The 55,913-nt window shown below is 47.7% G+C and overlaps 15 protein-coding genes across 15 annotated transcripts; 8 read left to right on the top strand and 7 right to left on the bottom strand.

Moving 5' to 3' along the window:
* Positions 1–9,231: 9,231 nt before the first annotated feature.
* On the top strand, positions 9,232–10,846 carry MYCFIDRAFT_76802 (uncharacterized protein; the record flags this gene model as incomplete). Its single annotated transcript, XM_007922299.1, has 2 exons — positions 9,232–9,298; positions 9,348–10,846. The coding sequence occupies 2 exons, from the start codon at positions 9,232–9,234 to the stop codon at positions 10,844–10,846; spliced, it is 1,566 nt and encodes a 521-aa protein (XP_007920490.1).
* A 410-nt stretch (positions 10,847–11,256) lies between these two features.
* On the top strand, positions 11,257–12,206 carry MYCFIDRAFT_27742 (uncharacterized protein; the record flags this gene model as incomplete). Its single annotated transcript, XM_007921643.1, has 2 exons — positions 11,257–11,804; positions 11,861–12,206. 2 exons carry the CDS (start codon positions 11,257–11,259, stop codon positions 12,204–12,206), a joined length of 894 nt encoding a protein of 297 aa, XP_007919834.1.
* Positions 12,207–12,713: 507 nt separating this feature from the next.
* Positions 12,714–14,358, bottom strand: MYCFIDRAFT_210098 (glycoside hydrolase family 64 protein). The gene has a single exon (XM_007923883.1). The coding sequence runs from the start codon at positions 14,210–14,212 to the stop codon at positions 12,854–12,856; it is 1,359 nt and encodes a 452-aa protein (XP_007922074.1). The 5' UTR covers positions 14,213–14,358; the 3' UTR covers positions 12,714–12,853.
* A 2,342-nt stretch (positions 14,359–16,700) lies between these two features.
* On the top strand, positions 16,701–17,228 carry MYCFIDRAFT_160667 (uncharacterized protein; the record flags this gene model as incomplete). The annotated part of the gene is made up of 3 exons (XM_007923884.2): positions 16,701–16,798; positions 16,857–16,962; positions 17,019–17,228. Exon 3 carries the CDS (start codon positions 17,031–17,033, stop codon positions 17,226–17,228), a length of 198 nt encoding a protein of 65 aa, XP_007922075.1. The 5' UTR covers positions 16,701–16,798; positions 16,857–16,962; positions 17,019–17,030.
* Positions 17,229–17,250: 22 nt separating this feature from the next.
* MYCFIDRAFT_213682 (uncharacterized protein) lies at positions 17,251–18,994 on the bottom strand (the record flags this gene model as incomplete). The annotated part of the gene is made up of 1 exon (XM_007923885.1): positions 17,251–18,994. One exon carries the CDS (start codon positions 18,992–18,994, stop codon positions 17,321–17,323), a length of 1,674 nt encoding a protein of 557 aa, XP_007922076.1. The 3' UTR covers positions 17,251–17,320.
* Positions 18,995–19,406: 412 nt separating this feature from the next.
* On the top strand, positions 19,407–20,447 carry MYCFIDRAFT_49067 (uncharacterized protein). The gene is made up of 2 exons (XM_007921873.1): positions 19,407–20,133; positions 20,193–20,447. Exons 1-2 carry the CDS (start codon positions 19,586–19,588, stop codon positions 20,341–20,343), a joined length of 699 nt encoding a protein of 232 aa, XP_007920064.1. The 5' UTR covers positions 19,407–19,585; the 3' UTR covers positions 20,344–20,447.
* Positions 20,448–21,134: 687 nt separating this feature from the next.
* On the bottom strand, positions 21,135–22,112 carry MYCFIDRAFT_76811 (uncharacterized protein; the record flags this gene model as incomplete). Its single annotated transcript, XM_007922300.1, has 2 exons — positions 21,135–21,293; positions 21,387–22,112. 2 exons carry the CDS (start codon positions 22,110–22,112, stop codon positions 21,135–21,137), a joined length of 885 nt encoding a protein of 294 aa, XP_007920491.1.
* Positions 22,113–22,157: 45 nt separating this feature from the next.
* Positions 22,158–24,591, top strand: MYCFIDRAFT_170930 (uncharacterized protein; the record flags this gene model as incomplete). Its single annotated transcript, XM_007923886.1, has 13 exons — positions 22,158–22,174; positions 22,207–22,414; positions 22,452–22,473; positions 22,499–22,549; positions 22,574–22,599; positions 22,623–23,572; positions 23,602–23,656; positions 23,686–23,749; positions 23,778–23,835; positions 23,880–23,974; positions 24,007–24,413; positions 24,452–24,529; positions 24,553–24,591. 13 exons carry the CDS (start codon positions 22,158–22,160, stop codon positions 24,589–24,591), a joined length of 2,070 nt encoding a protein of 689 aa, XP_007922077.1.
* A 605-nt stretch (positions 24,592–25,196) lies between these two features.
* MYCFIDRAFT_181554 (uncharacterized protein) lies at positions 25,197–25,992 on the top strand (the record flags this gene model as incomplete). The annotated part of the gene is made up of 1 exon (XM_007923887.1): positions 25,197–25,992. One exon carries the CDS (start codon positions 25,200–25,202, stop codon positions 25,377–25,379), a length of 180 nt encoding a protein of 59 aa, XP_007922078.1. The 3' UTR covers positions 25,380–25,992.
* Positions 25,993–27,187: 1,195 nt separating this feature from the next.
* MYCFIDRAFT_150090 (uncharacterized protein) lies at positions 27,188–29,648 on the bottom strand (the record flags this gene model as incomplete). The annotated part of the gene is made up of 1 exon (XM_007923888.1): positions 27,188–29,648. The coding sequence occupies exon 1, from the start codon at positions 29,642–29,644 to the stop codon at positions 27,188–27,190; it is 2,457 nt and encodes an 818-aa protein (XP_007922079.1). The 5' UTR covers positions 29,645–29,648.
* An 822-nt stretch (positions 29,649–30,470) lies between these two features.
* Positions 30,471–31,192, top strand: MYCFIDRAFT_86380 (uncharacterized protein; the record flags this gene model as incomplete). The annotated part of the gene is made up of 2 exons (XM_007922486.1): positions 30,471–30,720; positions 30,779–31,192. The coding sequence occupies 2 exons, from the start codon at positions 30,471–30,473 to the stop codon at positions 30,937–30,939; spliced, it is 411 nt and encodes a 136-aa protein (XP_007920677.1). The 3' UTR covers positions 30,940–31,192.
* MYCFIDRAFT_160676 (uncharacterized protein) lies at positions 31,179–33,501 on the bottom strand. Its single transcript, XM_007923889.1, has one exon. It carries the CDS (start codon positions 33,271–33,273, stop codon positions 31,234–31,236), a length of 2,040 nt encoding a protein of 679 aa, XP_007922080.1. The 5' UTR covers positions 33,274–33,501; the 3' UTR covers positions 31,179–31,233.
* A 1,734-nt stretch (positions 33,502–35,235) lies between these two features.
* Positions 35,236–36,056, bottom strand: MYCFIDRAFT_210104 (uncharacterized protein). Its single transcript, XM_007923890.1, has one exon. It carries the CDS (start codon positions 35,837–35,839, stop codon positions 35,318–35,320), a length of 522 nt encoding a protein of 173 aa, XP_007922081.1. The 5' UTR covers positions 35,840–36,056; the 3' UTR covers positions 35,236–35,317.
* A 2,179-nt stretch (positions 36,057–38,235) lies between these two features.
* MYCFIDRAFT_210105 (uncharacterized protein) lies at positions 38,236–39,110 on the bottom strand. Its single transcript, XM_007923891.1, has one exon. It carries the CDS (start codon positions 39,009–39,011, stop codon positions 38,544–38,546), a length of 468 nt encoding a protein of 155 aa, XP_007922082.1. The 5' UTR covers positions 39,012–39,110; the 3' UTR covers positions 38,236–38,543.
* A 1,639-nt stretch (positions 39,111–40,749) lies between these two features.
* On the top strand, positions 40,750–41,726 carry MYCFIDRAFT_127154 (uncharacterized protein; the record flags this gene model as incomplete). The annotated part of the gene is made up of 2 exons (XM_007923892.1): positions 40,750–41,175; positions 41,235–41,726. 2 exons carry the CDS (start codon positions 40,750–40,752, stop codon positions 41,724–41,726), a joined length of 918 nt encoding a protein of 305 aa, XP_007922083.1.
* Positions 41,727–55,913: the final 14,187 nt, after the last annotated feature.

Here is a 55,913-nt window from a genome sequence, read left to right on the forward strand (position 1 = left end):
TAGTCGTTACCTACTAAATTTATAGGATATATAGATAGATAGATATTTCATTTGCCTATTGTAGTGCCTTTCGGCCTATGTAGGTCTGTTTCTATGTATTGTTTTAGGTAGGAAACCAACTTAGTTAGTAAAAACCTCCCTCCTGTCCTATTTATAAGTATTAATCTTCCTCGTTTCCTTGTTTTCCTTCCTTTAGGGTATACTAGTATTATAGTTGTTACCCTCTAACTACCTTGCCTACTACCCTGCCCTTCTTTCCCCCTCTTCTTCCCTCCTTCTTATCTACTCCTTAGTTTCCCTTACTAGTACGAATTGTTGTATAAATCCCTATTTAATAATCTACTTTACTATCCTCTTTAGGTCTTCTTTGCTCTAGATTAGCTTATCGTATTCCCTTTCTATTGCTTTTAGTCTCTAATTACTTCTACCTTCTAACTATTAAGGGCAGACTAGTAGTATATACTTAGGGTTCTGAGATTAGTAGCTATATTAGTAAGCCCTACTTTCAATTCCTAGGACGTTTCTTCTAAATAGGTAAGATCTGAATCCAATATATTTAGATCTGATTTAGATAGCTAGGCTTGCCTCGGCCCTATTTAGGTCCTTATAGAGCTAGTAGTTATATTAACCAAATTTGATTAGTGCCTTTAGGGTTCCTAGTCTAACTTGTGTTTTGTTCTATTCCTACTCCTATAGGTGTCTAGCTATTAATTCTGCTAGGCTTTGTTTCTCTCTCTTTAGTTTGTCTTCCTTTAGCCTTATATTTAGTCCCTAAAGCTCTTTCTCTAGTATTTCTCTTATTAAGACTCTATAGTGCTCTAGGTCTTTAACTTTCTAGGGAGTTATTTATAGTCTGTCTCGCCTCCTAGTCCTAATATACTAGGCTTTTATCTTATCTAGTGCCTTTTAGATAGTCTGTTAGGCTAGGTATTCTATTGTCTTTGCTATATATTAGTGTCTTAGTCCCTTAAAGTATTGTTTAACTAGTAGGATCCCTAATTCCATTTCTACTACCTTTATAGGTATAGTTTTATATGCTCCTAGGATTTTCTTTAGGCCTTAGGTTTAGGACCTGCTAACTAGTTACTCGATCCTCTTTAGTGTTTTCTCCTAGGCTGTCTATATCTGTGCTCTATATAGTATTGCTAGCTTAACAATTGCTTTATATATAACTTTGGCTTTCTCGAATGTAGCCCCCTATATAGAGGCTATAAGCCTATTGATAGATTATATATTAGCATCTGCCCTCTGCTTTGCCTTCTTTACTTATAGTCCCTAATTTAGTTTTAGGTCTAGCTAGATCCCTAGTACCCTAAGCTCTACTAATAGTTGGGTTTTAAAGCCTTAGATAGTAATTAATTGCTTTATATTATAAGTTGATTTAGCCTTGCTAAAGTAGATAAGCTAGTATTTTTCTAGGGCGAATTTTGCTCTATATCTCTTTACCTATTTTTTATACTCCTAGTGCTTCTCTTCTAGGATCTTACAGTTAGTTTCTATTATCTTAGACTAGGCTAGGATATTTGTGTCATCTATAAACCCTAATGCTAATATATTTCTTAATTCTAGGAGTAGGAGTAGGTCTGCTATAAAGATAAGGAAGAGGATTAGGGAGAGTGTTAATCCTTAGGGGATTCCCTTTTTAGTTAGTATTAGGTCTAATTTAAATTTGCCTAGAATAAGCTGTATTAACCTTTCCTATAGGAAGGACTAGATAAATTAGACTATCTAGTTTAGTATAGCCTTCTATTTAAGTATATATAGGAGCCTTTTATAGGAGATATTGTTAAAGGCTCCTAAGATGTTAAGGGAGAGGAGGGTTACTACCTAGTTTTAACTATAGTGCTAGATATACTTGATCTGTTCTGTAATTAGTTCTATAGCTGTTAGTATTAACCTCTTCTTTCTTCCTCCTATCTAGCCTTTAAGAAGGATATTCCTTTCCTCGGCAAAGGTTGTTAGCCTTTTAGCGACAATTTTTTCTAGTACCTTGCCTATTATATTAAGTAGGGCTATTAGTCTATAGGCCTTAAGCTACGTATAGTCTTCCTTCTAGGGCTTCCTTAGCACTACTATTAGGGACTTCCTAAATAGTCTTAGGTAGTGTCTTAGTACTAGGCTTTGTGAAAAGATATTAGCTAGTGCTAGGGCTAGCCCCTTCCTATATACTTTTAGAAGTTTGTTATAGATCTTATCTTCTCCTAGTGCCTTATTGCCTAGAATTTTCTTTAGGATCCTTTTAATAGTTTCGGGTTTAACCTAGGTGTCTCTTAGTATACCTAGTAGTAGAGTCTCTTATTCTTTCTCCTTTATGTCTAATAGGTCTGCTTGTACTTTTCTATAGAAGAAGTGTTAGCCTAGGGCTCTTGCTTTCCCTTCTATTGTAGTCTGCATTTGTCCTTGTTAGTCTATAATATCCGGGAATTGTAGTAGTATATCTTTGTCCTATTTAGGTCTCCTTGCCTATTTAGCTATCCTCTACATCTCCTCTAGTTTCTTTGTAATTATTCCTATTATAGATCTCTATTCTTGCCTCTTATCCTTCTTAATCTAGATCTTCTTTTCCTAGCAGGCTTTATTATAGTTGTCCTATGCTTCCTAGATATAGGTTTATATCTACTGCCTCCTAGCCTTCCTTGCTACTTTAACCTTCCTTATATACTTACTAGTCTAGTATAGTTGCTAGTATAGTAAATGTTTCTTTACCGGGGTATGCTTTCTAGCTACCTGTTTTAGGATTCCTATTAGTTCTTCTACTGCCTTATTAATGTCCTCTAGCCTTAGGAGGTGCTTTATTAAGAGTTCCTCTAGTTTTAGGTCCCTTTCTAGTTCCTCCCTAATCCTGTCCTATTAGGTACCTTTCTAGTTAAGCTTCTCCTCTAGTTCCCTTTCCTAATTGGCTTAGACATTTAGCTTAATCTATACCGGGAAGTAGTCTAATAATTCTTCTAGCTCCTAGTTAACCCTATATCTTATAATCCTGTTCCTAATCTAATATAATACAAAGTATAGGTCTAGTATACTATTGCTTCCTCTTGCCTCCTAAGTAATTAGTCCCTTTAGGGTAACAATTTCTATTCCTTCCCTCTCTAATATGTTAATTAGTCTTCCTACTAGGAAGTAGTAAGCTAGGGTAAAGTCTAAGCCCTAGAGGGGGTAGTAGAGGTTAAAATCCCTAAGTAGGATTTAGTAGGTATTCCCCTAGATAACTCTAGGTAGTCTTTCTAGGGTTTTTAGTTAGGTACTACTTCTTGAGTCTAGTAGTGGGTTATATATATAGTAGACTTAGAGTGTACCTTAGGATGTCTCTACTTGAACTAATATTAGGTCCCTATCCTCCTATAGTATAGCCTGCTAGGTTTCTATATCTATCTCCTTACTAATATAGATGTATATCCTTAGGGCTCCCTAGTTATAGATAATTAGGTAGTATCTTGGGTCTTTAACTGTTACTAGTCTCTTTATATATAGGTTGAGCTAGGGCTCTTAGATTGCAATAATGTAATGTTCTTTTAGGTTTAGTGCTTAAAGGAAGCTCCTCTGTACCTTGTCTTTGCTCTTATTGATATTATACTATATAATGTTTAGTAATGTTGCAATGTTTATTAGGTTTTATCTATATTATTTTCCTATAAGTTTTCCTTTAGTCTTCCCTTACTTTAGACTAACATTTAACTAAGCTTTGTCTGCCCTGCTTCCTTTCCTATAATGTTAAGGTATCTTAGTCTCCCTAGTTGCTAGTGACTCTCTTATGCTAGTAAGGCCCTGAATGTGAACCTATTATCTTGTCTAGACCTCTTTTATAGCACTTAGCTAGGTTGCTTCTATACCTAGCTGCCCTAGCTTATTATATATCTTTTTAGTATATTGATTCTAGCTTCCTTTGCCTTTCTAGCTGCCTATATTCTTACTAGGCATTCCTTCGCCTAAGAGAGGTGTCTTTTAGTATAGTATATATATCTTGCCTCTCCCTTATATGCTTTATATTCTTTAACCTAGTAATCCTCTATATAATAGGAGCAGGTATTAGTTGTCTTTGTGCACTTAGCTGCTAAGTATCTATAGTATTGATATTTGAAGTACTGCATTATCCTATAGTTGCTTCTATATATCTCTATTTCTAATCTTTCAAAGTCCTAGAACAACCCCTAGTCTAGCACTATATTAGCTTGCTCTGCACTCCCTACCTAGATAATTAGGGAAGACTGCTTCTTAGTCTCTTTAATTTTCCTTTTAATCTATGCTACTTTTGTAATCTTTAGGCCTAGGTATATAGCTTAGTTTTGTCTCTATAGGCTCTTAATATCCTATTCTTCCTTAAAGCTTCTTATTATGCTATAGGCTATAATTATAAATTGCTATTAGGAGACCTTTACTGTTTTCCCTATCTTAGTTGTCTATTCTTTTTGTATTTCTAGCTTCTTTTTGTCCTACTCTTATACTATAAATAGCTTGATTACCCCTTTACCTTCGTTCCTAGCCCTAATTACTTCTTTAACTGTAATTCTTTCTACAATCTCTTTCCCTATAAGTCCTTAGATTTCCTTTTGCTCCTATAGGTCCGTAATATAGACTCTAACTACTGTCCTCGGGGGTTTTAGCGCCTCCTAACTAGCTACTACTACCTAGGTACGGTAGTTTAGGCTTGTCTCCTGTTGTTTCTTCGTAATCTTTACTACGACTATATTAGCTACCTTTGTAATTACGTAGCTTGCCTAGCTATAGATTGCTTTCAGTCCTCTAAGGAGTTCTAAGATTATTATCCTATATGCCCTCTTAGGGGTTCTTCTATCTTCCGCCTTTAGCACCTCCTCTACCCTAGTATATAGTGCTTTCTATTCGTCCTCCCTTCCTTCTTAACTGTCTTCCCTTCGTCTCTGATTGTTCGCTGCCATTTTTTAGATTCTTATAGGATATATAGCCTAGAATTCTAATTTAGAAGTTTAACAATTTTAGCATTTTTTAGGCCTTAGCATACTATTTTTAGTAATCTAAAATCTAGATCTTATAGTTTTATCTTATAAAAATCTAAATTTCAATTTATATATTAGGATAGAAACTATTAGTAATACAATTTAGAAAGGAATATTATTTTCTTACTATATTCTCTTTAGTTTATCTTTTTATTTAGAAGAGTTATAGCTTAGTAATATAAGACAAATATACTTTTACTTTTATATATTTTTAGAAAATAACTAAAACTACTATAGCTATCTACTAAGATTAGCCTAAAACTCTTAAATAAAGATTTTAAGATTTTAGTATTTATTAGGCCTTAGTATACTATTCTTAGTAATCTAAAACCTAGACCTAAAAGTTTCGTCTAGTATAAATATTAGTTGAGATTCTTATCTTAATACGCTTACTATTAGTCTTAAAATCCTAAAGCGAATATTCTTAAGAATTGTAGGCTTAGAAATTTAAAGTTTATAATTCTTAAGAATATTCTTTTTCAAGTTGTAAGACTATTTATAGCTTAGTTAAAGTAAAAGCCCTAATATAGATTCCTAGTAGGTGAAACTATAAGGTTTAGGTTTTAGATTACTAAAAATAGTATACTAAGGCTTAAAAAACGCAAAAGTCTTAAAATCTTTATTCTAAAATTTTAGGCTAATATTAGTAGCTAGCTATAATAATTTTAGTAATTTTCTAATACTAGATTAAAAACAGAGTATTTTTGTCTTATATTACTAAGCTATAACTCCTCTAAAGAAAAAGATATACAAAAGGGAATCTAATAAGAATTTAAGTTTTAAATTCTAGATTATATAACTAATAGTAGCTATATTACGAGAAAGATCTCAAAATAGATTTTCATTAAGTAAAACCATAAGGCCTAGGTTTTGTATTACTAAAAATAGTATATTAAGACTTAAGAAAACGCTAAAATTCTAAAATTTCTTACTTAGAAGTTTAAGCTATATAGCTTATTAGTTTAGGAGATAACTACTAGAAATTTTATTATTTTCCAAAAATACATATAAATTAGAGTATCTTTGTCTTATATTATGAAGCTATAACTCCTCTAGATAAAAAGATATTTTAAAAAGAACTTGTAGGGGCAAAGATTGCGCTGTGAATTCTTCATTGACAATCTGGCATATATGGAGCTCCGTCATCTACCAAAAACGCGTCCTGGTCCAAACACACGCTGAAAGACATCGCATGCTGCACGAGTCGTCATGCTACGGCTGCGGTGTTTCTGGCCACGCAGATCAACACCTCCTGTACAGAGCATTTCGACCGCACATCGTCCACGTCCACGTCTTGGCGACCAGAAGCAATGTTTTGCCTCCTCCATCAGTCGATGTCGAGGCGCGCCATGGACGGAGCGTGAGAGACGGCTTCTCGCGGATGAAAGCAATTCTGGCAAATCCGCTCACGACATCGCGACAATCCTGCACCGTCCTGTAAGCAGCGTGACAAACGAGCGTTCAAGGCTAGGTCGTGCTGGTTTGATAGCGAATTGGAGCGCTGTAAAGTACTTCACCCCTGAAGAAGATGCCAGGCTGCGGGCTGCTACATTACAAGGCCTATCATGGGCAGCAATGCGAGAACAGTTCCCTGGCAGATCGCCGCGGTCCCTCCTCGTTCGCTCTCGCCGGCTATCTTCACCCGAATGTGGAGGCAGAGGCAGAGGGACTTCATACACCGCTGAGGAGGACGAATTGATTCTGGAGTCCATCCGCAAAGGGGTAAGGAACTGGAAGGACCTGGCACAACGACTGTCTGGGAGAGGCTTACAGTCCATTAAATGTCGCTACCACAGACTGGTTTCGCCCTCCCAAAGGCTTCGTCACCTACATGCGTATCACACGTTGTGGGACGACGAGAAGACGGAACAGCTTCGAGACCTATCCGCACAAGGCCTCTCAAATGTCGAGATTTCCAAAAAGCTTGGAAAATCGCCGGACAGTGTCCATCGCAAGCTTGTAAGCTTGAAGGCTAATCCTCCGGACTGGACGAAGCAAAGTGACCCTAGGAAATGGACGACAGATGAGGTTTCAAGGCTCGAAGCTTTGTACGAAGAAGGTCTGAGCTGGGCTGACATTGCAAACAAGCTCAATAGGCCTATTGGTGCGGTCGAGCAGAAGTTTTACAGATCAAGCAGTCCGAGACGCAGAAGACAGGTGAAACCCAGTGGGACAAAGCCTTCATCTCCGCAATAGCAGATGAGCTGCTCAGATCCAGCTGGTTGACATGTATGGGGTCTGACTATTCTTGGCTCTACTACAGCCGTCTTGTCATGTAATGTCACGATGTAATTCGACCACTGATTCAGGAAATGCGCGCCTACCAATGAGCATATCTTTCAAACCCAACAAATCGGCGCGGCACGGAGGAGCGCGTGTACTCAAAGCAACGCTGGCCGCATTCCTGCTTCCGCCGAGCCCAATGAATCGGCATGGAATGGACACAGCATTGCTTCCACGCGGCAATGCTGCACACTATATTAATATCGATCGCCAGTCAAAACAAGAACTGAATTGATCTCCGCGAGCAAAAGCACTTGCAACCATGATAGCTCTCGCTGTGGCAATCCTTGGCATCTCCATATCCAGGCCAGCTCTGGCAAAACCACTGCCAGAAGATGGCCATGAAGCCTTTGTCAAACGGCCCATTTACTGCGACCAAGCTGGTGATGGTCCTGCTCAGTTCTGTGTCAGCTATCCCGCTGAAGGCACCGAGACTGCGACTTCCACTATGATTGAAACTACATCCCTATACGGCCCAACAACAACGGCTGAAACGACAGTCATCTATACGACGACCGACACACCCTCGGCACTGCCAGCAAGCACTGTCAGCGTGACAGCGACTGAGCAGACGACAATTGTTAGCACACAGGATGCTTCGACCGCCTCTGTCACCTACACAACCTTTTCTCCCGGATGGAATGTTACGACGACTGAGCGGACGACCGAAGTCTCGACCCAACCAACCACTGTCGTCTCAACTCAGCCTGCCAGCACGGTTACTTACACGACCATGTCGCTAGGGTGGACTGTGACCACAACTGAAGTCTCGACGCAGCCCACGACCGTAGTCTCAACTCAGGAAGCGAGCACTTTTGTTGTTTCCACTGAGCCGGCCAGTACAATCATTTCGACTGAGGAGGCCAGCACCATGGTCACAACTGAGCCTGCAAGCACAGTTGTCTCTACCGTGGAGCCCACGACAGTGGTCACGACAGAATACAGCACACTTCCAGCCATGACTGAAGAGGCAACAGAACCCGCCACCATTAGCGATGCTGCAACCACTTTCCAAGTGGGAGCCACTGCAACTCCCGTGTACAGCAATACCTCAATGTCATCACCCGAGTCCATGCCAATGAGCAGCACCGATGAAGTGGCTTCAAGCAGTACGGAAGCAGCACCAATGATGAGCAGTGACGAATTCCAAGCCACGCCGACCAGCGGCGACGCAGCACTGTTCACCCCAACCCCAGGAACGGAAGCTGAAACCACAGGTACTGCATCAGGTCTCCCGCCAACAGTCACACAAACAACAACGCTGATTATGGCAGGAGCTACAACTACGGTCTATGGCAGCGAAGAGCCTACTGGTGCTACGTACTCATACGATCCAGCAACTACTAGCGAGTATGCGGCGAGCACGACTACTTTCGGCGAGGCGCCTGCGGACCAGAGCGAGACTTCTACTGCGCCGCTTAATTTCCCGTTCTTGGTGTCGCCCATGCCTTCGTCGGAGTCGGAGGATGTTCCGGCTGAGACTGCGGCTACGCCTCCTTCTGCTTCGGCGACTGTTTCTGAATCAGCTGAACCTACTGACAGCGGTGTCCCATCAAAGTAAGCCAGAAGCGAATTGGGATCGCCAAGTTGAGATTGCAACAAGGAATATGGAACAGGGAATGAAGATTCTAGATAGTCACATGTAAGATAGCTCATAGGTCCGCACGAAGCGAATAGTTAGGCAATTTCGAAGACATCCTCAACCAGATGTAGCGATCTGCAATTCTGATACTAGAACTTTACGCGATGTGATCGTGTTCAGATGGAGGCCTAGTTGCTCGCAGTGTCTTCGATAGCCACTTGGCAGAGGATCTTTAGGCGAAGATTGATCAAGCTCATATACTGTACAGAACATTAGGGTTCGCTAGGGTGTATTCTAACCCTAATCGCGGCAAGCGTTCCGTCATCTCGACTTCTTCCCAAAAAGTTCCTTCGCGAGAACTGGATTAGAAATTAGAACACTATTGCTGTCGCCATGGCCATAGGCAAGGGGCGCAATCGCGCCAAAGACTTCGAGGACCTGGCGCAGACTGGTGCGCAAGGTAAGAAATCCTCGGACATCCTGAAGATCCATCTAATCAATTTTCACAGATTTTGACCCGGAAGTAGAAGACGTTCCCGGCGACGAAAGCGATGCAGACTCTGGCGCGGAGGACGAAGACGAATTCGATGGTCGTGAACACTATGTCGATGTAGGGAAGAGCAAATTGCGAAAGCCCAAAACTGCCACACTTGGGCCGCAATATCGAGGCTCCAAGGTGGACCGCGATCAGCTGGATGAGGATGATGAGGACGACCCGTTCAGTAGAGGATTTGATGATGAGGAGAGCGATGCAGGGGACGGTATCGAGCTTGACGGTGAAGAGTATAGCGATCAAGATGGAGAGGGAGGCGACGATAGCGACGATCTGGCAGACGACACGAAAGGCACGGAGCCGAGCGAAGAAGATGTCGCCGTGACACAAAAGGGCAGCAAATTGCGCAAAGAGCTTGCTACGGTGAAGCGTCAGGAGCGCGACGACGATGAGGACATGGATGGCTCAGGATTCAGCGATGAAGATGCAGCGCCCAGACTGCGGCAGGTGGACGACAGCATGATGAGAGAGCTTGCGGCAGCGAAAAGCGCAAGTCAGCAAAAGTCAGTGGCGGCATCGATGTCACAAGCCACGAAGATTGATGTGGAGAAGGGGAGGGCGGTGAAGAAGCAGCGCACAGGATTCGACTCGCTGCTCAACACACGCATGAAGCTGCAGAAGTCGCTGGTCGCTACCAACACCTTAGTCGGCACTCCACCTGAGAAAATTGAGGCAGAAAAGGCAGATGCTAAGCAGGCGCTTGAAGCGGCCGAGACAGCGGCCTACCGATTATGGAGCTCTGTGAATGGGCTACGGGAGGAGCTGCTCGCTGACAAGACGAATGGAAAGCGGAAGCAGATATCATTCACTATCGATACTCCTGTGCAGGACTTATGGTCACACACTTTGTCGCTGGAAGAAGGAGCAAAGCCGGAACGCGACGCAGCAATCAAGAAATGGCATCAAAAGACTCAAGATCCTATTGTGCGCTCCCAGACCGGTGGCCGTTTGAAAGAGACTGTGCAGTCCAGCATTATCGACGTGCTTGAGGAACAGCTTTCAAAAATGGATCGCCTAGTCAAACGAACTCAAGCTCCTCGCTCCTGCGCGCCAGTACAAGCTGCACAACGAGTGACCGAAGACGAGAAGATCTATGACGATGCAGACTTCTATGGCGTGCTTCTCAAAGAGCTGCTTGAGCAAAAATCTGCAGACTCGGTAGCCGTCAGCAATATCGATGTCGGGTTTCAGATGCGAAGGGAGAACAAGACGAAGAGGAATGTAGATACGAAAGCTAGCAAAGGGAGAAAGCTGAGGTATACTGTGCACGAAAAGCTGCAAAACTTCATGGCACCCGAAGACCGGTCGACTTGGGGCGAGAGACAGCGTGATGAGCTGTTTGGGAGTTTGTTCGGGCAGAAGCTGGGACTCGATGAGAGGGACGACGGCACAGAGCAGGGAGAAGAGGATGATGTCAACATGGAAGAGGCTGGGTTGATGATGTTCAGAAGCTGAGACGCTCAAATAAGCGTTTGGACTTCGCCATCACGTTGTCAAAAATGAGGCAATGACGCGTGGGAAGTAGCGCGCTTCACTTCACTTCACGCCGGGCGTTCTGCATGCGCGTTGGAGATTTTCCGACGCGGCTCAAAATACAGGCGTTGCAGACTTCATCTTCGTCCCAGAAGCTCATCAAAACAACTTTCTGCGCACCCATGGCGTCCACCACTGCGCTCGACGACCTCGACGACGAGACCGCTAAAACTGTCATTACCTTGCAATTGAAGGATTTGAAGACCGTCGCCGCCAACGCAACACTGGGTGCTGATCAGGAATATGCATGGCATCTTGCTCGGCAGGAAGCTCGCGACTATGCCGCGACTCGAGGCTTTCAGATCGACGAGAATGATGATTATGATGCAGACATGCAAGACGCTGCAGCTGCTGGTCCTCCAACCGCCGACCAAAGCCCTCCTGTCGCCTACATCCAGTGTGTCAGCTGTACTAGCGACGTCCCAGACAGCGACGCATACAAGGCCCACTGCGAACATGACTATTGCGACGGCTGCCTCGATCAAGTCTTCAATCAAGCTCTCATCGATGAGCGATTCTACCCTCCCCGATGCTGCCAGCAAGACATTCCGTACGAAGATGTTCGCGACTTCCTCAGCGAGCGCACAGCTCAAAATTTCGCCGCGAAGAAACCAGAGCTTGATGATCCAAAGCGCATCTACTGTCACGTCCAGACTTGTTCGGCCTACATTCCGCAAGACGCACGCGCAAACGACGTTGGTCGCTGCCCGACTTGCCCTGCCAGCACCTGTCTCGATTGCAAGGGTACGGCGCATGATGGAGATTGTCCAGAAAATGAGGCCACTAAGCTTGTCGAGGAGCTCGCTGCAAGGGAAAGCTGGCGTCGGTGTCCCTCTTGTCGCCGCATGGTAGAGCTCAGAACCGGCTGCAACCACATGACGTAAGTTCAGAAGAAATCTTCTGCTGGCCTTTACTCTACTAACCTTCGTGGTTCAGATGCCTCTGCAAGACGGAATTCTGTTACATCTGTGGCTCTAGCCCATGGATGATTCCTGATCCATTGCGACCGGGCCAGCAGAAGCGCTCATGCAACTGCGACCAGTTCGACGAGCACCGCATTCTGGAGCGCGCCGAAGAGATCGTGCAACGTGAGGGGGGTGGCAATGTCAGGGCAATGGCTGAGCATGTGCGCGAGCATCACGATTGCGAAGGTTTACATAACTGGGGCCGCGTCGATGGTGGATTCCACTGCGACGGCTGCAACGAGCAGGTACCTCGGTTCATCATGCGCTGCAGGGAATGTCGCATGCAGCGGTGCTATCGATGCACGAGGAACCTTTGAGGCAATAACATGTACATGGCAGCAGTGTAAATGAAGTGGCCTCGCAAGGAGAACGTGTCGGAAGGAATTGTCCGCGAGAATATTCCGGGCTGACCTTGAGTTAAGGGGACCCAGTAGTACTCCGATGCGCATGGATCGAAAATGAACAGCTAGAAATTCCAGCCGTCTTTCTAGAGGAATCAGAACTAGTTGACAAATCGGGGAGCAGAAATTTACGCGAGAGCCATGTCCTGACGGACCACATTGACTCCTGCAATCGCGAGAGCTTGAGGATAAGTCCAGGCCGCGAAGCTGGAAAATCTAGGGAGTGAAGATCGACTGAAAGCTGCAGAAGAGCATGAGCGCGATATTTCGAAGGCTTTCCTTGGACAAGATCTGACCTGGAGAGCCCTACACCAGACATCAGCCCGTGGAGCAACGCTTGCAGAGATGTGCATGCGAGTATGGATCATTCTGTTCACATAAGAAAGCTCGAGAAGGAGGCGCAGTGAAATACGCAATCTGAAGCTTCGGATGGCAACTTGGTCTTATACATTATCTTGCAGGATTTTGTTCCTGAAGCAAGGTCTATTGAACACAGCCCGTATGGCCGGTCTGATACCTGGCTCCAACCTTTCCTCCACACCGTGCAAAATCCGACTGCACACTCAGTTCGCACCGCCGACATACACAGTCAAAAGCTGTGGGCTTCCATCGGACAGAGTCCCGCTCTGATCGATCCCCCCAGTAGGATTTACGTCGTCATAAGAAAATGCGTATCCCCTCCCATCCGGCTCGTTCTGGTGCACAATGGAGCTGTACACGTTGTGTGGTGCAGGCGCGTTCGTGTAATATGTGGTAGCGTGCGGTCCTGGCTGCAAGTTTCCACCATTCTGCATGAGCGTTCCCCGACTGAAGGCAGCGCAGAGACGCGGTACCACAGCTCTGTGCACGGCGTTGTCAGAGCCCTGAATTCCAAAAGGGCCTGAGTTGCAACCAAAAATGTCACCGGCGCTTGGTTTGGCGTATCCCCGATTATCGCCATTGCAGTTCAGATAGCCACCGCTGACCGTGCATGCGACTTTGCCGGCACCGGATTGGGTATCGATGCTCAGCGTGTTGGTGGTATAGAAATTCCATACTTGGTCCACATAGCTGGTCCAGTAGCCGGCGAAAGCCGCACGATTGGAGCTGACCATGATATTCGGGGCAATAGCACGAAGCGCACCACCAGATCCCGCCTGGCAAAGATTCCCCCATGGCTGACGGTCCTTGTTCTGCTGGGTCTGGAGAGCAGCGCAAATCGTACCCGCAGCGCCCGCGCGAAGACCTTTGACAGTCGTCGTCGCTCCATTACCAGCGACCATCGACATCCCCAGCGCAAGGCCCACGAAATCTACATAGCTGAGGTTGGCATATAGACCACCGGCATTATTTGTCAACTCCACGAACCCCCAGTCAATCGCTGCCGAGGGATCTTGTGGATTGGCGAACGAGGGCTGGACCTGGCCAGGAGCATTCAAAGCTGGATTCCAGACGGAGTAGAAATGTAGATTTCCCTTGGCGAACCAGACTCGGGCGGCGGAGATGTAGTTTGGCAGAGTGACTCGGGTCGTGCTGCCTTTTGCACTGTTGAGGGGAATGGCGATGTTCGCGGTGACTTCCCTCGGTGTGGAGAACGAGGAATCGCAGGGAGGATAGTAGAAGGCTCCATTGGACTGCAGGAAAACAATTTTCCCCGATGGATCCAATCCTGTGACATATGCGTTTACTGCGCCTCCGATGTTGTTCACCAGCGCCAACGGCAACCTGGAGTTCCCAGCTACACTGAAAACGTTGTCTTGCTTGTGAGAAATTGGGCTCGTGTTCGTGGCGTTGAGTGTGTTATCCTTGGTGATGACAATGTCATCCACTCCTCCTGGCATCACGGGGACCCATCTCCTTACTACGCTAGGTCCCGTTGGTGCTGCCAGCGCATTTCCAAGAAATCCGGCCGCTGCGGCCAGAACCGCGACATACGAACGCATGCTTGCTGTCGTTCAACGAATGTAATCGCTCTTCGATAGGTAAGGACTGTCTGTGTAGGCAAAAACAACCGTGATAATCTAATCTTCAAACGAAAGTATCGACCGAGGCGTCTAATGACCAAAAAAGAGCGACAAGCACGAAACGGAGAACAACCTCAAAATGCATCGATCGAAAGTGTTGCGAGCACTTATGTACCTTTATGACCAGAAGATCCCGAGGTCATCCTCCCTCCTTCGACCCACAGAAATGCCACTCATCCGAGTATTGCGTGTCCTGTACGTTTCACAATCACCCCAGCGAGAGAACGATGTCACGACCGCGGAAGGCGTGCAGCCACTCACTCGCAAGCTTTAGAATACAAAATCGCAGGAAGAAAAAAGGAAAATTTTTCTCCGAACGCTGTCTGTCATTGGTACGAAAAAAAAAACTCCTCTTGCAAGAAAATCGAAGGCTCATGCGTCGAACTCCTATCATAATCACAAGTCTCGAGCCGCTGCTGGTTGCACGGTCCTTGTCTTTTGCTAAACGGATCTAGAAACGAACGGTGGCCGATTAGTAGAAGTCTATACTGTATGTAGATGAAAGATAGATAGGAGGGCAGGGCAGCAACGATACGACGTTTGAAAAAAGTCCCCGATCCCACACTGCTGCAGACAAGTGGGTCCGAAACGAAACAAGAAAACATAAAAAAAATCCTTTGCCTCTTCATCTTTGTACTACTACAACCTACCACGGCACTGAATCGTTGCAAGCCGAAAGCTCCTGGAAATCCGATGCGGGCTGTTGAAAACGCAGGATGGGAATTCCTATTGGACGCAACCGAAGGAAAGATAATTAGAACTACAAGCAGGCTGCAGGAACGCTAGGATGGAAATTTCTCAGCCCTATGCTTGTGATTGGACAGGGCGGGGAAATCGATGATTTGAGCTTACTTTGGGGGAAGGTTTGAGGAGTCGGAAGAATGGATACACGGCTACGGCACAGATGGAAGGGTGGAAATTTGATGATGAGGGCGGTGGAGGATGCTGTGAGGAGTTTGTCTTGGAAGGCGAAGGCGTTGCGAAGATGACGAAGGCTTCCATCCATGGGCTAGCCGAAATAGGAAGTTATGAAGCCTCTCGGAGAATTTTCCTCGAGTGGCAAGGACAGTGTCGATCAGTGTGGGAAGCTTTCTTCTACGTTGGTCAGCTCGTGCAAGCAGTTCTCGTGCTGCACTCGACAGATTGCACGACCTTCAAGTTTCTCTCCCTCCTTCCTCTTTCACGGAGAACAAGTACCAAGACTCGGGGGAAAGGGTCGTGAGCGGATCTGGTTCATGAAAATGCTGCATGACAAGCGGAGGTGGCTCGATGGACCTCTCTGCGCTGGTTTCGTTCTTCCAGCTCTCCTCGATGAAGTCCTCCATCTTGACAACACGCCAACACTCCAGATCAAATAGTCGCGGATCGACCAGTTCCAGATGTAGCCGGACTTTTCTGAAATCGCGCAATCGCTCACGTTCCGGTCAGAGCTCCTTATTGTAGAGGATTTGAGGAATGTCCAGTTCGTTCTTGGCGAGGATGAGGCTGAGGATTCAGGAAGTCGAGGTTTGAGGAATGGGATCAGGGGACCTGTTAGGATTGCGAGGGCGATCGCGGTGGCTCGGAGGGGTTGTTTGGTAGCCGTATTTCTGCAAGAGGTGTTCGATCGCGAAGGGGGGAATGCTGCGCCTGAGACGCCGGATGCGCTGCAGAGGAGACGGTATGCCATGCCTCTTCTCATTCGTTCACCATGCTCAGGATGGGGTAGTAGAATATGACGAATCCGAGACCATACATTACTCCTTGGGTGAAGATGAGGGTTTGCAAGAGTTTTGGCGAAAGAACCTGCTAGGAGGGCGAGAAGACATATTGGCCATCCGACCAAGATCATAGGTTTTCGATACGTGGCGTAGCGTTTTGCGACGGGGATCATGATGGGAGCTGCGATGTAGGAGATTCCTGAGGCTACGGATCCAACTACGGATATGAATGGGTTGTCTGCGAACTCGGGGATGTGCGAGTAGTAGGCTTGGAATACACCAAATGAGAGTGGATCTACGGGACTCACAATCAGCACGCAGATCCAAGCAGCATTTCTTTTTAACGGGCTGCAGATAGGTTCCTCCCTCGCCTTCCTCCAAGCCAAGTGGTAGTGGTAGCCGCAGTACAGCCTCGGCTCACTCGTCCATCACGTGTATGCTCCTTGCACAGATGGACATCGCGGCTGGAGCAGTGATACTGTACGGTCTGCATATCGCTCCAGTCAAATGCCAATGCATGTGATATTGGCAGATTGACGGTGGTGTATAGAAGCTTCTTCAGCAGAGAAGTATCAATGCCAAGCTTGATGCCTTGGTGCCTCACGAAGAGCGCAGCCTTGTTCAAAGCACCGTGATGGCCAACCTTGATGCCCGCACGAACCAGCGAAACGAATTTGCTTCTCAATCTACACATCCCGTGACAAACAACGACTACCAGTCCACGACACGACATCACCCCAAACATGTCGCACGACACAGTCTTCTACTCCCGTCCACGCAACTACGGCAAAGGTTCTCGTGGCTGGTAAGTGATGATTTCGACCACATGCACATGCGCATAGTAACAATTTCTCGCGATGCAGCCGTGTAACTGGCGACAAGAAGAAGTCCGGGGTCATTCGAAAGTATGGGTTGAACATGTCCCGACAAGCCTTTCGAGAGAAGGCTGAGGATATTGGGTTCAAGAAGGTGTGTATCCCATGTAGAAGGCTAGAGGAGGGATGGAAGTGCTGATGAGGTGATAGATGCGATGAGGGATGAGATTGAGCGGGTCATTTCTCCGGAGGGGGAAAGACGTAGACTCACTTGCTGGTTGGAGGACGAACATGGACGACATTGCGCAGTTTTGCATCTTGGCAGGCACTCTGAAGGCCTTTCTCACAGCCACGACAATGACGCGCAGTCGAAGCAATAGCTCCTCCAGCGAAGAATGGGCAAATCCATTTGAATCCTGACATCGTTCATCGTTCTTTCATTCCCTCTTCTCAAAAATCATGGGTATCTTTAACCGAGAAATATCGTAACACAACACAGAAAACACTGCTTCCTACACCACATCTCCATTCCGCCGCTCTCGTTCACGAGCCGGAGATTGCGATGCGGATCCTGATGCTCCGCCATCATTGTCATCATCATCATCATCATCAGCTTTCCGTTTGAATAGCCACCAATCACTCTTAAGCAGGTCCGAAAACAGTGCACTTCCCGCTTTACTTCTCCGCCGACTCCGCGAACTCCTCGCTGGCATTGTGCTGGCCCGAGATGAAGATGCCCGCTGCTCGTCTGGTTCGAGGCTGATCCCGGGTTCCTGACTCGGCTCCAGAGGTTTGCCAATACTGGATCGTCTGCGTCGTCTTTGGCGCTGCTGTCCAGCGCTGGCTGGCCTGCCTGGGCCAAACGTGTTCGAGGAGGAAGGCCTGTCAAAGGTCCCGTAGTGGTCTTCGGAATCTTCGAGTGCCTCCCAGATTTGCTTGACGTCTTTGAGTGTGGCTGCTCGGTGGCGACGTCTGCCTATGGGCACATGCATATGGCCTGGAACGAAATTAGGGACCTTGTTCGTTGTTGTGCGACTTCGATCCAAAGATTTGCGGATGAGGCTGGTGTGCTCGTTGATCTCGCGCTCGGTCTCCATGTCGTCATCTGTGCGGATTGATGCTGACTCGCTTGACTCTGTGTCCGGGTCTGCGACAAATCCGGAACCAGGTGCGAGAAGTGTTTGTGGTATCTCGGTCTGAAGGTGATGTGGATGATCATCCTCATCTTCATCATCGTGAAGGCGGAGACTGAGTGCCAACACTCCATCAAGAAGGAGGAAGGTGCCCAGCGCAATCAGTCCTGCGGATAGTGGCGGTAGGCGATCCAATTGCTGGAAGTAGATAAGTCCGTCCAGGATGGCAACGATATTGTAGATGCAGAACACGAAAGGGTAGAGTATGCTTGTCGAGATCAACTTCAGGCCTAGGTGCAGATAGTATAGTTGCGACAAGGAGAGTATCAGGAAAGCCAGCAGAAGTAGCCAGGGTTCGAAGGTCTTAAACTGGTTGTTACGATCCGTCAGACTGCGGACGACCAATTCCACAGCACTCTTTGCAAGCAGTAATGCATGCGCTGAAAGGATGCCGGATATCAATCCAAAGGCCATGCCATTGATCAAGAGGATTCGTGGTGTGTCTTTCCTATGCGCGGGGACGAAGTACCGTAGGCAGAAGGTCATTACGATGACGCCTAGGACAAAAAGCAGCGACAGTATGAACCAGACCAGGAAATTTGTCTTGCCTAGCAACACGAGGAGCTGCTGCAAGCTGTGACTCGGCTCTGGCACGGCAGAGAAGTAGCTGATCAGAACAGCTCCTGCGGCGACCAATATCGTGCCACATGCGGTCCTCCACGTCCATGGCTCTTTCAGCAGCAAGCTAGCCAATATACTGTTGAACACCAAGCCAGACGCCTGCAGTGTGCTCAACAGCGGCAGAGGCAGAGCCACTATCTGGATGGTAGATCCTACAATGTTCGCAACCAGGAACAACAGCATTCCAATCTGCCATCTTCGCCTTTTATAGGGTGGTCTTCGGTCGAGGTCGTCGATCTTCTCGTCCTCCAGCATGTGCGACTTGCGCTGTAACGTCAAGCCTACTGATTGCACACATGTTGACACCAATCCTACAATGACTCCCAAAGCCACCGCACCGCCTGGGTCCAGGTTGAATGCGCCACCCCCCATTGTGCCATGCGCATAGGTTCTCTCTATCGGCGTTGCCAAGTACCCCGGGCCACTTGTCGCTAGTTCCATTGGGGCTCCATGCCTGCGACAATGCAGCAGGCAGCAAGTTGTCGGAAAGCGGTCTTCGCTCGGTGGTGGTGGTGGTGGTGGTGGTGGTCTTGCTGTTGTTTTCGCAAACGAATGTAGTGGTGGTCGATGGTGCTGGCGTGACGGGGCGAATGTGTGGCCCTTGGCTGAGCGGTCTGGTGATGATAGTTCGTTGCTATGAGTGCACATGAGTTCACATGACGCTGCGATGCATCGGGCTAGACTCCGCCGAACGCATCGGACTTTTGGTGAGCAACAGGCCACCGCCCACCCTGCCAAGCTAGCTGTCGAGCATCAACGCATCAACGTACATCCAAGCGGCCGACATTGCTCCAACGACACCATTGGAGCTCTACAAAGACCGGGACATACCATCGAACGCTCACAGTTGCCCTGCTTCAGCTGCGACCTGTAATCACAAAGATCCTCGAGCTCATCGTGAGCCTGCCCCGATCTCATCCTCCCTCGAAGCTGCTTCAACAGCACCCTACGCCATACACCAACATGTCGCAAATACACGCCATGTCCGACGACCAGGTCAACGCTGAGCTGCGGAAGATGACCGCCTTTATCCGCCAAGAAGCTCTGGAGAAGGCGAGAGAAATCCACCTCAAGGCAGACGAGGAGTTCAGCATCGAGAAGTCCAAGCTTGTGCGCAGCGAGACCTCCAGCATCGACGCAGAGTACCAGAAGAAGTTCACCCAGGCCGGCATGAGTCAGCAGATCACAAAGTCAACCCTCGCCAACAAGACCCGACTAAGAATCCTGAGCGCGCGACAGGAACTGCTGGACGAGCTGTTCGAGAGTGCCAGCAAGAAGCTCGGTGAGACCGCGACGAAGGACAAGGCCAAGTACGAGACGGTGCTCAAGGACCTGATATTGGAAGGCCTTTACGCTTTGGTCAATGAGAAGAAGGTCACATTGAGATGTCGAAAGAAGGATGAGGACGTGGTGAAGAAGGCTGCCGATAAGGCCAAGGAGGAGTACAAGAAGAGTATGAAGCACGACGTGGAGATCTCTATTGATCAGAAGGAGAGAGTGCCAGATGATTCGTAAGTTGGCGCATGCACCTCTTGTGTCTGGTGAAAAAGGCTAACGTTGTACTGGGCAGAGCTGGCGGTATCATAATCCTTAACAGCACCGGCAAGATTGACATCAACAACACTTTCGAAGAGCGATTGCGACTGCTCGAGACCGACGGATTACCTGCTGTTCGAGCGACTCTTTTTGGCGAGAACAAGAACCGCAAATTCAAGGATTAGATCAAGGCACCAGGCTCGGGACAAAGTGGGAATTGTACGAGATAGGTATGAGGGCCGTTAGGGCGGGTGCCACATGTCGAAACAATTAAAATATGTTACTACTGGGGAATTTCTTAGGTCACTCCTCGTCTCTAACGTTCCACAGGCTCTACGACCGGACTTCTAGTGTTCGCTTACTGCTCCACGGATCCAAGGCATCAAGCACATCCGCAAGCCACGGAGCCACCGTTTGCAGTGTGCAAAAGAACGCGCTTGGCAAGAGAACAATATCTCTGGCAATGGATGACAGCTACATTAGAATTCTGACCGGGTAGCATGCGTCTTACATCCCGGAACTCCCTTTTAGAGTTCTTGTCCGGACGCATCCCAGCGCATCAAGAGACGGAGTAGAGTCCGTAAAGTGTGGTGTTCCTTGTACAGCCTCCTCTTGTCCCTTTTGGTATAAATCTAGACTGGTACATTTTCGGAGTGAGGTTGATATTTACACGCACGGCTCTTCACACTCACATCATGAGATGGACTAGTATAGAGAGTGGCGAGGAAGAGAGTTGATCCCCTGTGACGAGTCAAGCTTTGGCAACAATTGCTTCGGTGCTTGCTGATGAGAGTGGAAGAAGACGTTGAAGTTTGGCTGGTAAGGCTTACTTACGACATTGGCTCATCTACACGTAGATCAGGAAATGGCGTGCATGAGTCTTCGAGGTCATATGGGGAAAACGATCTCTTCCGGAGGAGCTAAGTACATTCCAGTGGGCATTCCCCTAAGGTATGTGCCCGCTGGAGCCGTCTTTCTACTTGAAGTGCTTGAGCATGAACTGGTAGAATGGTTCATTGTCATACTCCGGCCCAATATCGAAGAGGTGGTCTTTTCCGTGTACTCGCTCGTATACAACCTCGAGACCACAGCCGAGCATAGCGCCAACAACTTCATCACCCTGCTCGACGCCGACCTATAGGAGAACAAGTCAGCTTTGTACGTGGCGTAAATTCTCTGATCTGGCACTGCGGCGGCCCATCCGCATCCCACGAAAAAGCTCACTTACACAAGTATCAGCATCCCCCATCATAAAATACGCCGGCGGCGAACGACACTCAAAAACATTCCTCGACAGCCTCCACTTATTCGCCGCAACCCCATCCGGGACTTTCCACAACCTGGCCAAATTCGCATCATGCAACATTCGCGTATACATCATTTGGCGAACGCCATCGACCGGATTATTGGCAACTTGCGGGGCACCGGGATCCAAAAACTCCGCCAAATCCTCGCGCGGAGGGATCGTGCGTCCGAAAGGCGGTGGCTGGGGATTCGTAAAGAATGTCCCCAAAGGATCTGTGATGGGGTAAATCGGTAGGATGACGGTTGGTTTTGGATCTGCATAGAGGCCTGTGAGGAGGGTGAGGTAGCCTCCTGCGGAAGAGCCTGAGACTGCGAGTTTGCTGGTGTCGATGGAGCCTTCGGGGAGGTGGGAGGAGAGTTGTGAGCGGATGAAGTTTAGGCAGTCGAGGACGTCGTCGCAGATTTCTGAGACTGTGGCTTGAGGTGCGAGCCGGTAGTCGGCGGAGATGACGGCGATGTGGTATTTTTCTGGGGCTTTGCGCATCCATGGTGCTAATTGGCCTCTGTGGCCTTGGAGGAGGCCTCCGCCGTGGAACCAGATGAGGATGGGAGAGTTTGAGGGGGTGGAGGGGAGATAGATGTCCAGGGGGATCTCGAGCTTGTCGATGGTTTTGTAGGTGATGGTTTTGGTTGGTTGGATGTCTGCCATGGTGGGTGTTTGTGTATTTTCTCTGGAAACGGTGTGACGAAGGGAATGTCTGGGGATGAACTGTGGTGTAGTGATAGACTGACTGATGTGTAAGCTTCCATATCGATAGGCACGGCCAAGGAGGCTTGGCAGCACTTCACCTCGCTGCTCTCAACTTCTCGCAGGATCGATCAGCGCCTGAACAACATCCTGGTCATGATATAATACATCACGACCTGACTGGAGATTCTCAATCAGGCCAGCATAAGCAGCATGTCGGCCCCGCCCCAGGAGGCCACGCCGCTGCCGGACCTCGCGACTCTGTACACGCTCCAGAAAGATATGTCATGACATGATGAGCTCCGCTCCGCACTACGAACGCGTAATGTCAAAATGCTGCACGTAAGAATGCATTATTACGGCAACATCAGCTGGAAGTATACAGACATCTCTTACAAGTATCGCCAAATGATGTTTCTCAGCACGATCGACCAACTCTCCTGATCAAGTGTCAGATGTGCAAAGATTAAGATTGACACCATCTATGCCGATGGCGAGAAATCGAAAGACACTGCTTACACCAAGATCGTGCGACAGACTGGGTACTATCACGAGCCCATGGCTAAAGCGAAAGGCAGCCTCTCTCTCCGTAGCATTGTCAAGTTGAATCTCATGGAAGAGGCCACGAACGTTGAAAAAGCCAGAAAGGATCGCGAATGTGCAATACAGATGGGTTTCTCACAAAAAGAACTGGACCACATGCGGACCGATATCTCCAGCTCATATGCTCAAAAATTGCATGAGACCAAACACGCGGAGGGCTGTATTTGCTCTGCACTCGGTGATATACTGAGCTGCTCTTCCCAAAGCACTGCCGACGAGGGATTGGAGAACGATTCATCATCCACAGCATCACTCGGATCATTGGAATCAACGACACCAGCTGAATCTGATCCTTTCATTCCTATCAACGGGCACTCCAAAGAACCAGATGCTGTCCCAGTAGCAAACGGTCAGATGGCGGAAGCTAACGACCAGGCCAATTCTGTGGACGGGTCGATGACCGTGGCTGTCAACGCGGACGCGGCCACGACGCCTGTGGCTATAGCTGACGAAACTGATCTCGACGACTTAGATTTGGACGTCCAGACCGATGCCGCGGCTACAGATGACGACTGTTTCGATCTCGGTCTCGGCACCCCATTTGGTCGGAATGATAGCGCAGCCGACGAACAGATCGATTGTGGTATTCTATCCGAAACTGCCGAATATGTCAACGATACTGCTGTCAAGAGCGGCGAGGACCTCACGGCTCAAAAGAATGCCAGCGAAGACACAGACATGTTCGAGGATATGGATGATCTGCTCCAAGATCATGGTGAAGACCCCTCACAAGGACATGGCGAGGAGAGAGGCGAGGAGAGAGCGAAGGTTCCAAGCATGACTTCAATAACTGGCACACTAGATGGGCTGGATATGATGTCGGGAAAAAAGGTGATGAAGCGTCGAGCAGAAGATGTCTTGGAGGCGACTACTGCCAGAAAGCATCACAAGAGCAACAACCAGTAGGACTTTGTTTGGCGAATATGTACAGGAACTCATGGCAGAACGGGGTGTGGTGTTGAGCATTTCTGGAATGCATACGCTGGATACTTTGGGTGACCTGACCTGATTTCATGGAGTCAGAAGCTCCTTCGAGACACGAACGAATCGATTTCTCAATCGTGTGGTATGAATTCCCTCTGTGCAAACTCCGCTTATAATGATTCGATCTGCATCCTGTGCGAGAGTTGAAGCACAAAGAGCAAATACAAAGACGACAAAGACGTCACATCCTTGTGACGTGCCTCATTCCGGCGATCAATTCGAACCTCTGCTTGTGAGTTGTGCTTGCCGATCATGCAATGCCACTGAGAACGGCCCATGGACTTCTTACGAGGCATTCGCGACCTCATATTTGGTCGTGCTGTGGTCTCCGAACAAGCCGATGTAGATGTGCAACATGCCACAACAACACCAGCAGTCATCTCGCATACCGAAACAAGACCCAGAAGGAAATCTTCCGACAGAATTTACCAGGAAGGAAGCGCAGAGGACTTTATCACCGCTCTACAGGATGCTGTCGAGTCTGAGATGGAGCGAAAAGACAAAGAGGAGGAAGTGAAGGGACTAGAGCAAAAACGTTCAGACAAACGCCGCCGCCGCCAGCGTCCAAACCGCCAAAAATCTCCTTCAACAAATGTCGACAAGATTTGGAATTCCTTCTCTCCTTCACCAAACAAGAATCGGAATCGAAAATTTCTCGCCGAAGATGCTGCAAAAGTGCTCTCCGATCTCCCCGCAGCGCGATTTCTTCCAAGGGCGATCTGAGCAGCTACACAGGAGGCGATGATGAGCTCCGAGCCTACCTACTATTGAGGACCCCCCCTCCTCCGCATGTACAGGTTGAGACGGCGCGAAGAATGTTGGCGCGTGGGACTCAAGAGATGGGACTCTGTAGCCGAGGAGTTGCGAATTACAGTGTGATTAGTACGAGTTCTGGGGGGGCGCTGCGCCAAAGAGCTTGGGATGAGGATTATAAGAAAAAGGGTTCGATCCGATCTCGAGACTTTTTTCGCGCGGAGGGTGAAGAAGGCTCGGGTTGCGTACGAAAAGGCGAGGTGGAATGCTGGGATTCTGGAGGCGGAGCTCTTCCGTTGACGCCTGCGAGTTTTGCGGGAGAGGGGGGTGAGAAGACGACACAGGTCGTGAGTAGGGGTTCTAGTGCGGTGAGTTTGAAGCCGCATCGTAGTTGGTAGGAGGAGGATACGGAAATGGGGGCGGAAAGTTGCGAGGGGGAGGGTGGAGAAGTCTTCTTCGGCACGAAGTCCTGTTGGGCTTCCGATGACGAGTCCGGTGAGATCGCTTGGGTCGGTAGGCCCGCCGAGTCCGTGGGAGAGTCCGGATGGTAGGTGGATCAAGAGGGAGAGGGAGACTAAAAGGAGATTGAGAGAGGAGGACGGGGAGAGGAAGATGAGGGAAGAAGGTGCGAGGGAGAATTTGAGGAGGAGGAGGAGGTTGAAGGGTCGGTCAGAGGCGGTGCAGAAGAGAGATGCTTGGTCTGATGAGATGGAAGGTGTCGAGTTCGATACGGCTGGAGAGGAGGTCGTATATGATGGTCCTGATGGCGAGCCTACTGGCGGAGATGAATGGAGGAGGGCGACAGCGACGGCGAATACGTTGAGACTTCCTTTGTATCCCTCTTCGGCTGCTGACAGGAGGCGACGGCGAGGACGGCCGCAAGCATAGTGTCGATCTAGACACTGATAAGAAAGTGGTGCGTTTTGCAGGCACTCAGAACGCATGCTGTAGGCCTATGTGACCGTGCCGGGACTTTGTCCTGTAAAATGCCCAATGATGCACTTTCGACCGTTCGTCATGTTCACAAGCCTCCTACTGCTCGCTCCTCACTGTAAATCCCTCTGCTTAGCTTCCTCGGACCAGGGATCGTGCGGTGGTAGCAGCGACATCTGGACGCCTGCAGCGCGTGATAATCATTGTGATCTGAAAGTTGTCGTCAAGCATAGAAGAAACCAAAATGCAAAGACACGCCTGCCTTCTCACAAGCTGTACGACCTAGACGCTAGCTTTTGTCCTCGATAAAACCCATGACCAGCCATCTCAGCCCGAGTAGCGATCTCAATATCGCCGGTACCTCCCGCGATTCGAGAACGGCAACAATTCGCGCCAACTGCTTCGACGACGACTCGAAGAATCTTGCCGAGTGCGCCAGGCCGGGACTTTCACTTCTTGTTCCAAAACGGAGACACCTCTCCGATATGTGAAAGAAGATTCAGCATCACATGCGCAAAAGCCCGCTTCGCAGTTACATGTGTAGGATACTGTGTGGTTCTCGTGCGCGGAGACGCAGGGTAGCACACGGGTTCTTCTAGATTGTTTGCGAGCAGGCCTGGTAAAGGAGGACGTTGTCATGTGGGAAGACGCATCGTTTGTCTTGGTAATGATGACGCCCTTGAAGCAAGAAACCTCGACGTGAGATGAGACAGGATTCGGCGGAAAATGGCGACTGCTATGCGCTGCGGAATCAGGCGTGGCGGCACGTTTTGTGAAAACTGGTTCAAAGTCGTATGGGTCCAGTCAGCACTGCTTGCAGTCAGTAAGAATAATCAAATCACGCCAACGTCAACCTACACACCATGCAACCACTTCGTGAAGCTCGTCAATCTCACGTCTCGAGCTCCCACACGCGCAGAACTGTGATGGACCTTGCGATCTGTCTCGGAATAACATCATCGCTCCGACTCTCATGCCAGGCACAACATGATCTTCCCACCTCTCTGGCTCGAACTGGAATTTCCTACCAGATCTCATCCCGATTCGAACAAAAACGAAAGCGAGCCGCCGTATGAGATGTACGCCTGTCCGGCTCTCGAATATGCACTGCAAATGCGCATGCAGCGTAGCCCAACGACAGAAGTACTCGTAAGGGAGCTTGATTGTCGCACCGGACAGATCTTCGTACAGAATCGGTGCTGCTAGCAGAATTGTTGGCTCTCGTGGGATCTGTAATCGTGCCTTGTTCGCATCTTGCAGTTTTCTCCAAGCTTTGTATCTTCTAATGAGTTTCGAAGTTTGCTTGTAAGGTGAAGGCGACATGTGTAGTGCAGAGCCATCTGGAAATCTACCGGGTATCATGACTCGTGCAGCGTGTGAGCTGAAGACGTGATAAGTATAGTAGTTATGGCCGTAGTGGTGTCCATTGTGCTGGCGACCGCTGTCTCGCGCGACATTGCGCTCGTAAGAATGGGGAGCATCAATGTGCTCCATGACACGTTAGAAGATTGAGATTGTCCCGTTCATGGCAATCCGCAGCATTTGTTGATGCTGCCAAGGCAGTCCCATGAAGTGATGCAAAGTTGCGAGAGGCCGCTGCAACATCCCATCCCATCCCACGCTTGCAGAGCCACCAACGCCACTCGCTTAAATAAATATCACAAGTACGAGGACGGAAACGGCCGACAAAGCCCGTCGAGGTATAGGCGAATTTTTTGTCGTAGCTACAGAGACCGGGTCTCTTTACGTTGTCCATACCAACCTCAACCTTCTACCTCCATCAACTGCGGCGCCTCCTCATCGCCTTGCTGACTCGCCCGCCAGATCTGCGCCTGTCTCGGCCACACTCGCTTGTACATGCTCACAGCGACAGCATCAAGCGGGTTGATCTTGCCATCGAACGTAGCCTTAAAGTATCCATGCGTACCAAGCGGCTCTTTGATGAAACCGCTTCGTCCTCTCTTAGTCCACAATTGCAAAGCACGGAAGTAGTTGACATCGTCGTTGTTGAAGAACATGTATCGTACGGTGACCAGCTTCTTATGGATCTTGTACGGATGACCTGTGAGGATGATGCGCTTGGCAATGATGCGCTGCGTTGATGGCGGTAACGTGGTGCCAGTCGCGATCATCGTGAAAAGGCCGGTGGTGGGATTCAGTGATTGAGCGAGGTCTTCTACAGCATCAGTAGCAGGTTTCGGCGTTGAAAAGAAAAGACAAGGCACTGATCCCCAAGTCACCGGGCCGATGAAGGTTGCTACTGCTGTTTGTCCGGGATGCAGGTAACGGTCGAATTTGTGGACATTGTTTGGCGTGTTCCCTGCAGCACTGAACAGTGGGTTGATGAGCACACGACGAGGACCGCATTGCATTACGATTGACGTCTTGCTCTTGATCGGTTCTGGGTGTTCTGAGGAGAGCGACATGGACACATTCACTACAGTGCGTTTGTGCTCATGTCGAAGGAGAGAGAAGAGTGTCGTTGGCTTGGGTAGCGAAGCGATCTCTTCGCGACGGTCCTCGGGAATCCGTAGGTGGACGTTCACTCTCGTGCCCGGCTTGACACCACCAAACATTGCCTCTTTGACAACACGATTCTTCGCAGACTTGTAGTCTGCGATCTCCAGCAGTCGACTGTACTCATCAGGTTCGTATGGCTTGTCCTCTTCTGTCTCCCATTTGCTTGTCCGTAAGCTTTTCAATCCTCTATACCGTGCCAGCCGTTCTCGCGCATTCATGTGGGGGTGCAACTCAATCTCATCTGGGAATTCCAGGTCATCTTCGGCATCTTCTCTTCTCTGCTTTCGATAGGCCTCGATTTGATCTGCCTCGGCATCTGGCGCTTGATCAAAGAATGCCTCGCTCTGTGCATATTCCGTAGCAGCGCCCGCTTCCGTAGCCTCGTCCATCCTATCTTCAAAATGGCCGTCTGCAGGTCCTGCTGCGACCGAGCCGTTCATGTTCATTCCATCGTCATCATTGTCGTCTACATCTTCGAGGTCGGAGCCAGAATCCGAAAGATCGTCCAGATACCAAGCTGCCTGGTATTTGCTCGTTCCCCTCGGCAATCGTTTTGGAGCGGGAATGCCGTCATCTTTGTCCTCGTCAAAATAGTGGTGGTCATCAAGAAGGACCGCTTTACGATCCGAAGGGGCAATCGAGGCGGTGGGCATATCATCCATGGTGGCTTCTTCCGGAGCAAGCTCTGCCAGATCGTCGCAATCTTCTGTAGGCTGTCCAAGGACCTGCTCTCCTTCTGGCACGTCAACAGCCATCTCGTCTTTCTTCGCCTTCTTATGCCTCTGCTCAAGTGGTGCAGCGGTAATTTTCTCAATCTGGAAGTCACCCCAATCTCCGACCTGGACCAGTCGGTCTGCATTGAGTCCTCTGCCCCGGACGACACCTGTAACGACGGCTTGCTCGCCTTCCATGCGACAGTCTTCCAGCAGCATCCAACTCCTATCCTCTCTCCAGCGAATACCCTTTGGCATAGTCGTGCACAAACTCCTCATAACATTACTGCAATCCTGTCTGCTGCCCAGATCGTGCACCTTTTCTTGCGTAGCGAAGAAATGCGTAATGAAGCTCCTCAAGCTTTTGACGACATCGGGTCTCTTCTTCGCCGGTTCCACCTTATCCAAGCCATAAACTCCAGTCAGCACGGTCGAGACACCCTGCGCCTCGATGCATCGCAAGATCTGCTCTCCTCGCTCGTCCGCTTCTTCATTGGCGCTGAGCACGAAGAGGACAAAATCTGCGACTCGACAGCTATCTAAGCACTGTAGCATGTCGCGAGATGGGGTCAAATATCGAACTTTCTGCTTGAATCGTGGTATCCACACGCTCGACTGTGCTTGCTCCTCCGAATCGGCATCCACACTCCCATTAAGCTCGTTGATGATGTCGCTCTGATTGATATCTTGGCAAAGCGGCACGATTGAAACGATTCTCGGAGCGCCATCCTTTCCAGCGAACACGGAGGCCTTGTCGTCGCGATCGTGTGCGTGGTTAATGCGAAGTTGCTTGGCACGGTTCTTACGGTCAAACTTGGACATGACCTGCTGATGCGGTGTCTTTCTTGTGCCTTTTGCCGTCTCCCACGCTTCGACCTTGCCCTTCTGCGCGTTCTTCAGCGAGTTCTTGGAAGCGTGGCGGGCTTTAAAAGGCTTGTTAACGGTTTTCGTGGTGGGGCGGTGGCTGTGGTGGTCGGTGGCGGCCATGGAGTGAGACGATGCGCGAGGGCCGTCGCCGCCGGCCTTGAAGCGAAAAGGGAGTGCGCTGGCCAGCTTGGCGTCGGGTGGAGAGAATGTGTTGTCACTGCAGATTTATGTTCACAGTCGAGGCAATGCAGAAATTCGAGCAGGCCCTTATCGATAAGACGGTGGTCACCACGTGGCTTTGCGGTGTGGAAAGCGAAAGCCATGGTGGCCTGATTTGCTCCTTCTCCCATTTGCCTCACAGACCAGACATCTCGTCATCACACTCCACAGGAATCTAAGAAAAGCTGGATCGGGCTGGTTAGGAGACGTAGGCTGGATAGGATCGGGGACATACGCTGTTGCGAGTAGCTTAGGTACTGCACAGTGGAGGTGTGATCCCGTACTGGAATGGAACTGAGCATCTGGGAGTACCATAGTGTGTCGAACTAGCACTTTCGAGAGAGAGAGCGTAAGAGTGGTAGACGCAAATGGCTTGCAAGTAAGAGAAGGCAGCACCATCCGAGCCGTCTGGATCGTACAATATCGGACCAATGAACCGTCGGCGAGGAGCATCCAGAAGTGAAGCAGCAACTTGCCTCAAATTCGGTGCAGCCCTCACACAGTTTGCAGCAGCATCCGCAACGCCGTTACATCTGACAACTATCACAAGCATCATTAGCCAACGCGCGCACCTGTACCCGCTGCCTGCCAAACCTCACTTACCGTAAGGCGAAACTCTTTCTTCTCACTCCTCCACATCCACCTCCAACCTCCTCCCACCCACAAACAAGAACCCCCACTCCAACCATCAAAACCTCCATCCACCCTCAACCCCACCACCCTCACAATGCCCCCCACCACCAACTCCCCCCAATTCACCTTCCAAATCGTCTCCTGCCTCCTCGCCGCCCTCTCCGAATCCGGCACCACCTTGGGCGCAAAACACTACAAAATCATGGCGCAAATCGACGGAACGAAGACGGCTTCGGGATACGAACATATGTTTCGCGCGGTGAAAGCGAGGGCCAAAGAGATAAACGAGGAGATTGGGAGGGGGGAGAAGGAGAAGAAGGTCGAAGGGGGGAAGAACAAGAGAGGTGAGTTCGACTCCAGGGTGATTTTGTGGTTTTGCTAAAATTCTTTGGTTTGGAATAGGTCGGAAAGTTAATAATACCAAGGCCAAGGCTAAGGAGGAGAATGGAGATGATGATGTTGACGACGAGGAGACGCCGAGGAAGAAGGCTAAGGTCAAGAAGGAGAAATTGGAGGAGGAGGAGGACGAGGACGATGACGATGATGGACTTGATGAACTTTGACTTTCGAGGTCTTGGGCTCCTATCATACTACGAAGGTGATATTCAGAGAGCAAGACTAGATCTGGTCGATCTTGATAGAGAGAGAGAGAGGGAGAGGAAGGGAGCTAATACATGCATGAATGGTACTGTACGATAAGGTGAGCGAGTGGCAGGGAATGACCTACTCAAGCTCAGTGGAAAAGAACTACTACACACATGCATGAACTGTACGATCACTTCGGCAACAATAATGATGAAAACTTCCCAACCCCTTCATTTTCATAATCATCAGAAATCTATCACATCAACCACTACTCACTCCCACCTCTCCTTCCACTCACTCGAAATCTTCTCCAACTCCCGATTCAACCGCCTCTCATCCTCTTCATCAATATGGCCTTCCTGAGACAACCTCCTCGCCTTACTCATCACCGCCTTGAAACGATCCTGCAATCGCAACTCCGCCTCACGCCTCTCCTTAGCTTTCCGGACCAAATACTTGAAATCGTTATCCTCCACGGCTCGCTGGAAGACTTTTCGCATATACGGGGAATAAAGCTGGCAACTGCATCCCATGCCTTCGTTGTAGACGGGTTGCAACGTGCGTTGGAATTTCTTGGCCAGAGACTTGTTTTTTCTGATCTCGCGTTCCACAACTGCCTCGAAGCAATCTTCGCACACGGTCATGGCGGGTGCAAGATCAGGGATGTAATGCCAGAGGGCATTGACGAGCACATTGTCCCTTGTGCATTCACGTAGACGTGTCTTGCGCTCGACCAGCTCGATGAGGGGCATTGGATCTGCGTTCTTTCGTGCCTGCAATGCTTTCTCGTGTGAAGACACCAACGCATCTAGATACGTGGAGAATCTTGTGCTGTCCGTGCGTATGGCGCAGACACTCTTCGTATAGGATGCTCTGGCAGGCAGTCGGACGAAGACACCAGAAAGCGTTGGAAGCAGACACTCAATCTTGCGAACGTCACCATAGCAGAGATGGAAGTCGCGGACGAAAAGTCCATCGGGGTCACGCAGGCCATACCAATTCTGAACCGACTCGGTACCTCCTGGGCACGGTGTGCTGCTCTCCTCGATATCGGCAACATCCTGCAAAAGCGTCAAGTCGGTTCTTTGTTGCTGCAGGGTAAGGAGCCAAGCAAGTCTTATCCACGGCGATCCAAAAGCGCATCGCACTTTCTCAAAGTCGTTGCGTGGAAGTGATCGTCTGAACAAAGGCCGGAATACCGTACGTTCGAAGAGGGTATCAATGCAGTCGGGACAGAAATCGATATTTGTGTGGCCGATGATGGTATACCAATCGTGTTTGTCAGCCGCTGGTTCCTGTCTTGGACAAGGAGGCAATCCTTTCTTGACCAGGACTGCAAGTTCCTTCTTGGTCTGAGATGTGGTGGCGAAAGAGGCTGTGCGACTGTTTGCTGTAAACCGTGGTCTAGTGTCTGCTGCGACTGCAGGTGAAGCATCAGCAGCAGAATAGCCACGATTGAAAGTCGGTCTGATAGGGAGCTTGGCAGAGGATTGTGATGATATGCTGGGTGCCGGCGAAGAGTCTCGCGGAACATCGGTCATGGAGGATGGCGCAAGCATAGGATTCTTTGGAGGGTAGTAGGCGTGCTGACGATCGTCTGGCATGGCGATGCTCGACCCCATCAGGCTGTTGTCTTCCGGATATGGCAGCGTGTTGGATGACTGGCTCGGTGTGAGATTGGGCGGAGTCTCCCTTGGAGTGGTCCTTCGTGATGAGCTTGATGTCGGCGTAGGCTCCTGAGAGACAGCAGAACCAAGTCTCGAAGGAGGCATGCTTCGCCTTGCGGCATTGTTCGCCAGAAGCGTGCTCCAATCAAGATCGGTCCTCGGAAGACGTGGCGAATCAGCAGCAGGCGTTAGAGGAGACGGTGAGGAAGGCCGCGACGTATTTTCCGAAGGAGGTTTCGAAGCGTTGATACTCGTACTGGGCGGGAACTCTGCGCTCATCCTCGGCGAGCGCGAAAGAGGCGTGTCATTGGCCACAGATCCTTCTCGGGATACTGGTCGTGACGACGAATAGCTCCGATCACGAGAGCGCGGGTAGAAGCGTTCAGCAGATCTTGGATCGAGCGTTGCTGAGGCTTGCACAGGCATTTCGTGTGCTTCACTGAGAGATGTAGATGCCATCAAGGGCGTTGGTTTTCGCGACTTGTCGATGTTGAGCCGACCCAACGTTGGAAGAGTATTCTGCGTGTCAGTCATTCTCCTGGCATCCAGGTGTGCTCGTCTGATTGGAGGCGCATTGCCAGCAGGCAGAGTAGCGAAGTCGACGACAGAGCTCCGAGGGCCCTTGGGCTCGTTCAACTCGGCCATTCTCTTGCCATTGCCCGAGAGAGATTTTTTGTCATTGTAACGGCGATCATAGTCATCGTCGTCGATTGCAGACTCATCGGAAGCGTCGAGGCAGTCCTTCCCTACACGCGGGCCTGGGCTGTGTCGGCCGGAGTCCCTTCGAGGTGATCGAGGTCCATGGGCTGTAGCAGACTGAGGCGTCAATCGATGGCTTGACGACTCGTCCTTCTTCGACGGCGTAGACGGAGTGTACGCATAAGGCGATGCTGTGCGCTTCGATATTTCCGGCGCATGCTGATCATGCTTGTTGATGTGCAGCCGCGATGGTTTCCGCCTGGCTCGACGCGCTCTCTCATCCTCGCTCGTCGGCGGCGTCGGGATGCCCGTGCTGCTGTGTCCCGGGCCTGTCGGCCTCGAGTGGCTGTGGTTGTGCTGGTGATATTCAGGTACATCGATGATGACTGGCTCTTGATCGACGGTGCCCCGCGACGGTACTGTCTCGCTCTGGCTAATCTCCTTCAACAACTTCAGCGACCCAGCCTCCTTGCGCAATGAGACCATCTCGTCTTCGGCACATGGCTGAGGTGGCCATGAGCGTCGCCTCCTCAACGGCGATCGGGAAGTTCTGCTCGTGACTGATGGGGTTGGCGGGCAGTGGTATCGCGGGTCATATCGATCGCTCGCTGGTTTGCTGGAGTAATGCGATCCGTGCCTGTCCATTTTCATCAGTCGTCAGTTGCCGCCAAGTCGATGTCTGTTCACGCGCTCGTACCCCACTCTCGCGTTGTTGTCCCTCGAAGATGGAATGTCAGGTCGACGCCGGGGTCGAGATGCGCTCGGATAGTCGTGGCGCTCGCGGTAAGACGGTTCCATGTGATCGATGGCAAAGCATCTGTCCAGTTGGATAAGATAGCTACTCAAGTGAAATGGGGTTCAAAGGAGACTAGGGCGGAGGAGAATAGAGGGCCTCGAGTTGCATGTGTTTCGCATATCAACTCCACAGCTGCTACTGCGCCCAGTGTGCTGCCCATGTCGAGTAGACACGGGTAGGGTAGGGTAGGGTAGGGTAGCTGCTGCGGCCTGGCGGAGCCTTGAGCTGCGGTGTTACGACAACCACGCCGTTCTCTGCAGAAGAGGGACCTCGCATCTCTCTGGTGGGCTGATGAACGAAGCCGCAGCTACTGGACACACATAGACTTTGGCGGGAAAGCCTTCCGGCGCATGTGAACGATGGCATTGGTCACCAGCCAAACCGTGGCCCTTGCATCCTTTGCAGAACGTGCGCAGCATGACCAAAGAAACCCACTTCACCGCCCCTTCTGACAGCTTCAATGTTGGGAGTAGGAGTACTCCGCAGAGAGACCTGCACCCTCAAATTCACTCCTGACCCGCCAGGCACACCACTAGCAGCTCACCCCTCGTGGCGAAGACATCAACGATCTAGCTGCCGTGGCCACAGCCATTTAGATGGCACGGAAGAAGCTCTCAATCGTCACAGCAGTGAACATGCATATGCCATCTCGATCTCATGTTACGTTGAGCAGCAACGAAACTTCTTCACCAGCCGAGAAAACCGACTGGATGCCAGGCAAGCAACGTGACGTGACGTGTTCGTGTCCACCTGAAAATGAACCCCGAGGAATGCAAAGCACTGCCTCACAACAGCTGAACACGACAGAATGTTGTGTCTTCATCGAACTGCGGTATAGACCTCGATACGGTAGGAGCCAGCAGAAGATGCATAAATTGAGTGCAGCTGGAGGTGTTGCACAGCCCTCCCCTCCTTCTTCTTCCTCCCTCTCGGTGCCGTGCCCGCTACTTACATATCCGCACGCTACTGTGAAGAGCTCCCGCCCAGCTCTAGGGCTGACCATTACGCTGGAAACGAGGCAGTCACGAGACACTTGAGTCAGCAAAGAGGGAGGGAGTCAAGGTCTATACGAAACTTCTATAGAAGAACTGTCGTTCTTCAATATCCATCAACACCGACCAACAAACCCTTCCTACCCAAAATCCCCTCCCGCTTTCCCCCTTCCCTTCCCTCCCTCCATTCCACCCCCCAAACCTACGCCCCATTCCCATTATACGCAATCAAATTCGGACTCCCATCCCCACCATCCAAATTCCCAATAACATCCTTCGTAGCAAGCTCTCGAATCCTCTCACAAAGCTGCGCAGGCGAACGCGGACCTTCCAGCGCAAGAAGATAAGCCGCGAGACCCGCGATGTGAGGCGTCGCCATACTGGTACCCGAGATGGTGTTCACAGAAGTTCTGGACCCGATCCAAGCGCTCGTGATGTTTTGGCCGGGTGCGAAGATGTCGAGCAGAGGGCCGAAATTGGAGAAGCTGGCTATGGAGTCTGAGCGCGTTGTGGCGCCGACGGTGCAGGCCTGGGGGGTGGAGTTGGTTAGGATTTTGATGGTGGGTTGGGGATTGGGATTACGTACCTGAGGTGCAGATGCTGGGGATGAGTGACTGGCGTCTTCGCCCTCGTTACCGGCGGCTACGGCGATGAAAGCCCCTTCTTCGACGGCAGAGGCAATTGCATCGTTGGTGGTTCGAGAGAATGGGCCACCGAGAGACATACTGAGGACTGCGCGATCAATGTGTCCCTCCTGTTTGGCGTTGTCGACTGCCCATTGGATTCCTCGCAGAACACCAGAGTTGCTGCCGCTGCCATCAGCGCCAAGAACTTTCACCCCGATCAGGTTGGCATTCTTGGCCTATGATAAAGGAGGGTCAGCCATCGTTCAAGCTTCTCAAGACTGCATATACACTTACAACACCGTACTTGCTACCCGCAGCTGTTCCTGAGCAGTGAGTTCCATGTCCCTGATCATCCTCCCCATCAGAACCAGAGACGAAGCTCTTCCCAAGAGTCGCTCTTCCGCCAAATTCCGAATGCTCGGTATTGATACCAGTGTCAATCACATAGATGAAAGTGTCCTTGCCAGCAGAGCGGTCATAAATGTAATCGTCTGCGCCACGCTCACGGTGAGAAATCCTGCTCAAACCCCACGTCGACCCGTTCTGAGATGTCAGGCTCCCATTTGCAAAAGGAGCATCCTGGCGCTGAGAAATATAGCCGCGAGGCACGGAAGCCCAGACTTTAGTGTCGGGTTCGACAGATGTGATAGCTCCGAGCGTCTCTAGAATATCTAAAATTGCATCGTCGCCGTCGAAGGAGAAACCTTTTACGCCACCGATGGTATAGTTGGCTTTTGACTCGACGCCTGCGGATTCGAAAACGGTGGAGAGGACCGTGTCGAGAAGTTCGTTGCTCTCAACACGAGCGATCCATGAGCCTGAAATTGTGTGTGCTGTCTGTACTCGATTGATCTTGGCTGTAAACTGAGCAAGTGCTGCCGGCAGCACTGCTGACAGTGCGAGAAGATTCCTGATAGAGTGCATGGTTGCAAAAATGAGTGTGAATAAGTGAGTGACTAGGGTGGAATGAATGACTGCGCCAAGGCGGAACGAAGGACTGGCTGGAGTGCAAGTAGATGCTGGTGAAGAGTTGGAGGGAAGGTCACAGATAGAGATATATACTATCCTTCATGATGGCCTGAGGTCTTCAGTCTACGCGATCGACTTCTTTCATGCCACTGCTGGTCGGCTTGCTCTTCGGAAGAGCCATGAGCTCTCACATGTTCTTGCATAACGCAGATCAAGTTGTCAAGCGTTCGTGGCGTATATTCATGGCGCAAGAAGCATATAGCCTGTTTCACAATATCGCACTGCTTTGATACGGCCTCGCATCTTCCTGCCTCCCGATATCATTGGATCAAAAATCGCAGAGCAAATGTCGTTAGGGCGGAGCCGAGAGCAAGAAGCTGGACGGCTCGCTCAGATTGTACAAAGAGAGTCAACCGAATGAACAGCTTCGGACATCCTTCCAAAGTTCTACGTTGGCTGCGTCCACGCCGTCTTGGCTGATAGACGATCGTTCCTTCATGGCGTAGGAGACAAGGCTTTGCCCAGAAACGTATCTGCTGGAAGGCCGAATAGACAGCTTAGGATCGAAGGAACTCGAGTCGAAGCATTGCGCCGATGCAATAGCTGCATGAAGTGTAGATAGAGTGGCGGATGTTGTTCTTTGGGAGATCCACTGGTCAGTGCTTGGCAGAACGCGGCCGATCAGCCGAGCAGCGAATCAATCGATCGAAGAGCACAATCCCATTGAATGCAGCGACGCCGCTCACTTTTCGGAGAGTGTTTGATGGGCGAATGGGAATTGAGTCTTGTAGTTCGTCGCGGAATATCAGCCAGTGTCGAATGCTTTTGCGACCATTCTGTCTTGGCCCAGGCGGAGCGTCCGATAGAAATACTACTGACATTATCCCGCAGCGCAATAGCCCGCCGAAAGTTATCCGCAATGCGCGTAAAAGGAGTAGCGGAGATGCTCGAGTCGTGTGAGAGCACGCACTGACAAGTTGGAGGGAGTGGAAAGGACTGCCTGGACATCAACCGGCGAAAGCTGGCTGTCAGACACCAAGGCAGCTGCCTCGCTTTGGTTGTGACTGTGAGCCTCACATTATTGTCTTCCCAAACGGCCATTGTGTGCGAATATCAGCTTTCAAAGTCCTGCATACGGTAACCAGTAATTGCAGTGGCAATGCGGTTCGCTTCTCTACCGTCACTGTTCCAACAAACGCCATTTGCGAGTACGATGTGTGTGTCTCTAGACTTCTCTTGCAAAACAGCGTAACTACTTCTTCAATGAATATGCCCAGCTCTTCAATCGGCGTCTATGGCATGTCGAGCACATGATGGGCCATGTGCAAAGTCTCGAGGATGGAGTTCGTTTCGAGGAGAATTTTCATGGTCATCGCAATGCTCCGTGGGATCTGAGATCAACTCACGGCCAGCTCGCTCGCTGGAACTGATCGAGCAGATAATGCATCGTGGTCGTGGTGTGCGAAGGTGTTGTCGGTGGGTAGCATAGCAACCGAACAAGCTTCAGAAGAGTTTTCATTTCTCTGAGCGGCTTACGTAATCGTTCGTATTCACCTGCAGTTCAATTCTGCTGCTGCATCCCATTGCGACTGACAATACATTGACTCTTTGCTCCCAAGAATATCTCAATGCTTCTCCTAGCTTGCACTCAGATGCTCAGCACGGCAATTCACCACAGCCGCCGCAGTTCGCTTGCACGCAGTATCGAGAGAGCGAACTGCAGTATATACATTAAGTCGTCAATACCCAGCTCAATAGCTGTACAGTCTTACTTCTCTTCAAAGATAACATCTACCAGCAATGATCCACTATATCTAAATCTCTCCATCATCGTCATCGCAATCTCTCCCTACTACTCGATCTCTGCGGCGAGCTGGGCTGGCTATCAAGCTTCAAAACGAAAGACTCATCCCGTCGATGCGATCGCGATCCTAGAAACCTCGCGTCCGATTCTACGACCTCGCGCGACCCATCCAGCTCAAATCGCGGTATGCTGCCGTTCTCGACGGCACTGGGCGGCACCGAATGATAGCCATGTCCAGTTCTCAGGCGTGGGCTCAGTCCCTCGAGCTTCATTGCGTACACGTCCAGCTGCCTCCTCATACGCTTCATCTTTCGCCGCATGACTTCGATTGCAATGAGTGTGCATATCAAGAGAACGGTGAGTGAGATGCCGACAGCGATCGCGATATTTCGGATGGTCGTCTCGCGTATACTGAAGGAAAATTCGTTGTCGGCTGTACTGCTAGTTGCTGTAGTCGCGCTCGAACTCGCTGTAGAGAAGGAGTCCGTTGAAGACATCGCGACGGCTCGCGTCGGTGTTGTAGCCGGGTCGTGTCAAGCGGGGCTTGTTGATATAGGCGTTGCTGTGCTAGAAATATGGCGATGCCTTTTCCTAGCGAATGATATAGCAAGCGAGTGTGTGGAGAATATCGTAATGTGTAGAGTATGGAAGGAATCAAGAGATATTAGAGAGAGTGCCTGAATCGCCCTATGCACTCATGAGGCTGAGGCCAGGCCGCCATCACCACCGACGTATATACCAGTGGCTTTGAGAGCTATGCCTAAGTGGCTCGTAGTACTTGTTTCAGGCCAAATATAGTCGAGATGCATGCGGCACGGGGGCGCTTAGAGAATTGGCCACGAGCATTTCAAAATACTGCAAGCAACCCCACTTCTTCAAATTGATATTCTCTGCAGCTAATCGCCCTGTTCCTCATTTCCGTTCTTCAAGATCTTGCTTGGGCATTTTGAGTGAGCGATACCACCGAGAGAAAGGTCATGACAGGCGCTGATCTTGGTTCAAGCCGTGCGACCACAATCGGAGTGCAGCTTTCGTCATAGCTTGCACGTATGGGAAGTACATAGACATGTACGAACCAGCAAGGCAACAGTTACGTTTGGGTTAAACCGGGCCATGTCCACTGTGTAAGCCGCACTCTCATGGCGCGAATTTGTGTAGGGAGTCACTTCCACCAATTTTCATCCAGTCAACTCAACTTCTCGTAGAATTTCAGGCGTCTCAACTGAAATGCCCCTCCTCCTTCGATCACGAAAGCTTCGCTATACCTACTGGCGTTCTGAAGTCTTAGTTGAGGAAGCTCACGGAGTTACTCTTCACTGGCTGGGCGCGATGGCGGCCCTAGGTGGCGTACTTCCAACTCACTGCTCGGGCTCTGAGGCAGGTCTTCCATGTTGGTGAATAGAAGCATGACTGGAACACTCAAAGATTGGTGCTACACCTTGCTGGGTCAGCTGGAGAGCTGCTGAGAGGCCGCCAGCGGAAGATGAAGCCAACCTTGCGAGGAGTATTTCCAAGGATCTTGCATTCTCGGCGGCAGCTCTGTACCACAGTTCCTGGCCAGCGAAGCCACGTTGCTTTCCCCAGAGAAGATCGTCGAGGAGACATGAGCTGCACTCGGATGCGTCCCGCGCAATTGAATGAGCGGCTGCGAAGCCACCATAGCTTGTGCAAGTATGCCAGAGTACTCTCCTCCAGATCTAGAGGCGCTTCCGCTCTTGAATTATCGGCGGTGGCGCGCAAGGACCTTGAGGCGCTAGATTATATCCTCTTCCTTAGGTGACAATGCTTGCAGCAATCATGAACGGCAGTGCGCAGATATCGGTCTCTCATTTGAGTATCTCGTCGCGTATGTCTAGTGCATTGCAGAGCGCTCTTGCAGCTGCCATCGTTATGTCAGCGAAGTGTCGCGCAGGCGGCAGAGATATATGTGCGTTATTATGCCGCTGGTGGCGTATTCTGCCGAGGGATGATGCCCGCTGTCGAGGTTGTAGGAAGAAGGGAAGTGCATCGCGAAGAAAACGCATCTCAGATCTCAAGCACGGAGCTGGATCCGATTCGGCCCGCTGACCTGATACGCTAAGAAATGTCCAGAACCTTATCTTGGTTGCCTTGTCTTAAAGAACAACGCACAAGCATAACCCCAACCCCCTCGTGTCGCACGCGCAACCCACAACCAGACACCACGTTTCTTAAATTCAGAGCCAAAGTCACAAGGCTGCGCCACGCGACTCCGCCATGTCCGGATTCCAGGAGAGGAAAGCCAAGATCCTCCAAGACCTCGCCAGACCAGAGGAGCAGTATGATGACTTATCCCCGAAAGGCTCGGTGGACAGCCAGATCAGAGATCTTGTGAACAGCATAAATCAGCGCGATGGCTATGTGACGACGAGTAGTTGTGCTGGGCGAATTGCGGTGTTTCTGGAAGGCCCGCCAAAATCCGGGCAGTCTGAAGTCCAAGAAAGTACCGACGTGATATCTGCCTCCACCCAAGGCAAAGGTGGTGGAAGGTGGCTCTTCGTATCTCATGATCCGCTTGAGATGGAGACGCTGAGTGAGGCGGGTGCTGTTGCCTCGCTGCTTGGACTTCCACATGAAGTGCCTGTCTCCTGCCCAGGCACAGAAACGCGGCCGCGATTCGTACATCTCAAATTCGAGCCTATGGTAAGCACAATTTCGTCCGTATCTCTTTCGTCGAGACCTCTAATCTCTCCTTTCGTCAGATTCTGCATGTCTTGACATCTAGCCTGCAAAATGCGCAACATTGTCACACAGCAGCCATGGGAGCGGGCTTCCGAGAGTCTGGCATCTCGAATATCACTGGACCCAATCCTACACCTATGGTGGCCATCAGAACTCAAGGTCTTGCTTTGGAGACAATCATTGCATACCAGGACACAGATGGTATAATCCGGCCTATGGTTTCGGACCAGTATCTGCGCACTCTGCTTGAGCTTGCCAATTCACGGTTCCAAACGAATGCAGAGCGCACGAAGAGATTTCAGCATGCTTTGCTTGGCCATGAGACGAACGGTGATCACAAGCATAAGGCGGACTGGGAACCAGCAGACGTTCGACGGGAACGGAAGCGTGCCGAAGGTTTGAAGAAGCGTGCCGAAATGGGAACCCTCAAACTGGATCTGCCAACAAATGGAACGGATGGGACGTTCGAGCACGATGATTTCGATGTTGGACGATTCGCCGATGAGCTATAGGTCAGCTGGCAGCCAATCGAAGCTCCTGACCATTCGCGGACACTTACACATCATAGAACCAAGCGATTCTAAGGTTATCGCTGAAAATGAGAACATGATATGTAGAACTAGAATGTGGATAGATACTCAGCCGGCGACAGCGAGCTCGCATTGCGAACGATTTAGACTCAAGAGGTATTCTTCTACCTTGCGAGAAGGAATTGAGCCTAATAAGCGAGAGCATGTGCTCTCGAGGACGCTATAAGCGCGGTAGAACTCTCGATATTCACTCCCGATGTCCGTGAAAGCGTAATATACCGGAGGACTATAAAATGTGCTCCTAGGCGGCTACGCGTGCCTAGAAGTGCGAGCGAAGCTTTCGCCTTATAGCTAGCCAATTAGAAGCCGCCCTCGTTATCGTTTTAATTATAGTTAAGAGGGTTAGTAAAGAGTATAGAAATCGCATTTTTAACGAAATCGCATATTTAACGACAATTAGTACACTCGTAACCCGGACTATACTAAATAGGCTTATTATTACGTAACGGACAGACTAGGGCAGACTAGACTAGAGTAGTCTCGAAGGTCGAAGTCTATTATATCGCTATCGCTCTATTTAGACTTCGACCTTATTCGAGACTACCTCTCTATCTATACTACTAAGCATCCGACATCTCTGCGTCCTTACTACTACTATAGATAAAATCCGAAGCCTCTCTCGGAGCCTCTACCTCCGCCTTTGCCTCCTCTTACTATACTTGCTTCTTACGACGCTCTTAGTCGATCTGCTTTTAATAGCGACGCGTAATGTCTTTAGTAGTATAAACTAGTAGAGATAGAAGACTACTAGGGTTCGTAGATAGTTCTAGGCGATACTCGTAGTCGATATTAGTAGCTAATAAGGCTAAATAAGTAGAGCAAGTCTCGGCGGCCTAGTCTATAAGCTTAGACTTAGATCTAAGAAGGCGAATAGGAAGGCGGCCTAATATAAGGATATATAGGTTGTAAACAGCAATAGTACTATAGGCAGACGTATTAGTCTATCGTATAGCCTCGTTAACCTCCTAGTAGGTCTAGGTATCTTTAGTAGGCTAGCTAGCTTCCTAAGCATTCCGATAAAGGGATAAGAGGCTAGTAAACGTAAGAATAAGTTAGATACTATTATAGCCGATTATGCGAGTACTATCTAAGCGAACGTTAGGCTAAGAGTTCTAGGTTTAGACGATAGCAGTACGAGGATTAATCCTCGCCGCAACTAGATAGCTATTAGAAGAGTAGATTATATAGACTAGGTAGAGATTAGGCGTAAATGCGAGATCTTAGAATGCTTTAAATATATCGCCTATAGTAGTCTAGTACTAATAACAACCCTTAGTACTAGTAGATGCCTACTAATAAGGATTAATAGGCTATACTATAGCTATAGTTAGCTAGCTAAACTCCCGGATAAGCTTATAAGCAATGTTTACTATATCGCAAGCGAGTCGTTTATCTACGCTAGATATAAATAGGAGTCCGAATGAATTAGTCGGCGTTATTAGCTAAACATAGTTATAATCGAAGGAATGCTACTAAAGTATAAGAAGGTCGGTTATAACTTAATTAGTATACTAAGCGCTAATAAGATTATTAGGGTTATATAGGTCCTACGGGATATAGGCGATAGTATAGAAGAAGTCGAGAGAGCGTCCGCTATAGGTAGTTAGCAGCTGTACGCTACTAGGGTTGTTAAACGTATAACGACCCTAACCTTATATAATCTAAGTATAATCGAATACTAGGTCGATAAGACGTATTATCTTAGGTCGACGTACCCTAGTCTAATAGTCTTCTCGCTTGTTTACTTACTCGAGTCGACTCTTTATAGCTTAGAGCTATTAATAATTAAGATACTTCTCGCGGTAGACCTCCTAAAAGATCTTCTTACTATCCGGATTAGTTATAAAACGTAGCTAGTAAGAAGTCTATAAAGGACGAGTAGTGTCGATAAGTCTAACCTTACGACCGCTAAAGCGGCCGACAAGTGCTATACCTAACTCTATACGTATATAAGATATAAAGGTACGCTTAAGTTTCTCGTTAGACGGACGAACAACTATATACTAATGTTTAACGCCTATCGATAGCACCGTAGAATGTATACCGTCGCGAGGGTAGGGGCGAGTAGTAGAAGGACCTTAGTCGATACGAGCTTAATCGCGAAGGATCTACTATTACTAGCGCTCGGCATCCTAGATTTGTCGGATAAACAAATTACGCTTAATAGTATAATTAGCACCGATACGTAGCTGTTCTAGACGAGTCTACTACGGTCTAAGATAAGCATCTAGATAGTATACGTAACTAGAAAGTAAAGGAAAGCCTTTACTCTTAGGCTCGACTGCCCCTATAGTTAGGTTAATAGGCTACTCTTAGCCTAGAAGTAGTAGGTCGAGTAGAACGGTCTAGAGGTTAGGATCGTTATCGCTATTATTGTCTTTATATCGCTACTAATATCTCTAGCTAAGGGCGTTAAGTAGGCTATTAGAGAAGGTAGAGAGAGGCCTACTATAGTCGAAAGCATAAGAGGATATAAGCGGAGACGAAGGAGGCTTAGGAAGAAATTGTCCTTATCTCCGACGCTCGTCTATAATCCGTATATATGCGACACTTGTCTTACCTAAGTCTCGAATACGCTAAAAGTCGAATGTGTCCTTAATTATAAGACCTATATAGCTTTTAACTCGTAAGAAAGCGATATATATAAGACTAGCCGAGAAATCCTTTAGACTAAGCTTAATAATAGCCTTGTCTAGTATTATACCTTGTGCTTTATAGACAGTTAAAGCATAGGACACTATAAGTAGAAACTATAGATACTAATCGTTACGGCTATTAACGTTGCGGCGGATGCGGAAGATAGGGACAATCTTACGTCTAGAGACCTTAAAGAGAGCGGGTATATTATCCTTAAGGCCTTTAAATGCGACGAGTAAGTATAGAGGTAGAGTCCGACGGAGGTTCTTATCGCGTACGGATTTAGGCTAGACAATGTCGTATAGAATACCTTGCCGACTATTAACTAAACCAAACTTAGTCTACAGGTTAGTAAGGAGCATAAGTTTGCATCCTACTAAAACCTTTAGAAGGGCATCTAGATTATAGACGCTCTTGCTATTAATAGTAGCCGTCTTAGGGCGATTGTAATCCGTATAGATAGGCAAAACTAGGTTGTAAATGTCTCGGAGGCGCTAATAGTTAAGTTTATCGACGTCGGCATTAGTAAAGTAGATACAGATAGTATTATTAAAGTCTTTAATACGTGCCGTAATGTCTAGGTGCGATATATGCCGCTTTATAAGTGTTTGCTAGTATAGCATTTATACCTTACCTATACGGAGGGCGTCGAGGGCATCGCGGAAGGCGACCTAGTCTAGACTGTCTTCTTCTTAACGTATGTTAGCCTTAAGAAGGAGGGACTTGCTAAAAGCGTAGTACATCGACTAGCCGGAAATTTCCTCTACTATCTTTAGTATAGTATAGAAAAGTAGTTTCTCGAAAATAGGAGTTAGCTAGTAGAAATCGCTAAAGACAATAATATTTATTCTACCGAAAGGTAGATTTCTATCTATATAGCATTAGCGAAGGCGTTAGTCTAACATAGACAAGAGTAGCTAGCTAACTATAGACTTCTCGTTAATAATAATATACTAAACGTTACGGACGAGGTTCTTTATATATGTAAGCCGAGTACTAGCTAGCTTAGTAAATGCTCTTCTTATAGGCAGTCGGAATACGGAATGCAACGTCGAACCTTCGATATTAGTAGCCGCAGTACTAGTAGGAGCTAACCGGATAATCGGATTAGCGGGATAACTAGCTATCCTAGCTATAGTCTAGAGGCGGGCATATATTATCTTAATTAGGTACGACTTCCCTATGCCTCCTACGCTATTAATATTAAAGAGGAGCTACGGTAGGCGATTATTCCTTGTATAACGATAGTTAAGAACTCGCTAGAAGTAATAAACAACCTCGTTAAATCCTTGCCGCTAGTAGCGATTTAGCTTATCGAATTAGGCAGTCGACTATAACTAGACATTAAGGTCTATAATGCTATACTCCTCTTTACAGGCCTACTACTAGTCTTAAGAAGTGTTATAGATGTCTAGGTATTCCGCTAGATACTTACTAATGCGAGGCTCCTAATAGGTAGCTCTATTAACCTTACGGTCGCTAAGGTTGTTTAGATCTTCGTCGCGAATACTAGGATTCGGTAAAGGCCTACATAGTGTATTAAAATTAGCCGGCTTACCGAGATTCTATATCTTAGGATTAATAAAAGGATTACTATCTTCGCGTAGGAGGTCTTAAAGATAATCGTTCGGGTGCTAATAATTCTCCTAGTAGTATCGAAAAGCTGCTTGCTATATTATAAATTCTAAGTTATCGCGATCGGGAAACTAGTAAGGGTTGTCCTTAGAATAGGCTAGAAGCTAACGGAACGGATAGTGCATCTAAATCTTAAGCCGGAGGTAGTCTTTATAGCGTAGCTTACCTAGAACAGATAGATAGCGTAGGAAGTAGTTAATTAGCCGTCGATCCTTCTTAGGGTAGGATAGAGGTCGGGCCTTACCGCGGCGCTATAGGTTCTACTTAGTTAAGTAGATAAAGAGGCTTACGTCCTCTATAGCTTTAGGGCGTACGAGGTACTTCTAAATAACCGTTCTTCTAGGTGCACGATGCGTTATACCGTCGGCGTTGTTATTACTACCGATATCGCTACCGATATTAGTACTAGCGTCGCTACTAATTATACTATCGTGTCCTTCTATAGGCAGATCGACTAGTATACTTTAGTCGGAAGAGGGACGACAGTCGAGCGTAACTACTATATAACTGCCCTTTTAAAGAGGCAAATGCAGGTTAAGATAAGCAACTTCCTACGCTAGCCAATTACGCTTAGTAATAAGAATATTAAGTAGTTTCGCTACTATTAAAAGCAGAGGCTTATCCGTATTAATAAGAGGCAGAAGGCCCTTTATAATATCGTTATACGATTTGCTTTTAACTTTAGTCTTACTATAATACTTTAGAATATACTATATAACCGTATACGTTATAGTATACGGTATAATGTCGCAATTCGCTCTCTAGGCTATAGATATAAGGCGGTTGAAGTAGTTTAGGAACGAGTTATTATATATAGCGGTAAACCCTAGGTATCGGTTGTTATACTCGTAATTAACATCGGCCTACGTACGATACGATCGTAGGAAATAGAAGCGATAGTAGAGGTCCCTATCTAGATTATCCTTGCGCTTTGCTTAATAATAGTCGCTATAGATATAACGCTATATACGATTAATAATGTCGGCTAAGTCCTCTTGCGTATTATTAAGCTCTTCCGTACTAGACTAGATAGTAGCTCCTTAACTAAGATCTCGACTAGGCTTAGGGTTTAGCGTAGTAATATACATTCCCTATTAGTTTGCGAAGGCTACTCGATCCGTATCTATATTAATACCTAGCTTCGGAAGGCTATACTATAGGAAGAAATATATATAGTAGCTGCTACGGTTTTGCCATTTAAAGCGATACTAGTAGTTAAGAACGTTAAACTTCGGCTTAAGCACCTTCTTAAGCAGAAGCTAGAAGCGGCGGCTAATATATACATTAGCGATATAAGGGTGCTTCCGTAGGCTATTACGAGCTATCTTAATACGCTACGGCGGTAGCAATTTCTTCTACTATTTATATCCTAGTATAAGTCGAGCAAGCGAGTCCTATTAAAGGTCTACGGCACTAATAGTGCAGAACAGATTAGGCTTACCTAGAGCCCGTACGTACGTCTCTAGGTTAACGCGACGTCCGTTCTAGTATAGCCGAGTGCCTCGGATTTGGCCTCTAATACGGACAACGCTATTAATTAACCGCTGTGCCTCTAGATCGCGCTAATCTACCGACAATGCTGCTTCTATCGTCTTAGCGGTAACCTTAGTTCTATCCTTCTAGTACTTATTAGTAAAGAAAGCTACTATATTAAGTATATAGTAACGCATGCCTTTATTAAAAACAAAGTACGGCTATCGCTCGTAAGAGGCAAATCGGCTATCTTAGTATCTTATATAGTGCTCGACAGCCTATTACTAAGAGATAGCGCGCAGACGAGCTTAATTTAGATCGCCTTTACCCTAAGATAGGAGTATAGGAAACGCTATAGCTATAAGAGGGTATAACCGATTAAGCTCGTTAATCGGCACCTTGTTATAATCCGGCTAAGTAATATATAACAAGCGGGGCGGCTATTATAGGGGATTATTAGACAGTCCTATAACCTTCTTACCTAGTCGACGACGGCGGAGACGATTACGCAACTAATTAAGTGCACGGTATTAGGGGTATAGATTTAGAATAGCTGCAAAGTTATAGCTAAGATCCTTATTAAGACTTAGTTAACCTACTCCCTAGGTAGGCCTACGATCTATACGCGACGGACCTGCAATACCGGAAGCTAGTAGAGGCGGCGTAATAGGTACTATAGACGCAACATATATAGGTACGGCGCGCTAGCGCTAGATTAGGAGCACTAGTATCTTAATGTATTATAGGCAGTTCGCCTTATTAGAGAGACTAGGATTATATTAATTAATATTAACTAGGATGCCTAGTATCGTATATAAGAACTAATTACAGGTTTTCTCGTAGTCTCTAGCTATATACTACTTAAGCTCGGCGTAATAGTTAAGGTTAATAATGCTATATACGCACTATATACACTTGTACTAGATTCGACTCTCTTCCGGAAGATTAGTATCGTAGTAGGAGCGCTACTAAATACTACGAGGAAAGGCACATCTATAGCACGAGAACTACTTAGAGGGCGGCGGATTCTGCTAGGGAATATAGATTCTACGAGTAGAAGGCGTGTGTTGTAGCGGGCGGCTATATTCGGGGTTCGGAACAACTACGTCTAAATCGAGCTATTTAGGCTACTATTTATTATATTCTACGTGCTTAAGCTGTGCCTCGACAGATCTATCTTTAGGTAGCTACGACAATGCTTCTTAATTAATAAGAATATCGCGATAGTACTTGTTGTTTAATCTTAACTACTCGAGGGCGTTAATAACCTTGCTACGTTATATACGGAAGTCTTCGCGAAACTAACGTCGCTTTCGCTATTAATCTTCTTCCGGTAGAATACCTTTATCTTACTCCTATATACTCTGCAGTTTCTAACGTAGGCGAAGTACTACGAGGTCTAACTCTCGTGCGATCCGAGGTAGCTTAGTATAGACTGTTATAATATCCTTTAGGAAGTTACAGATATAGCTACGGTACTAGTATTGCTATCTACGAACGCAAAAAACCGACATCTATATATAGACGCGTATAATAAGAAGCTCCTTAGCAGTCGAGAGCCCGGATAACTTATCTAGAATAGGTCTAGGGTCTATATTGTTCCTATCGCTATATAAGAATAGGTCGCCTAGCTATATCTTACTAGAAGCATCTCGATTAACGCAACGACTACAAATGCCTTTATTCTTCTTAATGTTTATACTAAACTAAGTCTTATAGCACCGATTATACGTCTTAAGAGAATTAGCGTCTAAGGCAGAGCAAAAGTTATATAGAAGCTCTTAGTCTTCGGCATCGAGAGCAGGAGTATATAACTACTAGTCGATAGGCACTAATAGCGGATCGTAATAAGTAAGGAAGCGGTCTTATCGATCTTACTATATACGTACGTTCGGTATAATAGCGCGTCGAGGTATCGAAATTGCCTACTAAGAACCTCGCGGTAAGGGCGCCGGTATTAACTACGAAGTCTAAGAACTTGCCGACATTAGAACATCGCTCTATTATATAGCGCTTAGACTATAAGTACTACCGGAGTGTCGCGCGGCAGGAGTAGTTAGGATCTGTTACTATCGAGGAAAGTGCTAGATATAAGCTTTACGAAGTTTAAGTAAGCCCGCTCGTTAGAAGCTAAAGCGATTGCTATTATACTTACTATATATATACTACTTATTCTCGTTAATAGGATCTTCCCCTATATATCCTTCCTTATAGTATTAATAATAGTCGTCCTCTACGCTACTCTAGTCTTACTATAGTCGAGGTTTACTATACTTAATATATATAAAGAAGGGATTAGTACCGAGAGGGGTATTATCGGCGATCTACTAGAATTGCGAAGAACGGGCTCGATCTTACTACGATAATTAAAGCGTAGACTACTAAGAATGCTATACTACTAGACGCTAGCCTATAGGAGGAGGCGCCGGTATACTAATCGGGTAATTATTAACGTCGCCTTTATACCGAGTTTAATAGGCCTAATAACGGGCGTCGCGACTAGCTCTAGTATACTCCTACTATTATGCCTAGGTGTCTAGGCTTAGCTAACTTAATAGATAATACGGGCGTAGAGGTAAAAAGGGCCCTATTATACTAAGAGTAGTATCGGAGGCGGACATTAGGGTTCGTTATTATAGAGCTAGAGTCGCTAGACCTAAGGGTATAGGCCCTAGCGTAGAACGCTTATTACCCTTCGTAATTTCCTAATTTCTAGCTATATTCTTAAATACGACTATCGCTCGGCAAGTAGCATATCGCTTTACCGGTAGACTACCCTTTCGTCTCTAATTAAGGAATTAATAGATGTCCTTAATCTAGCTACAATTGTCGCATTTCTAAGTAGGTAGCTACTTACGATTAGAAGGAAATAGCTACTAGTTTAGAAGTATAGACTCCTCGTTTAGAAGTGTCGACTACGCTACTCTTACTACGGTAGTAGTAGTACTAAGCCCGACTAGAGGCAAAGAGTAAGAAGGAGCGGTAGATATAGGTCGAGGCTAATATAATATAGGCGTATTATTATTCGCCCTAGGCGGCGGTATAGCGCGAAGCTTACTATGTTAAACTACTGCACTAGCGCGCCCGTTTACTAGCATTATGCGGCGACAAAAGATCGGAAGTATCCGCGCTTACTAAGCGTAGATCTCGGGCGCACTTATAGGCTAGGGTCGCTACGTGCTTGGCGCCAAGCCTCCTCGGCTTCCGCCTTACACGCGCTTCCCTTTTCTTTAGCTGCGGCCCTGCAGCTAGTTAGCCTTAGCATACCCCGCACCCGCACGTACAGCCGAGTAGCTAATAAAATCTTCTAATGCCCCGCACCCGAACGTGCAGCCGAGCTAATGAAATCTAATACCCCGCACCCGAACGTGCAGCTAAGTATCTAATTAGAATTGCGTCGCAATCTAACAAACAAGCCTATAAGCTAACCCCTCTAAGGCAGGTGCGCCTGCAGCCGAGTCGCGCGCCTAAGGCAATTAGGCACCTCCGAAGCCGCGTCTGCTAAGGATCAGCCTAGTCGGCTAAGAACGTACGCCGAGAATCGAACGCGCGACCTTAACCTGCAGACCGTAAAGCGCGGATACTATATCAAACTACTGCACTAGCGCGCCCGTTTACTAGTATTATGCGGCGACAAAAGATCGGAAGTATCCGCGCTTACTAAGCGTGGATCTCGGGCGCACTTATAGGCTAGGGTCGCTACGTGCTTGGCGCCAAGCCTCCTCGGCTTCCGCCTTACATACTACTACCTATAAATCGAGGCGGATTAGGAATAGCGATATAAGCAGTCGGTATACCGTTAGGGTCGTATTCGGAGTTCTCGAAGACGCTATAGTATAGATAGTTAATCGTATATTTACTATTATCCGTAAGCGTACGACTCGAGTATATATATCCCTAAATATTAACTATCTAGGGCTTAGTGCCGACGTAGATATTCGAGCCGCGAGATTGCTCTAGGATAAATAATTAACTAAGGTTTAGGCGACGTAGCTAGCGGCTATAATATCGGAGGACGTCGCAGATTAACTAATAACGATTAAGGCGCAACTTCCGTATAATGTTAATATTAGATTTGCCTTTAAACTACTTCTAACTCTAACGCGTAAAGCGCCGAATCGAGTACTCTACTCGGCGATTATAGTCCTAAATACGCTTATCGTCTACGAAGTAGTACTCCGACGATAGGCGCAGCTTTAGGCATATAGTATTAGCCGATACGGTAGTCTCGTATGTTTAGTGTTTAGTATTTAGTGTTTATTATATAGTATATAGTATATAGTATATATAGTATATAGTATATAGTATGTAGTATATAGTATATAGTATATAGTATCTAGAAGCAAATAGAATATACTATAAATAGGAAGGATAGGTATATGTATATAGGAAGGGTCGAGGTATAGATATAGGTATAAGTATAGGTATAGGAAAGCGGAAGTCTACCGGAAGAAGGAAAGAAAGCAATAGGTAACGCAAAAACCTGCCTTAGGTACCTAGTCGCTTTTACGATATAAGTAAAGAAAGCCTCTTACTATTTCTAGCACTAGCACTAGTACTAGCACTATTTAGTCTACGTATATACGATTCCGGTTGGCAACTAATATCTACCTATACATCGTTTGTATAACGCGACTGTAACTAACTTTAAGCCTAACTCTCGCCTACCTACCTTTGCTATTATTGCCCTTTATAGGCTACTTTAGTATCCCTGTCTATTGCTAGCGTTATCGCTTAGGGTAGAGGGGAATAGTCGTCGTAAGCTCCTTCTAAACCCCCTATACCTACCGCTTTAGTACCCTTATATTGCTAGCGTTGTCGCTTAGGGCAGAGGGGAATAGTCGTCGTAAGCTCCTCCTAAACCCCCTATACCTACCGCTTTAGTACCCTTATATTGCTAGCATTGTCGCTTAGGGTAGGGGGGGAATAGTCGTCGCAAGCTCCTCCTAAACCCCCCTATGCCTACCGCTTTAGTACCCTCTAATTGCTAGTATTGTCGCTTAGGGCAGGGGGGAATAGTCGTCGTAAGCTCCTTCTAAACCCCCTATACCTACCGCTTTAGTATCTACATTTCTTCTACTAACGTTGTTACTTAGGGTAGGGGGGAATAGTCGTCGTAAGCTCTTCCTAAACCCCCCGTACCTACCGCTTTAGCATCTATATTTCTTCTACTAACGTTGTCGCTTAGAGTAGAGGGGAATAGTCGTCGCAAGCTTCTCCTAAACTCCCCGTACCTACCGCTTTAGTATCTACGTTCCTTCTACTAACGTTGTCGCTTAGAGGGAAGAGAGCCTACCGCTTTAGTAACGCTAGGCGAGTAGTAGGTGTTTAATCTAGCGATAGCTTAGTAGAGGGTATATTAAGCGCAAGTCCTTTATAGGTTAGAGGTTGCCGGCAGGTCTTATCTGCTAGGAGCTGCGATACTGTTCTCCTACTAGGTTCTCGGAGCCTAAGGCATCCGTCGTTATCGTATTAATTACTTTTGCTAGTATAGTTTTGCTAGAAATACGCTAAATCGACTTAACTCGGTAGGCTTCGAATAAAGCGAGTTTAGGTGCTAGTTTAGTGCGTAGTAATATAGACACTAGCTTAATATCGATAATATAGCTTCTAGATACGGAATTAAACCCTTAACTAGTATAGTATTTAAACCTTACCTACCTGCCTTCCCCTTCTAACTAAGCTATTACCGTAGGCAGCAGCAATAAGGGTATATAATAGCACTGCAATTTACAACCTTTAACTAATAATAATCGACTAATAACGAAGCGACGCCTAGCTATAACTAGGTATAGGAGTTGTAGTAATCCTTTGCGCCTAGTTATTAAGTTATATAGGGAACCTATAGGATTTAGGCTTCGGTCCTTAGGCTTCGGCCTTTTCTAAGGCAGCTAGCAGCCTAATAAACTAGCGGCGGGTCCTACCTAGACCCCGTAGTAGTTCGGTTTGCGAACTACTAAACGTATATAGTTTGGTTTCTTAGCGGTATCCCTCCGGTTTAGTTCCGGTTTAGTTTTTTGCCCCGCTAGTCTAAGCTAGTTTCTAAGGAAACTGCGACGATATACGACGACCTCGGAACGAGTCCGGTACGCGACGGGGGCCCTATATTATATACGCTATACGATTGCATCCGTGTTTCGGGCTGTTTAGACGTGTTTTAGGATAGGTTTTTGTCCGTAGCCGGCACGTAGCCGGCAAACCGGTCCGTGCACCGGTTTCTTAGCAAACTAAACTAAACCAAACTAGAATTTCGGCTTAGCAAACTAAACCAACCCAACCCGAACTACTGCGGGGTCTAGTCCTACCTTATACTATTAAAGAAATTAGTCCGCCTAGTTTTCTATAGCGGCGCCTTCTTATAAGGCGTATAAGGTCGAAGTCTAGTAGGCATGTTTACTTAGTCGATTTGTAACGTGTCTTAAAGGGTTATAAGCTCGAGGGCTATATCGTGTCCGCAAGAGTAATTCCGGGTGTTGCCCGTCTACAGTTTTTTGCTTCCGGGCTTTAGGTCCTTTTTTTTAGCCTTAGTCGGCCTTAGTCGGTACTGTCTTTATTAGTTTGTTTGCTAGCTTCTTTTGTCTATGTACCTATCCGTAGCACTATCTATAGCTCTTAATACTCGATTGTTCTTTCGTTCTTTCGCTACCGAAGGTCGCTAAGGGTACGGTTTACAAAGGTACAGTGCGCTTTAGTATAATAGGCTTTAGTATAGTACGCTTTTTGCTATTAGCGCGTCGTAGTATTGTCGCATCGTAATATTAGCGTATATCGAGGGTAGGTAGGTAGTACTAGCGCATTGTTATTGTCGCATTGTTACGGTTTAGAGAAAGTAACGTAAAAGGTAGGTACGTAATATCTTCGGAGGCCGAGTTTGTCCGTCCTACTAGTTCGTATATAACTTAGCTAATTAGATCTTAAGCTTTCGAAATCCGGGGAGTTACGTAGTAACAACTTAGCACATTTAGCTACTATAGTACCCTTGTTAGTATAAGGCGAGCTTCGCTCGCAATTATAGAATATCGTATCCGGGGTTGCGTTAGCTACTTCTCCCCTCGCCTAGACGGAGCTCTATATATACTAGATTGTTAATAGAGGTTTGGCTTTACTTTAGTCTATTGTCGCTTCCTATTATTACGCCTTCCTTACTAACCTTACTATACCTATTGTCGCGATAAACCTTACTTAGACTCGCTATACTTTCGCGCCTTGCCTCGTAATATTCTTCTTCTATCGATACTAATAGCGATACCGATACCGATACCGATAGTAGTAGCCGCTATAACTAGTATTCCGCGAGACCTTATTCTTAGCGTAGCTTTAGTAGCTTTAGCTTCTTTACTAGTAGCGCACTTACTAGTAGCGTACTTACTAGTAGGAGAAGAAGAATATTTATTATAAGTCGCGAGGCGTATCGCTATAGACTCGCTACTAACTCGCTCTAGACTTTAACGCCCTACGACTATAAATACCTACGATTTCTAGTATTATAGCGCGTAGATATAGCAAGAGCTGCTCGATTAAATAGCGATACCGGATAAGAAGAAGGCGGTATTAAATAGACTACGGAAATATAAGGCTACTAGACTTATTATAGAAACGGACTCTAGTAAGCTTATACTAGCGCTATACTACTACTATATACGCTCTAATAACTTTAAGTATCGTATACTTAATACTAAAGGCGAGCGAGTCTACGCTTATTATAAGTGCAAGGGTAAGTCTAGCTATACTACTAGTTTAGAGGTTAAAGAAGACGATAGAAACAGCGAGCTAGCCGCAATATAGGCGCGAGTCGAGGCTATAGAGGCAAAGAATACTAAACTAGAGGCAAAGATTAAGGCACTAGAAGCTAGGTTCGATAAGTTAGAAGGATACTGCCTTTCGTAGTTTAAATAACTTAAGAATAAGGCTATTATTAAGTCTCGCGATATATATACCATTTAGAAGGAGCTATAGCTAAATACGACTCGCTAGCCGCTAGTAGAAGATGTTTAAGTTAGAGGTTTTAGAGATAGTAAAAGAAGAAGTATAAGTCTACTACGAGTCTACTACGAGTCTACTATTCTATCTCTTCTTCTTTAGTCGTTAACTACGCTTTATCTTCTTAGCCTCTCCGCCGCTATTAGCCTCTCCGCCGCTATTAGCCTATCTATTAGTAGGTTGCTAATCGCTCGACCCTTTCGGAGTAGGCGTACCTTACGGTACACTCGCGGTAGCATCGCCGCTTAAGTTAATTATCTCGGGCGGCTAATTCGTATCGATAACCTTCTTAGTCTATAGCTTTTCTTTCTTAATCTTAATACTATTAACTACCTTTTACTAACTCGCTATATTACTCGTACTAGTACTCGTAGTAATAGTACT

The sequence above is a fragment of the Pseudocercospora fijiensis genome, assembly GCF_000340215.1.
Source record: "Pseudocercospora fijiensis CIRAD86 unplaced genomic scaffold MYCFIscaffold_1, whole genome shotgun sequence".
Lineage (NCBI taxonomy): Eukaryota > Fungi > Ascomycota > Dothideomycetes > Mycosphaerellales > Mycosphaerellaceae > Pseudocercospora > Pseudocercospora fijiensis.

Coding starts and splice junctions, on each gene's coding strand:
- MYCFIDRAFT_160676 (XM_007923889.1), bottom strand. CDS start 33,273: ATGGCCGAGTTGAACGAGCCCAAGGGCCCTCGGAGCTCTGTCGTCGAC.
- MYCFIDRAFT_49067 (XM_007921873.1), top strand. CDS start 19,586: ATGTCGCAAATACACGCCATGTCCGACGACCAGGTCAACGCTGAGCTG. Junction 20,134..20,192: donor GAGAGAGTGCCAGATGATTC/GTAAGTTGGCGC, acceptor TGTACTGGGCAG/AGCTGGCGGTATCATAATCC.
- MYCFIDRAFT_210098 (XM_007923883.1), bottom strand. CDS start 14,212: ATGCGTTCGTATGTCGCGGTTCTGGCCGCAGCGGCCGGATTTCTTGGA.
- MYCFIDRAFT_210104 (XM_007923890.1), bottom strand. CDS start 35,839: ATGTCTCTCGGTGGCCCATTCTCTCGAACCACCAACGATGCAATTGCC.
- MYCFIDRAFT_210105 (XM_007923891.1), bottom strand. CDS start 39,011: ATGTCTTCAACGGACTCCTTCTCTACAGCGAGTTCGAGCGCGACTACA.